The sequence below is a fragment of the Bufo bufo genome, chromosome 6 (genome assembly GCF_905171765.1).
Source record: "Bufo bufo chromosome 6, aBufBuf1.1, whole genome shotgun sequence".
Lineage (NCBI taxonomy): Eukaryota > Metazoa > Chordata > Amphibia > Anura > Bufonidae > Bufo > Bufo bufo.
The window spans coordinates 56,125,937-56,198,025 of record NC_053394.1 but is presented as its reverse complement, the minus strand read 5'-3'; the positions used below and the strand labels follow the sequence as shown (position 1 = coordinate 56,198,025).

The 72,089-nt window shown below is 44.7% G+C and overlaps 1 protein-coding gene across 1 annotated transcript; it reads left to right on the top strand.

Annotated features, from left to right (window-relative positions):
• Positions 1-42,412: 42,412 nt before the first annotated feature.
• Positions 42,413-46,565, top strand: LOC121005497. The gene is made up of 3 exons (XM_040438265.1): positions 42,413-42,632; positions 43,563-45,889; positions 46,509-46,565. Exons 1-3 carry the CDS (start codon positions 42,413-42,415, stop codon positions 46,563-46,565), a joined length of 2,604 nt encoding a protein of 867 aa, XP_040294199.1.
• The last annotated feature ends 25,524 nt before the right edge of the window (positions 46,566-72,089 follow it).

Below are 72,089 nucleotides of genomic sequence, written 5' to 3'. Positions count from 1 at the left end.
GCCCAAAAAACGCATCAGCGCCTTCTGATTCTCAGGAAGCTCCCACTCAAGCACAGCGCGAACCTTCTCGGGGTCCATGCGAAAACCAGAAGCGGAGACAAGAAACCCCAAAAATTGGATCTCTGGAACCGCAAACACACATTTTTCCAGTTTTGCGTATAATTTATTCTCCCGCAGGATGAGTAAGACCTGACATAAGTGTTCCTTATGAGTCTTGAAATCAGGAGAAAAAATCAAAATGTCATCCAAATACACTAATACAAATTTTCCCATTAAATGATAAAAAATGCTGTTGACGAAATGCTGAAAAACGGCTGGGGCATTCATCAAACCAAAAGGCATAACTAAATTCTCAAAATGGCCCTCAGGGGTATTGAAAGCCGTCTTCCATTCGTCTCCTTCTCTGACCCTAACCAGGTTGTATGCCCCTCTTAGGTCTAATTTGGAAAAGACTTTCGCCCCAACAACCTGGTTAAACAAGTCCGGGATCAGAGGAAGCGGATAAGGATCACGAATAGTGATACTGTTCAGCTCCCTGAAATCCAGACAAGGTCTTAAAGAACCATCTTTTTTCTTAACAAAGAAAAAACCAGCGGCAACAGGTGACTTCGAGGGTCGTATGTGTCCTTTTCTCAGACTCTCAGAGATATAAGCACGCATAGCGACCCTCTCAGGTTGGGAAAGATTGTATAAACGAGATTTAGGCAGCTTGGCGCCTGGGATGAGATCAATAGGGCAATCATACTCCCTGTGCGGAGGTAAACCCTGAACTCCACTCTCAGAGAAGACATCCAAAAATTCAGAGAGGAAAGGTGGTACAGTTTTAGTAGAAACCTCAGAAATAGATGTTATGAGGCAATTCTCTCTGCAAAAGTTACTCCAACCATTTATTTGCCTCGCTTGCCAATCAATGGTGGGGTTATGTTTAGTGAGCCAGGGTAGCCCCAACACTAGAGGAGTAGGCAAACCGCTAAGGACGAAACATGACACATCCTCAACATGAGCATCATTCACAATTAAACGGATATTGTGAACTATGCCCTTTAATGATTTCTGAGAAAGTGGAGCTGAATCAATAGCAAAAACTGGAATATCTCTTCCCAAAGTGCATACCTGGAAACCATGAGTTATTGCAAATTGATTATCAATGAGGTTGACAGCTGCTCCACTATCCACAAAAATCTCACAAAAAATGCTCTTGCTCTCTAGCGCCACCCTAGCAGGCAGGACAAAACGGGAACTACAAGCAAAAGGAAAACCTTTAATTTCCGCCTCAACCCTGCCAATAGTAACCGACGGAACATTCTTAAAAGATTTCTTCCTTTTTGTCTCTTTATTACTCCCAGAAAACTGCCTGAATCTCCTAGAGGGACAAACATTTGCCAGATGATTTATACCTCCACAACAAAAGCAAACCCTCCCCTGCGGGCTGAATCTTCTATTGTCCGAGGCAATCAACCCCAGCTGCATGGGCTCCTGCTCAGAAGGGGCTGACAACGACTGAGACCCCTGTGCACAGAATGAGACCGCTGCACTGTCCCGGGACTGAGTATGACAGGAAGGAGAGATCTCTCCTCTCTCTCTAAGACACCTGTCAATACGAACAGCCTGAGACATAGCAGAATTCAAGGAGGTAGGTCTTTCATGAAAGGCAAATGCATCTCTCAATCCCTCTGAAAGACCATAGCAAAATTGACTTCGGAGTGCAGCATCATTCCAACCCGTATCTGCTGCCCATCTCCGAAATTCTGAGCAGTAAATCTCTGCGGATTGTTTACCCTGGCATAACAGACGAAGTTTAGACTCAGCCAGAGCAATACGATCCGGATCATCATATATCTGACCCAGGGCTAAAAAGAATTCATCCACTGAACGGAGGGGCCGTGCCCCCTCCGGCAGCGAAAAGGCCCAGGACTGAGCGTTACCCCTGAGCAGCGATATAATGATACCCACTCTTCGTTCTTCATCACCAGAAGAATGGGGAAGAAGGCGAAAATGGAGTTTGCAAGCCTCTCTAAAACGTACAAAATTCTCACTACCCCCGGAAAACGTATCCGGGAGCGAAATCTTAGGCTCATCACAAACTCCATGAACGCAAGCTGAACCGGTCACTTGAAACTGAGAAAAAGTCTTACGGAGATCAGCTACCTCCAAAGCAAGACCCTGAAAGTGTTCAGCCAAAAGTGTAACCGGATCCATGCTTGAGACGGTTTTGGCGGCTGATAATGTCACGGGTGGTGTACAGGAAACAAGATAAAACAATACAAACAATGACTCACTAGACCCACAACTAAGGAACAAAAGGGAGACCCCTGCAATCGACCTGCCGCTCTCCCTTGTTGCTCAGCCTATGCGACCACCCCAAAGGTGGATGGGCGCATATCCACGTACCTCGGCTATCTTAGACCTGAAGGCCCTACATAGTGAGGGGACACGACCACCGGCTCCCTACACAGACACGGAGGGAGTCAGGGTCACCTGGATCCAGAAAACATAAAATCATAAATGCATAAACAGAACTTATCTTGCAGACGACTGTGGACAGGGAACTGGAAACTGGGAGCTGGGAGCTGGGAGCTGGGAAACGGGACAGCATGCACACACACTCCAGGAAGAAGTATCAGCCGCACACTACTGCCTTATGGGGAGGAATTTAAAGGGAAGTAATCAGTCTGACTGCATGACAGCTGAGAGAGACTAACGAGGTGAGAAACAGAAACCAAAACAAAGAAACTCAAGGAGGAGGATCTGGACGGCTCCTGTCAGAGCTTCTCAGCTGTCTGGTTGTGACAAGAAGATTAAGCAAGCAGGGATTGGAGGGATCAGGAGCTTCTGACTGGGCTGCCTGCACCTCTGCCTCCAATTCAGGAAAAAGAGCAGAGACCACCACACCTTCAGCCAAAATGGGACCCGAGTCTTCAAAATTCCCACCTCCCGGGAAACAACGTGATAGGGCATCTGCCTTCACATTCTTAACCCCAGGGCGGAACGTAACAACAAAATTAAACCTTGAAAAGAACAAAGACCATTTGGCCTGTCTCGGGTTCAGACGCTTGGCTGACTCCAAGTAGGCCAGATTTTTATGGTCAGTAAACACGGTAATAGGGTGTCTGGCTCCCTCTAGCCAATGGCGCTATTCCTCAAAAGCCAACTTGATGGCCAACAATTCCCTATCTCCCACATCATAATTTCTCTCTGCGGAGGAGAGCTTCTTTGAGAAAAAGGCACACGGTTGCCATTTGGCAGGAGAGGAACCCTGAGACAAGACCGCACCCACCCCTACCTCAGAAGCATCAACCTCAACTATGAAGGGTAACGAAACATCAGGTTGTACTAGGATGGGAGCGGAAGCAAAACTCTCCTTGATATTAGAAAAGGCCTTACGCGCCTCTACCGACCAGGAAGAAAAATCTACCCCCTTTCTGGTCATATCAGTGAGTGGTTTAACAACAGAGGAATAATTCAAAATAAATTTCCTGTAATAATTAGCAAAGCCCAAAAAACGCATCAGCGCCTTCTGATTCTCAGGAAGCTCCCACTCAAGCACAGCGCGAACCTTCTCGGGGTCCATGCGAAAACCAGAAGCGGAGACAAGAAACCCCAAAAATTGGATCTCTGGAACCGCAAACACACATTTTTCCAGTTTTGCGTATAATTTATTCTCCCGCAGGATGAGTAAGACCTGACATAAGTGTTCCTTATGAGTCTTGAAATCAGGAGAAAAAATCAAAATGTCATCCAAATACACTAATACAAATTTTCCCATTAAATGATAAAAAATGCTGTTGACGAAATGCTGAAAAACGGCTGGGGCATTCATCAAACCAAAAGGCATAACTAAATTCTCAAAATGGCCCTCAGGGGTATTGAAAGCCGTCTTCCATTCGTCTCCTTCTCTGACCCTAACCAGGTTGTATGCCCCTCTTAGGTCTAATTTGGAAAAGACTTTCGCCCCAACAACCTGGTTAAACAAGTCCGGGATCAGAGGAAGCGGATAAGGATCACGAATAGTGATACTGTTCAGCTCCCTGAAATCCAGACAAGGTCTTAAAGAACCATCTTTTTTCTTAACAAAGAAAAAACCAGCGGCAACAGGTGACTTCGAGGGTCGTATGTGTCCTTTTCTCAGACTCTCAGAGATATAAGCACGCATAGCGACCCTCTCAGGTTGGGAAAGATTGTATAAACGAGATTTAGGCAGCTTGGCGCCTGGGATGAGATCAATAGGGCAATCATACTCCCTGTGCGGAGGTAAACCCTGAACTCCACTCTTAGAGAAGACATCCAAAAATTCAGAGAGGAAAGGTGGTACAGTTTTAGTAGAAACCTCAGAAATAGATGTTATGAGGCAATTCTCTCTGCAAAAGTTACTCCAACCATTTATTTGCCTCGCTTGCCAATCAATGGTGGGGTTATGTTTAGTGAGCCAGGGTAGCCCCAACACTAGAGGAGTAGGCAAACCGCTAAGGACGAAACATGACACATCCTCAACATGAGCATCATTCACAATTAAACGGATATTGTGAACTATGCCCTTTAATGATTTCTGAGAAAGTGGAGCTGAATCAATAGCAAAAACTGGAATATCTCTTCCCAAAGTGCATACCTGGAAACCATGAGTTATTGCAAATTGATTATCAATGAGGTTGACAGCTGCTCCCCTATCCACAAAAATCTCACAAAAAATGCTCTTGCTCTCTAGCGCCACCCTAGCAGGCAGGACAAAACGGGAACTACAAGCAAAAGGAAAACCTTTAATTTCCGCCTCAACCCTGCCAATAGTAACCGACGGAACATTCTTAAAAGATTTCTTCCTTTTTGTCTCTTTATTACTCCCAGAAAACTGCCTGAATCTCCTAGAGGGACAAACATTTGCCAGATGATTTATACCTCCACAACAAAAGCAAACCCTCCCCTGCGGGCTGAATCTTCTATTGTCCGAGGCAATCAACCCCAGCTGCATGGGCTCCTGCTCAGAAGGGGCTGACAACGACTGAGACCCCTGTGCACAGAATGAGACCGCTGCACTGTCCCGGGACTGAGTATGACAGGAAGGAGAGATCTCTCCTCTCTCTCTAAGACACCTGTCAATACGAACAGCCTGAGACATAGCAGAATTCAAGGAGGTAGGTCTTTCATGAAAGGCAAATGCATCTCTCAATCCCTCTGAAAGACCATAGCAAAATTGACTTCGGAGTGCAGCATCATTCCAACCCGTATCTGCTGCCCATCTCCGAAATTCTGAGCAGTAAATCTCTGCGGATTGTTTACCCTGGCATAACAGACGAAGTTTAGACTCAGCCAGAGCAATACGATCCGGATCATCATATATCTGACCCAGGGCTAAAAAGAATTCATCCACTGAACGGAGGGGCCGTGCCCCCTCCGGCAGCGAAAAGGCCCAGGACTGAGCGTTACCCCTGAGCAGCGATATAATGATACCCACTCTTCGTTCTTCATCACCAGAAGAATGGGGAAGAAGGCGAAAATGGAGTTTGCAAGCCTCTCTAAAACGTACAAAATTCTCACTACCCCCGGAAAACGTATCCGGGAGCGAAATCTTAGGCTCATCACAAACTCCATGAACGCAAGCTGAACCGGTCACTTGAAACTGAGAAAAAGTCTTACGGAGATCAGCTACCTCCAAAGCAAGACCCTGAAAGTGTTCAGCCAAAAGTGTAACCGGATCCATGCTTGAGACGGTTTTGGCGGCTGATAATGTCACGGGTGGTGTACAGGAAACAAGATAAAACAATACAAACAATGACTCACTAGACCCACAACTAAGGAACAAAAGGGAGACCCCTGCAATCGACCTGCCGCTCTCCCTTGTTGCTCAGCCTATGCGACCACCCCAAAGGTGGATGGGCGCATATCCACGTACCTCGGCTATCTTAGACCTGAAGGCCCTACAATAGTGAGGGGACACGACCACCGGCTCCCTACACAGACACGGAGGGAGTCAGGGTCACCTGGATCCAGAAAACATAAAATCATAAATGCATAAACAGAACTTATCTTGCAGACGACTGTGGACAGGGAACTGGAAACTGGGAGCTGGGAGCTGGGAGCTGGGAAACGGGACAGCATGCACACACACTCCAGGAAGAAGTATCAGCCGCACACTACTGCCTTATGGGGAGGAATTTAAAGGGAAGTAATCAGTCTGACTGCATGACAGCTGAGAGAGACTAACGAGGTGAGAAACAGAAACCAAAACAAAGAAACTCAAGGAGGAGGATCTGGACGGCTCCTGTCAGAGCTTCTCAGCTGTCTGGTTGTGACAAGAAGATTAAGCAAGCAGGGATTGGAGGGATCAGGAGCTTCTGACTGGGCTGCCTGCACCTCTGCCTCCAATTCAGGAAAAAGAGCAGAGACCACCACACCTTCAGCCAAAATGGGACCCGAGTCTTCAAAATTCCCACCTCCCGGGAAACAACGTGATAGGGCATCTGCCTTCACATTCTTAACCCCAGGGCGGAACGTAACAACAAAATTAAACCTTGAAAAGAACAAAGACCATTTGGCCTGTCTCGGGTTCAGACGCTTGGCTGACTCCAAGTAGGCCAGATTTTTATGGTCAGTAAACACGGTAATAGGGTGTCTGGCTCCCTCTAGCCAATGGCGCTATTCCTCAAAAGCCAACTTGATGGCCAACAATTCCCTATCTCCCACATCATAATTTCTATCTGCGGAGGAGAGCTTCTTTGAGAAAAAGGCACACGGTTGCCATTTGGCAGGAGAGGAACCCTGAGACAAGACCGCACCCACCCCTACCTCAGAAGCATCAACCTCAACTATGAAGGGTAACGAAACATCAGGTTGTACTAGGATGGGAGCGGAAGCAAAACTCTCCTTGATATTAGAAAAGGCCTTACGCGCCTCTACCGACCAGGAAGAAAAATCTACCCCCTTTCTGGTCATATCAGTGAGTGGTTTAACAACAGAGGAATAATTCAAAATAAATTTCCTGTAATAATTAGCAAAGCCCAAAAAACGCATCAGCGCCTTCTGATTCTCAGGAAGCTCCCACTCAAGCACAGCGCGAACCTTCTCGGGGTCCATGCGAAAACCAGAAGCGGAGACAAGAAACCCCAAAAATTGGATCTCTGGAACCGCAAACACACATTTTTCCAGTTTTGCGTATAATTTATTCTCCCGCAGGATGAGTAAGACCTGACATAAGTGTTCCTTATGAGTCTTGAAATCAGGAGAAAAAATCAAAATGTCATCCAAATACACTAATACAAATTTTCCCATTAAATGATAAAAAATGCTGTTGACGAAATGCTGAAAAACGGCTGGGGCATTCATCAAACCAAAAGGCATAACTAAATTCTCAAAATGGCCCTCAGGGGTATTGAAAGCCGTCTTCCATTCGTCTCCTTCTCTGACCCTAACCAGGTTGTATGCCCCTCTTAGGTCTAATTTGGAAAAGACTTTCGCCCCAACAACCTGGTTAAACAAGTCCGGGATCAGAGGAAGCGGATAAGGATCACGAATAGTGATACTGTTCAGCTCCCTGAAATCCAGACAAGGTCTTAAAGAACCATCTTTTTTCTTAACAAAGAAAAAACCAGCGGCAACAGGTGACTTCGAGGGTCGTATGTGTCCTTTTCTCAGACTCTCAGAGATATAAGCACGCATAGCGACCCTCTCAGGTTGGGAAAGATTGTATAAACGAGATTTAGGCAGCTTGGCGCCTGGGATGAGATCAATAGGGCAATCATACTCCCTGTGCGGAGGTAAACCCTGAACTCCACTCTCAGAGAAGACATCCAAAAATTCAGAGAGGAAAGGTGGTACAGTTTTAGTAGAAACCTCAGAAATAGATGTTATGAGGCAATTCTCTCTGCAAAAGTTACTCCAACCATTTATTTGCCTCGCTTGCCAATCAATGGTGGGGTTATGTTTAGTGAGCCAGGGTAGCCCCAACACTAGAGGAGTAGGCAAACCGCTAAGGACGAAACATGACACATCCTCAACATGAGCATCATTCACAATTAAACGGATATTGTGAACTATGCCCTTTAATGATTTCTGAGAAAGTGGAGCTGAATCAATAGCAAAAACTGGAATATCTCTTCCCAAAGTGCATACCTGGAAACCATGAGTTATTGCAAATTGATTATCAATGAGGTTGACAGCTGCTCCACTATCCACAAAAATCTCACAAAAAATGCTCTTGCTCTCTAGCGCCACCCTAGCAGGCAGGACAAAACGGGAACTACAAGCAAAAGGAAAACCTTTAATTTCCGCCTCAACCCTGCCAATAGTAACCGACGGAACATTCTTAAAAGATTTCTTCCTTTTTGTCTCTTTATTACTCCCAGAAAACTGCCTGAATCTCCTAGAGGGACAAACATTTGCCAGATGATTTATACCTCCACAACAAAAGCAAACCCTCCCCTGCGGGCTGAATCTTCTATTGTCCGAGGCAATCAACCCCAGCTGCATGGGCTCCTGCTCAGAAGGGGCTGACAACGACTGAGACCCCTGTGCACAGAATGAGACCGCTGCACTGTCCCGGGACTGAGTATGACAGGAAGGAGAGATCTCTCCTCTCTCTCTAAGACACCTGTCAATACGAACAGCCTGAGACATAGCAGAATTCAAGGAGGTAGGTCTTTCATGAAAGGCAAATGCATCTCTCAATCCCTCTGAAAGACCATAGCAAAATTGACTTCGGAGTGCAGCATCATTCCAACCCGTATCTGCTGCCCATCTCCGAAATTCTGAGCAGTAAATCTCTGCGGATTGTTTACCCTGGCATAACAGACGAAGTTTAGACTCAGCCAGAGCAATACGATCCGGATCATCATATATCTGACCCAGGGCTAAAAAGAATTCATCCACTGAACGGAGGGGCCGTGCCCCCTCCGGCAGCGAAAAGGCCCAGGACTGAGCGTTACCGCTGAGCAGCGATATAATGATACCCACTCTTCGCTCTTCATCACCAGAAGAATGGGGAAGAAGGCGAAAATGGAGTTTGCAAGCCTCTCTAAAACGTACAAAATTCTCACTACCCCCGGAAAACGTATCCGGGAGCGAAATCTTAGGCTCATCACAAACTCCATGAACGCAAGCTGAACCGGTCACTTGAAACTGAGAAAAAGTCTTACGGAGATCAGCTACCTCCAAAGCAAGACCCTGAAAGTGTTCAGCCAAAAGTGTAACCGGATCCATGCTTGAGACGGTTTTGGCGGCTGATAATGTCACGGGTGGTGTACAGGAAACAAGATAAAACAATACAAACAATGACTCACTAGACCCACAACTAAGGAACAAAAGGGAGACCCCTGCAATCGACCTGCCGCTCTCCCTTGTTGCTCAGCCTATGCGACCACCCCAAAGGTGGATGGGCGCATATCCACGTACCTCGGCTATCTTAGACCTGAAGGCCCTACAATAGTGAGGGGACACGACCACCGGCTCCCTACACAGACACGGAGGGAGTCAGGGTCACCTGGATCCAGAAAACATAAAATCATAAATGCATAAACAGAACTTATCTTGCAGACGACTGTGGACAGGGAACTGGAAACTGGGAGCTGGGAGCTGGGAGCTGGGAAACGGGACAGCATGCACACACACTCCAGGAAGAAGTATCAGCCGCACACTACTGCCTTATGGGGAGGAATTTAAAGGGAAGTAATCAGTCTGACTGCATGACAGCTGAGAGAGACTAACGAGGTGAGAAACAGAAACCAAAACAAAGAAACTCAAGGAGGAGGATCTGGACGGCTCCTGTCAGAGCTTCTCAGCTGTCTGGTTGTGACAAGAAGATTAAGCAAGCAGGGATTGGAGATATTTTGGTCTCTGATCACGCCCCGGTCAAGCTAGAAATTCAACTGAAGGGTATCCCTCCTAGGGAATGGTCCTGGAGACTTAATGAAACTTTATTGGAAAACGAACAAGATAGGCTTAAGCTAGAAAGTAAACTGAAAACCTTTTTTGATATTAATGTTTCTCCTGATGTTAATGAGGCTATCGTATGGGAATCTCATAAGGCCTATATTAGAGGGGAACTTATAGCTCTAGGTGCCTGGGTACGCAAGCAGAGAACTGCTAAAATTAACTCTATAATAGCCCAAATCTCAGCTATTGAAAACATTAACAAACTTGCTCCTACGGATTCCAACTATGTAGACATTACCAAACTTAGAAGCCAGTTGAGAGACCTACTAAACATTAAATCTGCCAAAGCCTTTAGAGTAGCCAAATTTAAACATTACATACATGGTAATAGAGGTTCGAAACTCCTCACACAAATGATAAAAGGACAGAGAGAGAAAGCTTTCATACCTAATATAAAAAATGATAAAGGACTTAACACATCTAATACCCCATCCATAGCTAAAGAATTTGCCAATTTCTACTCAAAATTATACAATTTAGAACAGATTGATCCATCCCGGATGACCGAAAAAATAGAACTATTTCTTAAATCGGTTCATGTCCCAAAACTAACCGAAATTGATAAAAATACCCTACTCTCTCCGGTTACAGTAAATGAAGTAACAGAAGTACTTGCGAGTGTTTCCCTCTGCGGTGATAGTTGAAAGAGCGCATAGAGCCCTGAGGCCAAAGCCCCAGCCAGAAAACCCACCGCGGGACATTATTTGCGGCCTACTTAGCTACATAGATACCGCCGCTATATTGAATGCCGCCAGAGAAAAGAGTGAAATACTCCTGAATAATGTCAAGATACAAATTTTCCAAGACCTGGCTGCTAGCACTCTAGCCAAACGCAGGGCACTGAAACCGCTGACAGACCTGCTGAGAGCTAAAAAGCACCCGTTGAGATGGCTCTTTCCATTTGGCCTATATACATCCATTAATGGCAAGCAAGTTATTATCCGCCATCCTACTGACCTCACTAAGGTGTGGAATATCCTGAAAGTTGAACCTCTGGACATTCCTTCCTGGCTGCCACTTGCAGGTGGGACGAAGATTCCTCCTTTGCCATCTGGAGAGGACTGGCATGTGATTAGAAAATTTAAATCGCCTACGGCCAAGAAACGCCAGTCCGAATTAAAGGACACCTGAAAATGGAGTCCAACTCTGAAGATTCGTCAACCTGTACTCCCTAAATAGACGGGAGCTCGGTAAAACCTGTAGTTGAAATTTATCATATAAACCAGCTTTTGGGATACAATATGATTGTCACTTGTAGTGTTTCAGGCTTGAACCGTATATTTTGCTGATCACTTTCTTTGCTTTCTTTTACTTGGAGCCCTTCTGTTATTTTATTCGGATCAGTTAGTTAATTGGGAAGCTGTAAAGGTTATATTTCTGTAACGGCTATAATGTTTGATTTTGACATCACACTACTGAAATGTGCTTCTATGTTAATACTGCTATCACACTTTAATGCACTGATTCAAATGAACTTAGCTTTTAGCTATATGTGTGCCTTATGATTTCTCAGGTGGCTCCTGTAGAAATGTTTACCAACTTGTATGAGGTGATATTGGAGCTAGATGGGAAAAGTGGATGTTAGACAAGATATGATCCCACACATACAGTTTTTTGGGTTCCATACTCCCTATATTCTTATTATTTTCCTGCCTGAAATATTCACTCTCTTTGCATTTTTCCCACTGGATATTGATATTGTTTTTTATCCTGATAATTCCCCTACTAGGCGAGATAATTCGCAATCCCTGGTTGCGCAAAATGGGAATGTTTGAAGATGTGATGGTTGGGGGGGACGATTTGTCTAAGATAAAGATAAATCTAGGATAAAGTGAGAGTTCTCCCCCTCAATTAGCTCATCTGTAATATGACTGCGCTGTGTGAAAGCACACAGGCTTTGTGCAATACACAGTCTCTCCCCCTCCTCCTCTCCTCTCTTTTTCTTCCTATCTAATTGTATTCCTAGTCTTCTAGTGTAATTGTATACCCTATCTCTTAGTGTCTACCTCCCCCCCTCTTTCCCCCCCCCCTTCCATTCTTTACCTTACTTGGTCCAATTCCTGGACTTAGTGGTGGTTAAAGTGCTTCTCCGATAGTGAAGTTCTTCTGCTATACAGCAATGTTGGTCTTTTGGACCGCTAGTTTCATTTTTTGGTTAGTTGTTTTTTGTTTTTTGTATTTTGTTGTTTTTTATTTGGGTCAGATCTATCCATCTACTCGACGAGAGAGGTAGCTATCAATTTCCATCTACTACAAATGTGACATTATGGGTTCGATAAAAATTGTCTCATTTAACGTAAAGGGGCTTAATATACCTCAGAAAAGAAGTCAGATTTTTCATGTACTAAAGAAAGAAAAAGCAGATTTATTATTTCTACAAGAGACACATTTTAAACACAACCATATTCCTGTTCTGTTTACTAGACATTACAAAAAATGGTACCATAGCACACATTCTTCAGCCTCTAGAGGAGTTTCAATAGGAATTGGAACCAATGTCCCTTTCAAAGAACATGCCCATTATATTGACCCAGATGGACGGTATATATTCCTGAAGGGAACATTACATGGAAGTAAGGTCACCTTAGTCAATATTTACACCCCCAACACTAAACAAGTTCCCTGGCTCACCAAGCTCCTACAATCCTTACACGATTTTAGGGAAGGACTATTAATACTGGGTGGTGACTTAAATTTGGCTCTGGACCATTCCTTAGACTCTACTTCAGCAAACCCCAACCTTACGGCCAAACAAGTTGGGATACTTAAAAGAGCGTTGGCTTCCCATCAAATCTCTGATACTTGGAGAATAGTTCACCCCAGTCTAAAAGATTTTACCTTTCACTCGGCAGTACATAGGACTTACCAACGCCTAGACTATTTATTTGTCTCTAACCATATTATTGAGAAGATTAAGCAAGCAGAGATTGGAGATATTTTGGTCTCTGATCACGCCCCGGTCACGCTAGAAATTCAACTGAAGGGTATCCCTCCTAGGGAATGGTCCTGGAGACTTAATGAAACTTTATTGGAAAACGAACAAGATAGGCTTAAGCTAGAAAGTAAACTGAAAACCTTTTTTGATATTAATGTTTCTCCTGATGTTAATGAGGCTATCGTATGGGAATCTCATAAGGCCTATATTAGAGGGGAACTTATAGCTCTAGGTGCCTGGGTACGCAAGCAGAGAACTGCTAAAATTAACTCTATAATAGCCCAAATCTCAGCTATTGAAAACATTAACAAACTTGCTCCTACGGATTCCAACTATGTAGACATTACCAAACTTAGAAGCCAGTTGAGAGACCTACTAAACATTAAATCTGCCAAAGCCTTTAGAGTAGCCAAATTTAAACATTACATACATGGTAATAGAGGTTCGAAACTCCTCACACAAATGATAAAAGGACAGAGAGAGAAAGCTTTCATACCTAATATAAAAAATGATAAAGGACTTAACACATCTAATACCCCATCCATAGCTAAAGAATTTGCCAATTTCTACTCAAAATTATACAATTTAGAACAGATTGATCCATCCCGGATGACCGAAAAAATAGAACTATTTCTTAAATCGGTTCATGTCCCAAAACTAACCGAAATTGATAAAAATACCCTACTCTCTCCGGTTACAGTAAATGAAGTAACAGAAGTACTTGCGAGTGTTTCCCCTGGGAAATGCCCAGGCCCAGATGGGCTACCTATTATATATTATAGGAAATTCCAAGAATCCCTTATTCCACAATTCACAAATATGTGTAACTTCTTACTAAAGGGAGGTTCACTTCCCCCACAATCACTTATAGCACACATTTCAATTATCCCAAAAGAAGGGAAAGACCCCACCAAGTGTAGTAGTTATAGGCCAATCTCTCTACTTAAGGTAGATGTTAAGCTGTGGGCCAAGCTGTTAAGCCATCGTGTCGCGGGGCTACTCCCTAAATTAATAAATGAGGAGCAGGTTGGCTTTGTCAAAGGCAGGGAGGGGAAACATAACGTAAGCAGAGCCCTACATGCCATTTATTACGCTAAAAAGCATAACGTCCCCCTGACTCTCATGGGAACAGACGCAGAAAAAGCCTTTGACAGAGTCAACTGGACCTTCATGGAGGGTGCTTTGCGACACTTTGGCTTCCCACCAATGCTTATAACTGCGATTTTCTCACTGTACCGTAATCCATCAGCTAGAGTTTTAGTTAATGGCACACTATCCCCACCGTTTAATATTCTGAATGGGACGAGACAAGGGTGTCCTCTATCCCCGACCTTATTCATCATAACCCTTGAATTGCTTCTAAGCAAAATTAGATCCTCTGAGGTGATTAGAGGTTTACAAGTCAAGGGGAGGACTCATTCTCTAGCAGCTTTTGCTGATGATTTATTATTCTTTATAACTAACCCCAAAGAAGCCATACCGGAAATCCTGAAAATTTTGTCAGAATATGGAGATATCTCAAACTTCAAAATTAATTATGACAAATCAGAGATTCTAAATGTCTCAGCCAATGTACGAAACTTAGAGGAGATAAAGTCCTACACCTCATTCCAATGGCCAACAGAAGCTATTAAACATTTAGGCGTTATGTTACCAGCAAACCCAAAAAACCTTTTCAGGCTTAACTATGTACCGCTATTCTCTAAAGTAAAATCCTTCTTGAGTTCAATTAAATTGCCCTACCTCTCTTGGATTGGCAGAAAAAATCTGCTCACCACATACGTATTACCTCAAATACTGTACACACTGAGATGTCTCCCTATCCCACTCTCCAATAAATACCTATCTGACTTCCGTTCACTCTTCACCACTTATCTCTGGCAAAACAAAAGGTCACGTTTAGCATACTCTCTTATTATAAGGAAAAACACAAAAGGAGGCCTCTCATTACCAGACATCAAAACTTATCTACATGCCATTCAACTAGAAAGGTGGATAGACCTTACTAGATCTAACAATAGTTCTTTATATGCTGACTTGGAGAAGGCCTTATTGGGAGGGGAGGGAATGCACCTTTTATGGGTTAAAGCTCCTTCACTGAGTAGAAAAAACCCGATCAGTGACATCACTCGCTGCATGTTACAATACTGTGGGAGTACTAGGGACTTGAATGTCTCAACCAACTTACTTTCCCCAATAGCTCCCTTGTCAGTACTACCATTTTTTCTCAACCCAAAAAATAGAGGTTATCATGAATCTTGGTCTCATCTCTCTAATATTAGAATCTTAGAATTAGGGAAAGCTTCAGACATGTCTGAATTCCTCCAGAATATTTTAGTACATGTCCCTAAACATATAAGGTCAGACCTCGTCGATTTAGATATTAGTATCACTTGTAGAAAATTCAAGAAACTTTCTACTAAACTACCAGACCCAACATGGGTAGAAAATTGTACCTTAATGCCCTCTTCCCATTCCAAGATGTTGTCTCATCTATACTCCCAATTAATTTTAGGCCTCTCCACTACTAGACCATATTTTCTTCGGATATGGGAAAAGGAACTTAAAATATCCCTGTCAGAGGAGGATACCAATTTTTTTACTTAGACATTCACATGGGTTTTCTAAATGTGTTCGCATACAAGAAAACTTGTACAAGATTCTTTCTCGATGGTACAGGACTCCGAGCTTTCTTCATAGCATTAAACTAGCCCCTACGGATGAGTGTTGGAGGTGTATGAGTGAATCAGGAACTGTGTCTCACATTTGGTGGATGTGTAATAAAATCAAGGTGTTCTGGAAGAGTGTTGAAGACACTATTAAGAAAATTTGTAAGAAAAACATAACCCTCACACCGGAACTTGTTCTGCTGTGGAAACCACAAAAAGACTTCAAACCTTAAAGCTAACTGCCTAATTACACACCTAATTGCAGCCGCTAAATATATTGTACCCACCAGATGGTGAGATTCAGAACCTCCTACTTTGGGTGAGTGGATAGACAAAGTTCACCAAATTTGCCTTATGGAGGAATTGGTGGGATGGGATAGAGGATGCAGAGGAGCTTTTTTGGCAACGTGGCAACCTTGGTTAGACTTCTATAAAATAGAAACACAAACATAAGGTGGTAATCAAGAAACTATGTTGATTTCTGATTTAATAAATTACTCTCTTACATCTATGTGTCACCACTTCCATTGATATACATATGTAGACACCAGGAATATAATAATCTCTGTATTTGAAGCTCACTTTATGATCACCCATTTTGCACAAACTTGTTAATAATGACAGCCCGTAACATCTTGAAATATATGTCTCCCTAGCTACCAACAAGATAGACCCTGACAATATATGATGACCCTGTTCTTGTTTGTTCTGTTTTTATTTGTTACTTATATATATTTTATATTTTACTACTTTTCTTTCTACCTACTACTATGCACTACTCTCATGAGGTCAGGATACAAACAACCCATCATAAAAGAAGAATTCCTTCTTTAGATGCTCATTTATCTTTTACATCTAATTATCAAAGAACATGGCGTATAGTTACATACACAAAGTTCACTGACTATTCCTTAAATAAACAATTATTATGTATCTTAAAATGCTTGGAAAAAAGTGTAATTTTGTTCAAATACCTTGGAAATGTAATATGTACCATATTTGTTACTCCTCATGCATCATTTTGTACCAACTCTGTATCTAATTGAAAGTACATGTATCAATGTTTTCTTTGATTATATAAAATTCTCTCAAAATAAAGAATTTACAAAAAAAAAAAAGCTTGACCCTGATGTAGGATATAGCAAAAAATAACCACACTATTGATGGTTAAATGCACTTGGGTGACACAAGCTCAGCTTGCCCCTGATGTAGTATATGGCCAAAAAATAACCACACTATTGATGGTTAAATGCACTTGATGAAAGCTTGACCCTGATGTAGGATATAGCAAAAAATAACCACACTATTGATGGTTAAATGCACTTGGGTGACACAAGCTCAGCTTGCCCCTGATGTAGTATATGGCCAAAAAATAACCACACTATTGATGGTTAAATGCACTTGATGAAAGCTTGACCCTGATGTAGGATATAGCAAAAAATAACCACACTATTGATGGTTAAATGCACTTGGGTGACACAAGCTCAGCTTGCCCCTGATGTAGTATATGGCCAAAAAATAACCACACTATTGATGGTTAAATGCACTTGATGAAAGCTTGAGCCTGATGTAGGATATAGCAAAAAATAACCACACTATTGATGGTTAAATGTACTTGGTGGTAGCTTGTGCTGGCGCACCACAAGCCACAAAATGGCCGGCAATCACTACAGAAAAAAGTGATATAAAAACGCTCTGGGCAGCCTAAAAAAAGTGAGCAATTGAATATCAGCACTTCAATGATCCACAGCTGTAGATCGATCACTGAATGAAGTTTTTTGGAGGAGTTAATCTGCCTAATCTCGCCCTAACGTCGCAGCTGCAACCTCTCCCTACGCTTGTATCAGCAGAGTGACGTGCAGCGCTACGTGACCCAAGCTTATATAGAGGCTGGGTCACATGCTGCACTGGCCAATCACAGCCATGCCAATAGTAGGCAAGGCTGTGATGGCCTCTTGGGGCAAGTAGTATAATGCTTATTGATTGGCTGCTTTGCAGCCTTTCAAAAAGCGCCAAGAAAGCACCGAACACCGAACCCGAACCCAGACTTTTACGAAAATGTTCGGATCCATGTCACGGACACCCCAAAATTCGGTACGAACCCGAACTATACAGTTCGGGTTCGCTCATCCCTATTCAGGGCCCCTTCACAGCAGCAGCGGCTGACCAGGCCACCTTGCTAATGTGATCTAATCTTACTGTCTCCTAAAGTCTCCTGATGTGTCTGGGATTCGAACCCACAACCTCCAATGTATCAGTGGCAAAGCATTTACCCTCACAGCCATAAAGGCTGCATTGAAACTGATTGAAAAAATATGAGACTTCTACTTTTATAGATGGCTAAGTGTACATCTATACACATGACAGCTGCCTCAACACACCCAGCACTGCTATATCTCTATATGACAGCTGTCCCAGCACACTCAGCTCTGCTATATCTCTATATATGAGCAGCTGTCATGTGTATACATATACACTTAGCCAGCTATAACAGTAGAAGTCTGATACAGAAGGTCGTGGGTTCGAATCCCAGCAGAAACTTTTCTGAAATACAAGCACTGACTCCATATATGGACATACAGGGCGGGACACAGGAAGAGGCTGCATCGCATCGCTGACATGGAGGTAAGTAGAAGTGTTTATTTATTTTTTTTAATACCCGACTGTTACTGCCATGGGGGGAGCGGGAGGCACTTGATACTGGCACATGGGGGGGGCAGGGGGGGTTGGCACCTGATACTGGCACATGGGGGGGGGGAGAGGCACCTGATACTGGCACTTTTTTTTGTGGGGGGGTGAGATGGCACTATGATACTGGGACATGGGGGGAGGAGAGAGGCATTTGATACTGACACCTGGGGGGGGGGGTTGGCACCTGATACTGGCACATGGGGGGGAGAGAGGCACCTGATACTGGCACCTGGAGGGGAGGGGGGTTGGCACCTGATACTGGCACATGGGGGGAAGAGAGGCACTTGATACTGACACCTGGGGGGAGGGGGGGTTGGCACCTGATACTGGCACATGGGGGGGAGAGGCACCTGATACTGGCACCTGGGGGGGGTTGGCACTTGATACTGGCACATGGGGGGGAGATGGCACTATGATACTGGAACATGGGGGGGAGGAGAGAGGCACTTGATACTGGCATGTGGGGGGGTTTGGCACTTGATACTGGCACATGAGTGGGTTTGGCACTATGATACTGGCACATGGGGGGAGAGGCACTTGGTACTGCCACTTTTTTGGGGGGGAGATGGCACTATGATACTGGGACATGGGGGGGAAGAGAGAGGCACTTGATACTGGCACATGGGGGGGTTTGGCACTATGATACTGGCACATGGGGGGTGGGAAGGAGAGAGGCACTTGATACTGGCACATTGGGGGGGGAGATGGCACTATGATACTGGGACATGTGGGGGGGAGGAGAGAGGCACTTGATACTGGCACATGATGGGGGGCATCTATGGGGACACTTACTGGCACATTATTGGGGGGCATTATGGGGGACACTAGGCCGGCAGCCTATCAGAGGCCGGACACTGAGGGGCATCTACTGGGGCACTATATATGGGGCATTTTATACTGGTACATTATGGGGGGCACTAGCAGGAAGGGGGAGAGGAGCACTATGGGGGAATTTACTGGGGGCACTATATAGGGGTATTTTATACTGGGACATTATGGGGGCACTATGGGGACATTAGCTCAACTGGGGCATTACAAGGGGGTATTTTTGCACTGTCACATTATAAGGAGAATTATTACTACTGGGGGGGCATTATGGTGGGCTTTATTACTCCCCCATGGTATGACCCCCTAGTAGCAGCACCAGCCTCTCCCTGCTCTGCTATCCGCCTGCCCCTTCTCCAAATCCTTATTATGAAATCTTTCTCATTAGGATAAAGCACAACATCAGCTCCGCCGAGCCCCCGGCCAAGTGTTGAAGTGGTGTCCGAGATCCCCAAGGGTCAAGTAACTGTAAGTTTTCATATGAAATATGTTTATGTTATACACATATAGCATCCACTGTGCCACACAATATACAGTATACCTCTACACTGTGCCACACAATATACAGTATACCTCTACACTGTGCCACACAATATACAGTATACCTCTACACTGTGCCACACAATATACAGTATACCTCTACACTGTGCCCCACAATATACAGTATACCTCTACACTGTGCCACACAATATACAGTATACCGCTACACTGTGCCAAAGGAGTGGGGTTTACACAGGAGGAGGGAGGTGCGAAGAGCGCTGGAGGGGCCCTTAAAAATATTTGTCACTTCTAGTTATGCCCCTGTTGGTTACCTCTGATGCTAGCACAGTAAATCTCTCTTTTCTCATTAGCAAATTTTCTGTTGTGCACCTAATACACGGATGGTCTGTTGTATCACCTTTTTGGAGGCAGATGAAGCGGTAGGCATAGACTTGTGCAAAGCCTCAAGCATTTCAGTATAACAGTTCCTAAGGACATTCATTCCTAGGACTACTGGAGGGTTGTTATCTTCCCTAACTTGCACAACAATGATACCTCGTTGGGGTAGTGTGGTTCCTCCCACTTGAAGAGTTGGCTCCCAGTACCCATGCACTGGCACGGGTTTGCCGTTGCTGGCTATAATGTTCAGCCAAGATTCTGGTGGCTGTGTCAGCTGGTTGTGGTCCCAGTATTCCTCAAATGCAGTCTGTTGGATCGTTGTGCCTTGAGACCCGGTATCCAATAAGGCAACAAAGGGAACTCCATTGATTCGGAGAACCACTCCTGGATGGGATCCTACATATCTGGGCTTACAGCTGGGATAGAAACATAGAAACATAGAATGTGTCGGCAGATAAGAACCATTTGGCCCATCTAGTCTGCCCAATATACTGAATACTATGAATAGCCCTTGGCTCTATCTTATATGAAGGATGGCCTTATGCCTATCCCATGCATGCTTAAACTCCCTCACTGTATTTTCAGCTACCACTTCTGCAGGAAAACTATTCCATGCATCCACTACTCTCTCAGTAAAGTAATACTTACTGATAATACTTTTAAACCTTTGCCCCTCTAATTTATGATTAATCGTTTTTATTGATTTTGCATAGCATATGTATACAGACAGTGTCCATTATGCAAAAGATTATTTATATAAAGAACAATTGGTATTATACCAGTAACATTATAGTACAATACAGTTGAGGGAGAGGCACAAACCCTCTATTTGCCTCATAATAATAACAGAAAATCAGGAAACAAAACAGGTATTCAATTGTCATTGAGCTTAAGATCATTTGACAGAAAAACTGAATTCTGAGTTCTTCACTTTAACAGGAAAATAAAAATAAAATAAAATTGAGACTGTAACATTTAAGGTCTATTGAGCAGTGCGACGGCCATTCTAGAAGATAATATGTGATTCAAGGTGCGTAGTAGGGACTCAACATCCAGGGGGACCAGGTCTTTTTCTTTAAAGTCTGGCTTAACAATAAGTCTTGGAGAAGACTCTCAAGTCTACACATGGTATTTTTAGTTTGGACTACTTCAGAGATTGCTGCGGAGTTACTGCTTTCCAATGTCTAGTGATAACCAATTTAGCACTGAGCAGGATATGTCCTATAACACGTCTGTCATCAAACGGTAGGTCCTCTATGTTGAGAAATAGAAGAGCTAACGTCGGGGAAGGAGACAACCGTATATCCGTGGTTTGAGCTATCAGATCAAATATCGAGCCCCAAAAGGGAGTGAGTTTAGGACACACCTAAAGTATGTGAAGGAGAGAACCGGTATTACCACATTCACGCCAGCAACAAGCCGAAGCACCTGGATAAATGATGTTTAGGCGATGAGGCATATAATACCACCTTAGGAGGGTTTTAATCCCGGCCTCATAATGTGTAACACATTTAAATGTAGTCCCAATAAAACGAACTGCCGCAGCCCATTTCTCCTCTGAAAAAGACAATTTTAGTTCTCTTTCCCACTTCAGTAAGGGAGGAGATTTGCTAAAATTAGCTTTATCATTTAGTATATTGTATAAATGATGAGTGGTATGATGCCTGAATAGAGAAGGTGACCTGAAAATCCTCATCACCTCTGTATGAGATCTAGGAGGGGAGAGAAGGAAATTGCTGAGGCAGTGGTCTATTCTCATATAAGAGAGAAATTGGGAGGAAGGTAAGCAGTATAATTGGCGTAATTTGTCAAAGGAGATCATGGCTGAATTCTCCACCAATTGAGCAGCAGATAAGATGCCAGCTGTGGTCCAGGTTGAGAGATCAATATTATTTACACATAAACTTAGGGTGTTCATCGATACATGTGGTAAAATGTTGAGATTAGATGAGCCTTGCGATAAGTGGAACTTGGACCATACTATAATAGCTTGTTTCACCATAATCAGGGGATAATCTATTCTCTTAGGTTTTAATAGAGATAGATAGAGTAAATCCCTCAACGATCCATTAGGGGTAAGTATGGATTCCATCTCAACCCACGGTTTTGTTGAAAGAGGATTCCACCACTCTCTAGTAAAAGAAAGATTAATAGATAGAAAGTAATCCTTAATAGAGGGAAGGCCCAGTCCACCCACTTGTCTCCTTCTAAACATAATAGATTGGGCCACTCTAGGGCGGCTAGATTTCCATATATAACTGTTGATAATCTTTTGAGAGTCTCTGAAGAAGGAATCGGGAACTGGAACAGGTAGCCCCCGGAAAATATAGATGAGTTTGGGTAAAGTCATCATTTGGAAAGATCAAATATCGAGCCCCAAAAGGGAGTGAGTTTAGGACACACCCAAAGTATGTGAAAGAGAGAACCGGTATTACCACATTCACGCCAGCAACAAGCCGAAGCACCTGGATAAATGATGTTTAGGCGATGAGGCGTATAATACCACCTTAGGAGGGTTTTAATCCCGGCCTCATAATGTGTAACACATTTAAATGTAGTCCCAATCAGCACATGGTGGTGGGCGTGATGACGTGAGCATGTCACGTTTCGCTCTCCCCGCTGACCGCCTCCCTCCATGCTCCCGGCTCCATCTGATCCTCAGCGCTGACCGCTCCAGCGTGTTGTAACGCTGCTATGCTGTGACCACCCCTTTCAGCTGCCCTGGAGTGTCGGGATTCCTGCGATCTACTTACCGGCCTGGCTGCTGGTTGTTGGTTGCTGGCTGCCTTCGCTTTCTCTCGGCTCTTGGTCCCTGCCGCTGGCGTGTTCCTCTCTGCTCCTGGGTCTTGACTCGCCTGGACTCTCTGTCTCCCTCCTCGGTTGGTTCCTCCCCTCTGTGGTGCGTGGCGTGTGCCTGGACTCGGACGTTCTGCTCAGCTGTTCACTGGCCTGCTGTTTGGCCTGCCGCTTGCTGCTTGCTCCCTCTGCTGGTGATCGGTGGGATTCTCTGTCTGCAGTTTTTTCTATTCCATGAGCCGACTACCTGGACCATCTGCCTATTTGATATCCGGACCTTCGCCACTCTGAAGATCAGGGAGGACCCCCCCCCCCCCCCCCCCCCTCTCTGGGCCATGTGAGAAAAATAACTAACTGTGACTTTATTGGTTTTTTTTGGGCTAAGCTTTCCGGCTGTACAGAGGCGAAATTTGTTTGTCTCCTTTTCTTTTGTCTTCTTTCCCTTTGTGGTGCTGGAGAGGGAGGGATAGAGGGGTGAATAGAGGGGGAAGAGAGGAAAGGAAAGGAAAGGAAGGGGCTAAAAAGAGAAATATAAAGGGAGGAATAGGAGAAGGGGGGAAAGAAGCAAAGGGGATAAAAAGAAGAGTATAAATTAAAATAAAAGTAGTTAAGGAGGAGGCGGAAAGGAGAGACGAAAAAAAAGGAAAAAAGAATGGCCCCAAAACGACGGTCGATTGACTCCTCTGTAACAAAGTTGGGGTCCAAGACCCCAGAGAATAAAATTGATAAGTTTTTGAAGTCGCCCTTTCTAAACGAAAAGAACTTAGCTAAAACAAAACTCTCTGCTAACCTGAAGAAATCTGTTAAAACTCGCCAAACTGATGAACTCTCCGAGGACGGTTCAGCGGAGGTAGATCAGGAAGTAGGGGGGGGGAGGTCTCTCTGCACAGATGCGAGCTGAATACGACCCTTCCGTTTTGAACAAAATCCTCTGTGCCGTGGAGAATAACGGCACTTTAGTGCAAGAGATGTCCACCCAATTAGGGTCTGTGCAGAGCGACATTTCTCTAATAAGAGAGAACCTGGTAAAGATCCGCGATCGAGTCCTTAATGTGGAAAAGACAGTGGACTCTCTGCAAACCGATATTGATATGTTAAAATCTAAATCTTCGCTTTTTGCTTTAGAAAATCAAGCACTCCAAAATAAGCTAGAGGACTTTGAAAATAGGTCAAGGCGTAACAATGTCCGCATAATTGGCTTCCCAGAGGGAGCGGAGGGCCGACATCTAGAGGAACAGCTTAAAGAGGTGGTCCTGCATAACCTTGGTAGTGACTATTTTTCCTCTATGTTTCAAATAGAAAGAGCACATCGAATCCCAGGAGGGAAACCTACTCCAGGGAGGCCGCCGCGTGCAATTTTAATGAAATTATTATCATCCGTCGATAGAGATATAATACGGAAAAGAGCAAGAGAATGTACTCCCATTGAATATCAGGGTACTAGGTTGCTCTTTTTTCCTGACTTCGCTCGGCAGACTCAGGAAAAAAGAAGAAATTTTATAGAGATAAAGAAACGCCTGGCGTCCAAGGAGATTAAATATTCCCTTCAGTATCCAGCGAAACTAAGAGTGATCCATAACGGGACTTCTCTTTTTTTTGAAACACTACAGCAAGTGTTAGATTGGATGGAGCAAAGGGGTATCTGAAATTGTGCACTATTATGATTGAAGCGTTGGAGGGGAGATGGGGTGGGGGAGGGGGAAAATGGCCTGAGGTTAGAGGTTCGCTGACTGGGCGGATCAACGGAGAGGGGGGTGGGAGGGAAGGGGGAGAGGGGGGGTGGGAGGGAACCCACCTTGCAGGAATGGGGTTTGTTTTTGTTTTTGTTCTTTTGTTTTTTTCTTTTCTCTTTTGTTGTGATTGATGTCCACTAGAATTGTATCTTGGAACGTCAGAGGGCTTGGGGAAAGGGTTAAAAGGCAAGCGATTATGGATGCTTTAAAAAGATATCTTTCAGCAATTATTTGTATAGTAGAAACTCATCTAACTAAAGAAACCTTGTCCCGTCTGACAACGGGATGGCAGTCTCAATCGTATCATTCTACCTTTAGCGGCTCCTCTAGGGGTGTCTCCGTTCTTATTCATAACTCCATAGATTTCACCCTCATAAAATCCCATATAGATGATCAGGGTAGATTCATCTTCTTGCATGGTAAGCTGCATGGCTACAGTTATATCCTTGCTTTTTTTTACATTCCTCCGCCATTCTCAATGTATCCACTGCTTCAGTTAATGCTTTTTTTCGAAAAGAGACCAGAATGTCGCTTAATCTTGATGGGGGATTTTAACGCGGTTATGGACCCCAACAAAGATAGATTTACATTAGACGCAGAAAGAGGGAGGAATTTTTGCAATTCCTCGTTACCTCAGTTCTGTTCAGAGGTGGGAGTGGTGGATATATGGGAACATCTTGGCGGAGGAAAGAGAGTATACTCCTGCGTTAGCAGGGGCGGCAGAGCAATGTCTAGGATCGATCTAGCATTCACCAATGAGAGCAACTTGAGTAATATCCGGAAGATGCGTTACGGAGTAAGAACAGTCTCGGACCACTCACCCGTACAAGTTGAGGTTCGCACTGGGGAGAACAAGGACTCTAGGGGGCTAGGATTTAAGTTGAATCCATACTGGCTCACTATTATGGATAACCTTCAATCTATTAAATCACTAATATCCTCCTTCTGGGAGGTGAATCTTCCCTCTGCTAACATCAATATAGTATAGGATGCTCTGAAAGCATATCTGAGGGGGGTTTTCATAAGTGAGATTGCTGCAGCAAAGAGAACATTTAAGAAGAAAGAGGAGGAATTGGCTAAGATTGCTGCATCTACAACTGAGCGATACACTAGTCACCCCTCTGAGTACAACAGGGAAGAGATGCAGAAGGCTAGCTGCTCTCTGGAGAAATATGTAACAGAGAAAGCAAACCACAGGGTATTCTTAAAGGTGCTCAATTATTTTTTAGAGTCTGGACGTCCGGGCAAGCTTCTAGCCAGAATAATTACACAACAAGACAAGAAAAAGCAATCTATCATTTCGATCCATAATGCAGAGGGGGAAACTATAACAGATTTAGAGGGAATTGGGAACACCTTTTTACAATACTTTGCTCAGATATATAGATCCTCTCCTGGTTTGTCATCTGAACTGGCGATGCGGTTCCTGGAGAAAATTCCACTTTCTACTTTAAATGAAGCTCAAATAGAATATCTGGAAGAGGAGTTGTCCCTTACGGAGCTGCAGGAGGCCCTTGGGTCCATCTCGGGGAACTCGTCGCCAGGGCTGGATGGCCTTCCATACGAGGTCTATCGTAAGTATAGCGATGTGATTCTCCCTCAGATGTTAGAGGTTTTCTCCCAAGCAATACAGGGAGGGGGACTGCCACACTCTATGATGGAGGCTCTCATCGTTTTAATTTTAAAAAAGGATAAAGACCCGGCAGAACTGAGCTCCTACAGACCAATTTCCTTATTAAATACTGATGCTAAGTTACTATCAAAAGCTCTGGCTAGGAGGCTCTCTCGGGTTATACCCACCATTATCCACCCAGACCAAAATGGCTTCATGCCAAAAAGGGGTACCCACCACAATTTGCATAGGCTATTTATGAATATTCAGTCCCTGGGGTGTGGCGCTCGCTCCATCCTGTCGTTGGATGCTACTAAAGCCTTCGACAGGGTGGAGTGGATTTTTCTCTGGGAGGTAATGAAAAAAATGGGCTTTGGCCCAAGATTTATGACGATGGTCCAGTTACTTTACAATTCTCCAGCTGCCAGGATTAGGATCAATGATTCGACGACAGAGAGTTTCATTCTAGGAAGAGGCACCCGTCAAGGCTGTCCCCTCTCCCCCCTTCTATTTAATATTTATATCGAACCTCTAGCGGCTATAATAAGACAGGACCCAAGGGTGGTCGGTTTTGGCACAATGGGGAAGCATGACCGTGTATCCCTCTATGCAGATGATATACTGGTTTTCATCCATCAAACAGACACCACTCTCCCTCGTATAATGGACCTGGTTGGTCTCTTTTCCGATCCGTCTGGATTGGAAATTAACTGAGATAAGACCGTTCTCCTCCCTATAGATGAGTTGCGAGGTGAATGGGAAAATCAGTTAACGATCTCTGACTCTATAAAGTACCTGGGGATAACAGTTTCTGCCAAACTTCAGGAATATTTACAACTCAACCTGATTCCCTTGCTGATGAAGTTGAGAGCTAAAATTAGAGTATATCAAAAAATTCTGCCAGCTAGAGCGGACAGAATCTCATTAATAAAAATGGTAGTGCTGCCCCAGGTTCTTTATGTCCTGCGCAACTCGCCTGTATGGATCGCAGATAAGTATTTCAGATTGATAGAGCGGATGCTTAATGATTTACTATGGGGGAGGAAACGCGTGAGCTGAAGCTACTTTACTTTTCCATGCCCTACAATCGGGGAGGTCTCAACCTCCCCTACTTCAGGGGCTATTTTGTGGCCTCCCAACTCTGCCTTTTTAACGACTGGGAAAATAGCCCTCTCTGCAGCAAAGTGGTGAAAGATTCTGTCTTTTCTGATTTTTTTACAGTACTGGAATCTGACTATTTATCAAATACATTAAGTGGGTACAAACTTTTTTGCAGAATGGCTATAAAGACTTGGCTGGCCATAAGGAGTTGGTGCGGAGTTAAGGCATCACTTATCTGCACCCCATTATGGCATAACCCAAAACTTTTTAACTTAAATGACCTAAGCTCCTGCCAGTATTGGAGGACCAAAAATGTTCAGTACTTACATCAAGTAGTCAGTGGTGGACAAATTTTGCCCCTCACGGAATTAAGGGCAAATTTAGGGGAGGTGGCTTGGTACGCATATTTTCAATTGAGGTCAGCACTTTCTAGAACATAGGGGAAAACGTAAAGTTGGTTTCACATAATTTTAACCACACTGTTGTACAATTTAATATTTTGCACAAAATTTATGTGACACCCATATGGTTATATAGAAGAGGACTCAGGGCCTCCTCTGACTGCCCACGGTGTGGTGATTCCGAGGCAGATCACTTACATCTGTTCTGGGATTGCCCAATGGTGAGTAGGTATTGGAGCTTGGTCCAAAAGAACCTGGCGCGTAAACTTAAAATTGCTGTCCCTTTGTCCCCCAGGATATGGGTCCTGGGAGATTTATCTGAGGTTAATTATCAGCCTATAAAATGCCATCTGTTGATTAAGGTGATGTTCTTAGCTAGGCTCCTTATTTCTAGATCTTGGTTTTGCTCTTCCGCCCCAGATTGCAATAACTGGCTGGGCTTGGTTGAGAAAGTGAAAAGTTATGAGAAGATCCTGTATAAACAAAGAGGATTCTACTTAAAGTGGAATAATTTATGGAAAGATTGGGATACGGTTAATTAATTAGGACCCTTCCTTCCTTTGTTATTTTTTTTCTTTCCCTTTTCCTGCAAGGTGGGGGGGTGGGTGGGTGGGGTGAGCTGGGGAAAATCCTATTTGTCCGGTCTCTTCTATATGTATTGTAACGGTGAAGAATGTGAAGGCATACTCGAGCACAGGAGAATCTCTAGGACTGTTGGAGGATGGGGGGACCTTCCGGCATTAAATAAAGGTCGGAATTCTTATTTATTCATAACATCGAGCGGTATATGGGCGGGGGATTGGGGCTCGGGACCTGGGGGCGTCCGGGTATCGGGCGCGACTCGGGGTACGGCTCTTTCCGTCAGACACGAGGTTCGACTGCGGGCAGTGATATGACACACGTGGTGGGCGCGCTACTACGTGCTCTTTTAATGGGTCAAGCGGGTCTCTGGCTCTGCTTCTTGTCTATATCCTTTTCAACTACCGGTGACTGCCGAGTGATACTCGATTCGAGTTTCTGCCACATGAGATATTAATGTGAATATATGCGAGGTACGGCGAGCCACGGCACTGATATTTAACTCAACCACATGGGGATGAGGCAGTAAAATAAGTGGGTGGGTTTTCTACCACTGTGATAAAAGACTGCTGGACCCCCCCTTCCGTTTTCTGTTTTATCAAATGCTTGCGATTAAAGATCGCTGTAAGCTCGCCTCTCTCACAGCATGTGAGTATCAAGCGATCGGCCACATGAGTGTCAACCCTGCTGATCGTGCTTGCCCGTGTCTGGGGGGGGGGCATGCACGAGGCGCGCTCGCTGCTTGGCGGCTGTCTGGATTTCAGGCCTCTTATCCCTGCCGCTTATAGAGAATTTGGGCTAAATTAGATGCTTTATCCATCTGTTTTACTAAGTTTTGGATGTCGGGTGAACCCTGCCATCCTCCTCAGTAGGAGACCTCCACTTGATTTTTAAATGTTCCCACAATTACGGATACTTCTATGCAATTATTGTTAATTATGCCTATAGATTAGAATTGACGAACTTATGGACTTTATATGTAATATGGATATAATTTTTGTATTATAATAATAAAAAAAAAATTTTAATATAAAAAAAAAAATGTAGTCCCAATAAAACGAACTGCCGCAGCCCATTTCTCCTCTGAAAAAGACAATTTTAGTTCTCTTTCCCACTTCAGTAAGGGAGGAGATTTTCTAAAATTAATTTTATCATTTAGTATATTGTATAAATGATGAGTGGTATGGTGCCTGAATAGAGAAGGTGACCTGAAAATCCTCATCACCTCTGTATGAGATCTAGGAGGGGAGAGAAGGAAATTGCTGAGGCAGTGGTCTATTCTCATATAAGAGAGAAATTGGGAGGAAGGTAAGCAGTATAATTGGCGTAATTTGTCAAAGGAGATCATGGCTGAATTCTCCACCAATTGAGCAGCGGATAAGATGCCAGCTGTGGTCCAGGTTGAGAGATCAATATTATTTACACATAAACTTAGGGTGTTCATCGATACATGTGGTAAAATGTTGAGATTAGATGAGCCTTGCGATAAGTGGAACTTGGACCATACTATAATAGCTTGTTTCACCATAATCAGGGGATGATCTATTCTCTTAGGTTTTAATAGAGATAGATAGAGTAAATCCCTCAACGATCCATTAGGGGTAAGTATGGATTCCATCTCAACCCACGGTTTTGTTGAAAGAGGATTCCACCACTCTCTAGTAAAAGAAAGATTAATAGATAGAAAGTAATCCTTAATAGAGGGAAGGCCCAGTCCACCCACTTGTCTCCTTCTAAACATAATAGATTGGGCCACTCTAGGGTGGCTAGATTTCCATACGTAACTGTTGATAATCTTTTGAGCATCTCTGAAGAAGGAATCAGGAACTGGATCAGGTAGCGCCCGGAAAATATAGATGAGTTTGGGTAAAGTCATCATGTGGAAAGACGCTATCCTGCCAACCCAGGAAATCTCCTGCATGCTAAAGGAAGCGAAATCCTTAGTCATAGTGGTGAGTAATGGAGCGTAGTTGTGTTGGTATGCGAGTGAACAAGGGTATGACAATTTGATTCCCAAGTATGGGAGATGTGATGTTTGCCAGTCCAGCGGAAACATATTTTTTATTATTCTCAGTTCTGGTAGTGGAATGTTAATAGGGAGTACCTGAGATTTAGAGTTATTAATTTTGTAATATGAAAGACCTCCATAATGAGAAATAATGGAAAACGCGTGAGTTAATGATTGTGTGGGATTTGTCATTGTCAGGATAATATCATCAGCATATAATGATATTACATGGGACTTTGAACCTATTCTTAATACGTGTATATCGGGCGAGAGACGAATGTGTTGAGCAAGGGGTTCTAAGGCTAGGATAAATAAAAGGGGGGAAAGAGGACATCCCTGCCGGGAACCGTTAGTGATATGAAAACTTTGTGAAAGAACTCCATTGACAAAAATCTTCGCTATAGGGTCTGAATATAAACCACGGATTGCATGAATAATAGGGCCAGTAAAACCCATGGAATCAAGAACAGAAAAAACATAATGCCAGTGGAGGCGGTCAAACGCCTTTTCTGCGTCCAGGGTGACCGCAACCATAGGAGTGTTGCGTGATTCCGCAACATTAATAATGTTGAATAAGCGTCTAGTGTTATCAGATGCCTGTCTGCCTTTCACAAAGCCTGATTGGTCATCACCTATTAATTTGGGAAGGATTATGCCAAGCCTGGAAGCAATCAGTCTAGTGAAGATTTTTATATCAGAGTTTAGAAGGGATATTGGCCTAAAATTTTGAGGTGAGTCTGGGGTTTTACCAGGTTTGGGTAAAGTGACAATTAGTGCCATCAGCATGTCTGAGGGGAAGGAAGAGCCAGACATAGTTTTTTGAAACAGTGGGAGAAGGAAAGGGGCTAGAGTAGGGTAAAAATGTTTATAATATTCATTTGATAGCCCGTCTGAGCCTGGAGATTTTCCCAGAGGGAGGGAGGAAACTAACTTATTTAATTCAAAATCTGTAATTGGGGTGTTTAGTTGTGATAGGTGAGACTGGGATAATTTGGGCAATTTAGCCTTATCTATAAAGTCCTGTACAAGTGATTCATAATCAGTTGGGAGGGACAAGCTATCCTTAAGATTATATAAGTCTTTGTAGTAAAGGCGGAACTGCTCTGCTATATCTCTTGGGTCAATAACTTTCGATTTAGTTGTGGGATGTAAGAGGAAGGGGATTCTAGATTTTGCTTGCTGATGTTTAAGTTTTGAGGCTAGAAGTTTTCCTGCTTTGTTTCCCTGGGCTTAATATCTGGCCTTAGTGCGCATGAGGGATTTAGTAAAGTCATTGTTAAGAAGACACATTAATCTATCCCTTTCACCACACAGGTCAGCGGTTATCTCAACAGTTGGAAGTCGCTTATTCCTAGATTCTAGAATCGAGATCCTTGCTAGAGTATCTATTAGTTCTTTTTCCCTTTTTTTCCTTTCAATGTGGTTTATTTGTATCAAGATGCCTCTTATAAATGCCTTGTGCGCCTGCCAAACTACGTATGGGTCAGGAACTGAGTTCGCATTCCATTGGAAGTATTCCTGTAGGGCTTTTATAATTTCAAGTTTGTGTTTGGGGTGGGAAAGGATAAATGAATTATTCCTCCACACTGGAGGGGGAGAAGATTGGAATTGTTCCGCCAGTTGGAGTAAAATAGGGGCGTGGTCAGACCATTTAATAATACCAATGGATGAGTTTAAAGTGTGGAAGAGGGTCGTTTGGTCTACTAGAAACATGTCTATTCTAGAGTAAGAGAGGTGCGAGGAGGATAAAAAGGTGTAGTCCCTTTCCTGGCCGTGCTGAGCCCTCCAGACGTCTATAAGGCCTTCGGAGTGAAGAAAAGCTGCTAAGCCTATAGGAGAGCGTCTGGAGGGATTAGTTGAGTCAAGAGAGGGATCCACTATTGAGTTGAAATCACCACAGATGATTAGTTTACCTTGTTTAATTTTGTGGACTTTCTTCATAACTCTATGTAGGAAAGAAATCTGGTGTTCGTTTGGTGCGTAAATATTCACCAATGTATATTTGATATTGTTCACCACACATACCAAGACAACGTATCTGCCCCAGGGATCTATCACCTGTGAGAGTAGAGAAAAGGACACTGAGTTTTTAACAGCGATAAATACTCCTCTGTTTTTCTGTGTGTTATGAGAGTGAATTATAATTGGAAACAAGCGGTGTCTAATCCTGTATGCATCCTTCTGTAACAGGTGAGATTCCTGAATACACAGTACATCAGCTTTGCCAGACATTGCCTCTTTCCAAAGATAAGCTCTTTTCTGTGGACAATTTAGTCCCCTGGAGTTGAGAGAAAGAATTGTCAGTCCCATGGTTTTGATCCATGGTGCTGAAGATGACCACCACACTGCTCAAAAAGACCTGAGGGAGATATAAGCAAAATTAAATACAGCGCAAAGTGAAGCATTAATGCAAAAAATCTGAGGAAATTAAAAGAGAAAAACAGAAAAAAAGGAATCGGACCAGGTGAGAGCGTCCATCTTTAGAAATAAGCAACTTCAAAGGGTATTCCCATTTGTAAACAATTTCATGTTTGCGCAGGGAAAGTGTGATAGGTAGAAGCTCACGGCGTTGTTTCAAGGTGGCTGCCGAAAGATCTGTGTATAATCTAACAGATTGGAAAGGAGCCGGGAGAGTGCCTATTTTTCTGGCTGCATACATAGCTTCTTTTGTTGAGAAAAAATGGATGCGTGCTAGAGCGTCTCTAGGTATATCTGGACCCAGGTGTTTCAGTTTTGGGACCCTATGGGCTCGATCCACAATTAAATCTTGAGAGGAAAGCTTAGGGATAAGGGAAACAAAAAGCTTTTGGATATAGGAAGGCAGCTCTGTGTTAGATATATCTTCTGGGATGCCGCAAAATTTAATGTTGTTCCGTCGCGAATAGCGATGAGCGAACCCGAACTGTATAGTGTGTTCGTACCGAATTTTGGGGTGTCCGTAACACGGACCCGAACATTTTCGTAAAAGTCCGGGTTCAGGTTCGGTGTTCGGCGCTTTCTTGGCGCTTTTTAAAAGGCTGCAAGGCAGCCAATCAACAAGCGTCATACTACTTGCCCCAAGAGGCCATCACAGCCATGACTACTATTGGCATGGCTGTGATTGGCCAGTACAGCATGTGACCCAGCCTCCATTTAAGCTGGAGTCACGTAGCGCCGCACGTCACTCTGCTCTGATCAGTGTAGGGATAGGATGCAGCTGTTGCTGTTAGGGCCAGATTAGGCAGTGATTTACTCTTCAAAAACACTTAATGAAGTTATCGATCTACAACTGTAAATCATTCAACCTCTGCTATTCAATTGCTCACTGTTTTTAGGCTGCCCAGAGCGTTTTTCTGTCACTTTTTTCTGGGGTGATCTGCGGCCATTTTGTGGTGCGCCAGCACAAGCTGCCACCAAATACATTTAACCATCAATAGTGTGTTGTTTTTTTTTGCTATATCCTACATCAGGTGCTTGGCTGTGCTTGCTATTTTATTGAGGGGTGAAATACAATTGCCAAAATAGCAATACCCTAAATCTGGTGTTTCAGCTGTGGCTAGCCAATTGTAATACTGTCTGCTGTCTGGCAAAGGATATATTTTTGTTCTGGGTTGAAATACAATTCCCAACTTAGCAATTCCCTAAATCAGTGGTTTCTGCTGTATCAGGCCAAGTTTAAATCTATCCATAAAAGGGTATATTAGATTGAAGGTGCGGATAGGGTCATCCTCAATAACTTCACACGCTACCGTGCATTTCCAAGTCTAATTCTGTCCGTAAACGTATACCTGTCATCCAGGGCCTAAATACTAGGCCTACAATTTATATTCAGCTAAATCTGTCGTTACTGCTGTGCCTGTATTAGTGTAATACGGTACCTAAATAGATAGCCAGATAGTGTTAGGTGTCTGTAAAAAAAAGGCCTGAATTTGAATTCAATACATTGGGCCAAAATTTTTTTTTCTTATTGTGGTGAACGGTAACAATGAGGAAAACATCTAGTAAGGGACGCGGACGCGGACATGGTCGTGGTGGTGTTAGTGGACCCTCTGGTGCTGGGAGAGGACGTGGCCGTTCTGCCACAGCCACACTTCCTAGTGAACCAACTACCTCAGGTCCCAGTAGCCGCCAGAATTTACAGCGATATTTGCTGGGGCCCAATGCCGTTCTAAGGATGGTAAGGCCTGAGCAGGTACAGGCATTAGTCAATTGGGTGGCCGACAGTGGATCCAGCACGTTCACATTATCTCCCACCCAGTCTTCTGCAGAAAGCGCACAGATGGCGCCTGAAAACCAAGCCCATCAGTCTGTCACATCACCCCCATGCATATCAGGGAAACTGTCTGAGCCTCAAGTTATGCAGCAGTCTCTTATGCTGTTTGAAGACTCTGCTGGCAGGGTTTCCCAAGGGCATCCACCTAGCCCTTCCCCAGCGGTGGAAGACATAAAATGCACTGACGCACAACCACTTATGTTTCCTGATGATGAGGACATGGGAATACCACCTCAGCACGTCTCTGATGATGACGAAACACAGGTGCCAACTGCTGCGTCTTTCTGCAGTGTGCAGACTGAACAGGAGGTCAGGGAGGAAGACTGGGTGGAAGACGATGCAGAGGACGATGAGGTCCTAGACCCCACATGGAATGAAGGTAGTGCCACTGACTTTCAGAGTTCGGAGGAAGAAGCAGTGGTGAGACCGAGCCAACAGCGTAGCAAAAGAGGGAGCAGTGGGAAAAAGCAGAACACCCGCCGCCAAGAGAGTCCGTCTGCTACTGGCCACCGCCATCTGGGACCGAGCACCCCAAAGGCAGCTTCAAGGAGTTCCCTGGCGTGACAGTTCTTCAAACAATGTGCTGACGACAAGACCCGAGTGGTTTGCACGCTGTGCCATCAGAGCCTGAAGCGAGGCATTAACGTTCTGAACCTTAGCACAACCTGCATGACCAGGCACCTGCATGCAAAGCATGAACTGCAGTGGAGTAAACACCTTAAAAACAAGAAACTCACTCAGGCTCCCCCTGCTACCTCTTCTGCTGCTGCCGCCTCGGCCTCTTCCTCCGCCTCTGGAGGAACGTTGGCACCTGCCGCCCAGCAAACAGAGGATGTACCACCAACACCACCACCTTTGTCACCAAGCATCTCAACCATGTCACACGGCAGCGTTCAGCTCTCCATCTCACAAACATTTGAGAGAAAGCGTAAATTCCCACCTAGCCACCCTCGATCCCTGGCCCTGATGCCAGCATTTCTAAACTACTGGCCGATGAAATGCTGACATTCAGGCTGGTGGACACAGACAGCTTCAAACAGCTCATGTCGCTTGCTGTCCCACAGTATGTTGTTCCCAGCCGCCACTACTTCTCCAAGAGAGCCGTGCCTTCCCTGCACAACCAAGTATCCGATAAAATCAAGTGTGCACTGCGCAACGCCATCTGTGGCAAGGTCCACCTAACCACAGATACGTGGACCAGTAAGCACGTCCTTCTGCCGCCAAGGATCGCAGGGCAACATTCTTTGCCTCCTGTTGCCTCCTCCTCCTACTCGGCTTCCTCCTCCTCTTCTTCCACCTGCTCATCCAGTCAGCCACACACCTTCACCACCAACTTCAGCACAGCCCGGGGTAAACGTCAGCAGGCCATTCTGAAACTCATATGTTTGGGGGACAGGCCCCACACCGCACAGGAGTTGTGGCGGGGTATAGAACAACAGACCGACGAGTGGTTGCTGCCGGTGAGCCTCAAGCCCGGGCTGGTGGTGTGCGGTAATGGGCGAAATCTCGTTGCAGCTCTGGGACTAGCCGGTTTGACGCACATCCCTTGCCTGGCGCATGTGCTGAATTTGGTGGTGCAGAAGTTCATTCACAACTACCCAGACATGTCAGAGCTGCTGCATAAAGTGCGAGCCGTCTGTGCGCGCTTCCGGCGTTCACATCCTGCCGCTGCTTGCCTGCCTGCGCTACAGCGTAACTTCGGCCTTTCCGCTCACCGCCTCATATGCGACGTGCCCACCAGGTGGAACTCCACCTTGCACATGCTGGACAGACTGTGCGAGCAGCAGCAGGCCATAGTGGAGTTTCAGCTGCAGCACGCACGGGTCAGTCGCACTGCGGAACAGCCCCACTTCACCACCAATGACTGGGCCTCCATGCGAGACCTGTGTGCCCTGTTGGGCTGTTTCGAGTACTCCACCAACATGGCTAGTGGCGATGACGCCGTTATCAGCGTTACAATACCACTTCTATGTCTCCTTGAGAAAACACTTAGGGCGATGATGGAAGAGGAGGTGGCCCAGGAGGAGGAGGAGGAAGAGGGGTAATTTTTAGCACTTTTAGGCCAGTCTTTTCAAAGTGACTCAGAGGGAGGTTTTTTGCAACAGCAGAGGCCAGGTACAAATGTGGCCAGCCAGGGCCCACTACTGGAGGACGAGGAGGACGAGGATGAGGAGGAGGTGGAGGAGGATGAGGATGAAGCATGTTCACAGCGGGGTGGCACCCAACGCAGCTCGGGCCCATCACTGGTGCGTGGCTGGGGGGAAACGCAGGACGATGACGATACGCCTCCCACAAAGGACAGCTTGTCCTTACCTCTGGGCAGCCTGGCACACATCAGCGACTACATGCTGCAGTGCCGGCGCAACGACAGCAGAGTTGCCCACATTTTAACGTGTGCGGACTACTGGGTTGCCACCCTGCTGGATCCCCGGTACAAAGACAATGTACCCACCTTACTTCCTGCACTGGAGCGTGATAGGAAGATGCGCGAGTACAAGCGCACATTGGTAGACGCGCTACTGAGAGCATTCCCAAATGTCACAGGGGAACAAGTGGAAGCCCAAGGCGAAGGCAGAGGAGGAGCAAGAGGTCGCCAACGCAGCTGTGTCACGGCCAGCTCCTCTGAGGGCAGGGTTAGCATGGCAGAGATGTGGAAAAGTTTTGTCACCACGCCACAGCTAACTGCACCACCACCTGATACGGAACGTGTTAGCAGGAGGCAACATTTCACTAACATGGTGGAACAGTACGTGTGCACACCCCTCCACGTACTGACTGATGGTTCGGCCCCATTCAACTTCTGGGTCTCCAAATTGTCCACGTGGCCAGAGCTAGCCTTTTATGCCTTGGAGGTGCTGGCCTGCCCGGCGGCCAGCGTTTTGTCTGAACGTGTATTCAGCACGGCAGGGGGCGTCATTACAGAGAAACGCAGCCGCCTGTCTACAGCCAATGTGGACAAGCTGACGTTCATAAAAATGAACCAAGCATGGATCCCACAGGACCTGTCCATCCCTTGTGCAGATTAGACATTTATAACTACCTCCCCTTAACCATATATTATTGTATTCCAGGGCACTTCCTCATTCAATCCTTTTTTTATTTTCATTTTACCATTATATTGCGGGGCAACCCAAAGTTGAATGAACCTCTCCTATGTCTGGGTGCCGGGGCCTAAAAAAAACTGACAGTGGCCTGTTCCAGTGTTGGGTGACATGAAGCCTGATTCTCTGTTATGACATGAAGACTGATTCTCTGCTGAGTCGCTGACATGAAGCCTGAATCTCTGTTATGGGACCTCTCTCCTCTGTCTGGGTGCCGGGGCCTAAAAATATCTGACAGTGGCATGTTCCAGTGTTGGGTGACATGAAGCATGATTCTCTGCTATGACATGAAGCCTGATTCTCTGCTATGGGACCTCTCTCCTCTGTCTGGGTGCCGGGGCCTAAAAATATCTGACAATGGCCTGTTCCAGTGTTGGGTGACATGAAGCCTGATTCTCTGCTATGACTTGAAGCCTGATTCTCTGCTATGACATGAAGCCTGATTCTCTGCTATGGGACCTCTCTCCTCTGTCTGGGTGCCGGGGCCTAAATATCTGACAATGGCCTGTTCCAGTGGTGGGTGACGTGAAGCCTGATTCTCTGCTATGACATGAAGCCTGATTCTCTGCTATGACATGAAGCCTGATTCTCTGCTATGGGACCTCTCTCCTCTGTCTGGGTGCCGGGGCCTAAATATCTGACAATGGCCTGTTCCAGTGGTGGGTGACGTGAAGCCTGATTCTCTGCTATGACATGAAGCCTGATTCTCTGCTATGACATGAAGCCTGATTCTCTGCTATGACTTGAAGCCTGATTCTCTGCTATGCCATGAAGCCTGATTCTCTGCTATGGGACCTCTCTCCTCTGTCTGGGTGCCGGGGCCTAAATATCTGACAATGGCCTGTTCCAGTGGTGGGTGACGTGAAGCCTGATTCTCTGCTATGACATGAAGCCTGATTCTCTGCTATGACTTGAAGCCTGATTCTCTGCTATGGGACCTCTCTCCTCTGTCTGGGTGCCGGGGCCTAAATATCTGACAATGGCCTGTTCCAGTGGTGGGTGACGTGAAGCCTGATTCTCTGCTATGACATGAAGCCTGATTCTCTGCTATGACATGAAGCCTGATTCTCTGCTATGACATGAAGCCTGATTCTCTGCCATGAGACCTCTCTCCAATTGATATTGGTTAATTTTAATTTATTTTATTTTTATTTTAATTCATTTCCGTATCCACATTTGTTTGCAGGGGATTTACCTACATTTTGCTGCCTTTTGCAGCCCTCTAGCCCTTTCCTGGGCTATTTTACAGCCTTTTTAGTGCCGAAAAGTTCGGGTCACCATTGACTTCAATGGGGTTCGGGGCGAAGTTCGGGGTGAAGTTCGGATCCCGAACCAGAACATTTCCGGGAAGTTCGGCCGAACTTCTCGAACCCGAACATCCAGGTGTTCGCTCAACTCTAGTTGCGAACGATCCTCTAAGTCTGCCATTTTCAATTTTATGCTTTCCATTTCCTCCGCCATTTCATTATGCACGTCGATTACTTCATTTTGGGATGTCAAAAAAATATAACCTGTCCTATTATTTTCGCAGAAAATGGTTCGCGGACCCATTCAAGTAAATGGGACCGCTAAAAAACGCGGAAGCACACAAGATTGTCATCCGCATCCGTTTTTTTCCTATCATTTGCATGGCAAACCTGTCTTAGACTTTTTTTTACATTCCTTTATGTCTGGTGGTCCTCCAAAAATAAAGGAAGACACACGGAAACAAAAACGTAAACGGATCACGGAACAACGGAACAACAGACCGATAAAAACAACTGTCGTGTGCATAAGGCCTTAAGGTCCTTTAATCTTTCCTGGTAAGTTTTATCCTGCAATCCATGTACTAGTTTAGTAGCTCTTCTCTGAACTCTCTCCAAAGTATCAATATCCTTCTGGAGATATGGTCTCCAGTACTGCGCACAATACTCCAAATGAGGTCTCACTAGTGCTCTGTAGAGCGGCATGAGCACCTCCCTCTTTCTACTGGTAATGCCTCTCTTTATACACCCAAGCATTCTGCTAGCATTTCCTGCTGCTCTATGACATTGTCTGCCTACCTTTAAGTCTTCTGAAATAATGACCCCTAAATCCCTTTCCTCAGATACTGAGGTTAGGACTGTATCACTGATTTTATATTCTGCTCTTGGGTTTTTACGCCCCAGGTGCATTATCTTGCACTTATCTTCTGGACCTACTGCTCTACCTCCTGAGGGGCGGTCCTTGGCCTCGGTGGTCGACCTTTTAACTGCCATCACATCATTTCTATATGAGATGGCTTGTGACAGTATGTACAAATGGGTCGCTTTTGTTCGTTAAAGCGGTCAGTGGGGCATCTACCAGAGTTTCTGAGATGTCTCTTTATAATCAGGAGGGAAATGCTACCTTGGTAATGGTGTCTCATCTTCCAGCAATAAGGGTTTCTCCCAGTGTTTTAGTTTTTGTATACTTTCTCCAGACTTTTGGTTAGGAAACTTAACTTGCTCTGTCGAGGCAGCAACTGCATCAGGAACCGGAGCTTGGGCTTCCTGACCAACTATAGGGTGATATTTTGGAGATATAGCTGGCTTATTCACAGACATTTCAACAGGCCTAGCAGGCTCTGGTTGTGGGTCTTTCTCCAGAATACTGATAGCTAGCTTTTTGAAGTCTAGGAAGGTAGAACTTGGGTGCTGTGCAGCTAACATTTTTAACTATCATTTTAAGGTTTCTGTCCTAACATCTTCAATGAATTGTTGCCTCAGTGTTTTATCTTGATCCTCTCCCTCATGGGGATCTATCTGTATAACAGCTCCCAGGGTTTCCTGCAAGGATAATGCAAAGTCTCGAAGTGACTCACCAGGCTGCTGTCTCTTGCTGAAGAATCTCATCTTGACCTCGGACACAGTCCTGGGTTCAAAAGTGGTGTAGAGACATTCAAATATCTGCTCCAGTGTTTTTCTCTCTGAGCTTGGCTAGGATTTCACTTCTCTAAGGGCAGCTCCTTCCCATTGTGCAATGAGGATTTCCATTTTCTGTTCCGCTGACACAGGGTACAATCTGAATATAGCCAACATTTTTTCTTTAAATTCCCTTAAAGTATGAGCTTCCCCTGCGTATTGTGGGAACCAGGGAGCTCCTAGATAATAAGGCATTGTTAAGGGTGTTAAAGATGTGTGAATTTTATTCTATATTTTTTGTATATCTAGGACTGTAATGAGTTAAACTTTTTCTTCTCCAAGTGCCTCTCCCCCCCCATCCCTCTCTTTGTTTCAAGGCTAGAGAGGAGAGAGAGGGGGGCAAAGTGCTGGGCTGTAAGAAGTGTCTGATTTCTCATCTTCTTGCAGGTGTCCCATAGAGTGTGGTAGAGATGCGTAAGCCAATCATATGGCTTGATGATATATATTATTCACTGCCTATAGAGAAGCACCTCTTTGAAGTGTCACATATGACGTATGCAGTATTATTGTTAGATTGTCCGCCATTACAAAATGGCGGACACCTAGATGTTTACATTAGTTCACATTCCAAAAAAGGTACTCACTGCACAGATGTTGACTGCAGCCTCAAAGAAAGGTGAGAAAACTTTTATCTCATCTGCCTTTCTGCTATTTACTTCGTCATGCTCAGATAGCTCAGTCTACTGTGAGGTGGTACTGATGTAAGTATAGTAGTCGGCTGTAATGCTGAAGCTTGGAGTCTATAGAACCAATAGTCTGAATTTATAGATCACTCTGGTGTGTATATGTTTCGTGTGTGTTTGTATATGTGAGGAGTGAGTTGAGCACAGACGGTAAAACCACAGACAAAGGGAGGAGACCGTAACCTCCTGGTTTGGAAGGGGGCGCTGTAGCGCTGAGGTGTGGGACAAAGGAACTCCGGCTGACCTGACCAGGGAGACTGTAGTTCCACATGACCGTTTTGATCTAAATGGAAGACTGCGGAGACTACCTGACCTGACCCTAGGAAGATGGTAGAACCTCTCATGACCTTTTTGATCTAATGGAAGACTGTGGAGACTACCTGACCTGACCCCCAGGAAGATGCGACGGAGCCCGGCCTGACCCCTGGTTTTGGGGAAGACGTTCGGGGAGTCCCGGCTGACTAGTCAGACGTGATAGTCAGATTTGAGCAAACCAGTGGGGAGGGTGAATCCTTTGTCTGCGGAGGAAAGGGTTAAAGGTGCCGATCACTCCTCTGTTTTGTGTGTGTGTCAGTCTGAAATACTGTTGTTAAGATGGGCCACTCCCACTCACATGGAGATGGAGAAGGAGAATATACAGAATATACTGCTCCTCAGATTGTAGCGAGAGAAGAAGGAAGTCAACATGTGAAAAGTTATAAGAAGTTAATGAAGATTGCAGGATGTGATATAAATGGAGAATTGAATGTTGAAATATTGAAACGGCTGATACAGCGATGTCGGGGAAAGTTGAATGATGAAGGATTATTAGGTGCTGCACAGGCATGGCACCGAGCAGCAAGTCGATTTATGGCAACTGGAGGGACAGAAAGATGGGATGAAAAAACAAAGATGTATATGTATACTGTGGGACCAGATGAGCCACCACCCTATCATGGTGCTCACAAACAAAAGAGCTGGCAGCCACTGTTGAAAAGTGCCCCCCCCCCCCAACAGAGACCAGAGGGGTGGGTTTGTAATGTATGCAGGCAGAAAAATCCAGATGCACATAACACTTGCCTGGCATGTGGAGCCCCCATGCTTTGTAACGCCTCTTCTCTGATAGCAGTGGCTGCAAACCCCTCAGCCCCCCCCCTTGTGGCTGCAGATAATGTACCGCCTCTCATCTCCCTTGGGGAAACAAAGGAGCCAACTCAGCCCATGCCCCCCCTGCCAGCGCCCATATGTCCAGTCATAAATACTGACGGCACCTACTACGTACCAGAAAAGGGAGTGTCACAAAGAGTGAAACCAGTGGTGCCAATCATGATGGGGGCAGGAGGAGTGAGGAAGACAGAAGCTGCAAAATCTAATGAGAGAACAAACGATGAGGACAGAGAGAGTACAGGTGCAGCAGATGAGGAACCACCTGAGTTGGATGATATGTCCAGAGTAGAGAAAGAGAAGGAACTGGATCTGATGGTAGCCAAACTGTCTGGACAAATAGACATCCTAACACGACAAGCCCAGACCTTAACAGCCAGGTCCAGTGAGGAGTATAGAACAGGAGGAAAATATGTTACGTTTAGCAGTGCCTTCGTGGATGGGCTAAAAATACCTATCCAAAAAGCCTTAAAAATTGCCCGCCCTGAGTATCGGACGGTTGACCTGGAAACACTTGTAGTAATAGCAAAAAGCATTGAGGCAGCCCCTCGAACTCATCCTGTCATGGTTAGCAGGGAAGGACCCAGGGGAGCAGAAGACAGATTTCAGGATCCAGCCTGGAGAGCCCGTATCACCTGCTATGGATGTGGACAACAGGGACATTTCAAACGGGAATGCCCACATCGGCCAAGGGGGGGGCAGAGGAGACCTTCCCAATTTCCTTGGGCACCGGCCCAAACTGCCCAGGCAGTTCAACAAATGGGGGCAGCCCCAAATCAACCATAGGACGGGGGCAAGCCAGATCCACAAGTCGGAGAGGCCATTAATACTATGGCTTTGTGTCCTCCCCAGTGTGGCCCTACACCAACTGTGCAGCTGCAGGTGGGGGGAACCCACACACCTTTCTTGTGGATACTGGTGCAGCCAGAAGTGTGCTCCGACTTGAAGAGATTTATGACCCGTCCTTTCTGGACAATATTACTGTACAATGTATTGGCATTGATGGAGAGGCAAGAACATCTGTGCTGACTAAACCATTGCCTGTGTCCTCAGGTTTAGTCCTTTCTCCCACGGTCCTGTCACAATTTGTAGTGTCTACTACCTACCCCCTCAACCTCTTGGGGGCAGACCTACTCCAAAAAAATGCAAGCAAACATCCAGTTCCAGGAAGACGGAACAATTACACTTTCTTCCCTCCTACAACCAGAAGAGACAGTTATGCTTGCTGCCCTACAAATAATACAGGATGAGATATCTGGAACAGCGATCCCATCAGATGTAATGAAGCTGATACCTCCCCATTTATGGTCCTCAGGGCCACAAGATATTGGAAGACTAAAGGTCCAGCAGGTAGTAGTCACGCTCAAGTCAGGTGCCATCCTACCACGCAAACCCCAATATCCATTGTCAGTGGCACAAATAGATGCGGTGACTAAGCAAATCTTGGCATTCCAGGAAAAAGGAGCAATAATTAAAACAACCTCTCCGTGTAACACGCCCCTTTTCCCAGTTAAAAAGAAGGGGAAAAAAGGACAGCCAGACACTTATCGTATGGTACAAGATCTACGGGCTGTCAATGAAGTTATAGTCCTGGAAACACCAGTGGTATCAAACCCATATACCCTTTTGTCATGTGTGCCTCCAGAAGCCACCCGTTTCACTGTAATTGATTTGGCAAATCTCTTCTTCTCAGTGCCACTTCATCCAGACAGTCAATATCTGTTTGCTTTCACACATGCTGGATGCCAATATACCTGGACGGTCATGCCCCAAGGAGCACAGAACAGTCCTTCTCAGTTCAGTAAAGCCATGTCTTCCATACTGGATGAATGGAGAATGGAGCATGATACAGTGACACTCCTGCAATATGTGGATGATTTGCTCTTGTGTGCTGACACTGCACAAACATGCAGAGAAGCTTCTGTTGCACTACTACTCTTCTTGGCTCAACAAGGATGCAAGGTCAGTCTTGCGAAAATTCAGTGGTGTCAGGACAAGGTGGTCTTCCTGGGCCATTGTCTCAGCCCTGGGGCTAAACACCTGACTGAAGATAGGAAGACAGCGGTTATGAAGATGACTGAGCCTACAACACCAAAACAACTTCAAGCCTTTCTAGGACTCATCTCATACTGTCGACCATGGATTCTGGATGCTTCAATCCTCATGCAGCCCTTGTATGATTGTGTTCCTACTCAGCCTTTCTACCTCACCTCTGAGGCCAAACAATGCTTTGAACTATTAAAACAAGCAGTCATATCCTCTCCAGCCTTGGGCCTCCCGAACTACAACTTACCATTCAGACTCTACGTCATGGAACGTCGAGGATATGCCACAGGTGTGCTAACTCAACTACATGGAGGCCGCAGTCGCCCTCTGGGCTACTACTCGGCCAGGCTTGACCCAGTGGCCAGAGGAAGTCCATCATGTATCCGAGCCATTCATGCATGTCACTTGCTATTGGACAAAACAGCTGATGTTGTCCTGGGTCATTCACTTCAAATCCTGGCCCCTCATGACATATCAGCCATCCTTCAGCAAACTCAGCCAAAACACTTGTCTGCAGCTAGACATCTCAGAATGCAGTGTTCTCTCTTACTTCCGGATACGGTCACTATCAGCAGATGCCATGTCCTCAATCCAGCTTCACTCCTTCCTTTCCCTCAAGGGGGGTCTCAAGAAGGGAAGGACGACAACATCGATGCCACATACTCAGATGATGAGTTTTATAACGGGGAAGCCCATGACTGCCTACAATTAATTGAACAAGAAACTGAGCCCCTATGGAACATCAAAGAAACTCCTATTCTGGACCCGGACTTGACACTGTTTGTGGATGGATCTAGATACGCAGATGAAACAGGAAAATTCCACACAGGATATGCAGTTACCTCAATGGAAACAGTATTACAGCAACAACCCCTTCCACCGGATAAATCAGCACAGGAGGCTGAATTAATAGCTCTGACTGAGGCTTGCAAGATGGCAGAAGGGAAAACTGCAAACATCTATACTGATTCACGTTATGCCTTTGGAGTAGCCCATGACTTTGGACCAATATGGAGAAGCAGGAAGTTTCTGACAGCAGGAGGCATACCTGTGAAGAATGCGGAAGCTGTGCAGGCCCTGATGGAAGCCCTGAGCCTCCCCATACAAGCTGCAATTTTGAAGATCAAAGCTCATTCAAAAGCGGAAACTCCAGAGGCCCAGGGGAATGCTCTAGCAGACAAGGCAGCTAAAGAAGCGGCAGTGAGGGAAATGAAGGATCTCAGCACCATAATGGCTTTCGCTCCGGGTAAAGTGGCCAGGGGAGAAGGTGGAATTCCAAAGGGATTATTCCTCACTAAGGATATCTTGGAAGAGAGACAATGTGAGGCTACAGATGATGAGCATGAGGTGTGGGCTCGGAAAAATGCTAGCCCAGATGAAGATCGAATATGGAGATTGGGCCACCTCCTGTGCCTACCGAGAAGTTTATATCCAAATGTAGTCTGTTGGGCCCATGGACCCACACATCTAGGGAAGACAGCCATGAACAATCTCATATCCTCCATATGGTTTGCACCCGCCATCTCCACCTACACCTCTCGATATGTGAACAGCTGCATGGTCTGTGCCAAGTGCAATCCAGGGAAGCTGGAGAAGGTTCCCACAAAGTGCCTAGCAAAACCCTTGTACCCTTTCCAAAGGATCCAAATCGACCACATCCAAATGCCCCCCTGCACAGGGGTTCCATTATGCTTTGGTGGTTGTAGACATGTTCTCTGGATGGCCAGAAGCCTACCCCGTGAAGAACCAGACAGCGAAAACTACTGTGAAGAAGTTGTTGAACGAAGTGGTTTGCCGGTTCGGGGTACCTGAAGTGATCGAGAGTGATCAAGGGACTGCTTTCACTGCGGACATTGCAGAAGAAATATGGACAGCTCTGGGAACGCACTTGGCCTTTCATACACCATACCGACCACAAAGCAGCGGAAAAGTAGAGAGAATGAACGGCACTCTGAAACTAAAGATGCTAAAGATGGCCCAAGAGACTGGCAGACCATGGCCAGAAACCCTTCCAATTGCCCTGGCCAGTGTTCGCCATACTCCCAGGGGAAAAGAGAAACTATCCCCCTTTGAGATCCTATTTGGTAGTGCCCCTAAGCTAGGACAGTATTTTCCAGAACAGTTTGCATTACAGTATGACTGTCTAGCTGATTATGTGATTGCTCTATGTAAACATTTGACTGATCTACATTTTTGAGTTTTTCTTCAATTCCAGATCCTGAGCAGATTCCTGGAAGTCACAAGTTGCAGCCCGGAGACTGGGTCCTGGTAAAGAAACACGTCAGAAAGACACTGGAACCCAGATTTGAGGGGCCTTACCAAGTACTGCTCACCACAGCTACCTCAGTGAAACTTGAGGGGAAAAAAAAGACTTGGATACACGCATCCCACTGTAAAAGAATCGCGAATCCTGACCCACCTCCTGAACAATGATGATATCCTTTTTCATTCTATTCATCACATGGGGGGGTTATGTAAGCTCAGACAAATGTTTCTACAAAGATGTGTGCCCAAAACCTCCGCTGAAATGTCATTATTGGGAACCACATTCAGACAGAAGTCCTTTGGTCTTCTGGGTCAACTTAACCAAAGAGCTTCAAGTATATGACTTTGATTACTGTAATGTTGCTGATTGCAGATGTTATGATTTGATGACAATACAGGAGTATAAACTGTTCCAATACTATATCTGTGCTACTGAAGCAGGTAACTCTTACTGTTCCTCCTGGTCTAATGTCATCACTAACACAGGGGAAGATTGGGGATATAGGCCCCAAAAGGCTTTAAAAAGTAAGGATAAACAGGGAAAGAACCTGATACATAGAATGCGTTTATTTGACAGAAATGTGGGGAAAACTCGGCCCAGTGGTTGTCAGCTATATCCAAATACTATAACTTGCAAGGGTCCCCAAAAATGTTACCCCCTGACCCTAACATTGCAGAACCCACAAAGGACAGATCTGGGCATGTACGTACTCAGAAGATACCCGTCAAATTATAGAAACTATGCACCTTGGGGGCAGTTGTACCTAAAGGATTTGGCAAGTTGGTTCATTGGCCCCACTCCAACCCCTGGAAACCCCTTACTGCCCCTTGCTCGCAGTCAGGAGGGAAGGAAACCCTACACAGTGAAAGAAACCTTAGTCACAGAAACTGGCTTTGCAGATCGTAATGTGTGGCTTGATTGGGTGAGATATACTACAGCCCAGGCCAATAGGAGTGCGTGTATAACTTGTGCTGCAGCCCGGCCCCACCTAGGTACTGTTCCTCTGCATCTCCCTCGAGATCATTTCACCTGTTTCCTTGGCCTATACACCAACTCCACATCTAAAGAGATAGCCTGTGAACGATGGAAAAACCAGTACCCTCTTCTTAATGAAGGCCCCAAGATAGTTGGTATTACTATATACAAGGGCAACTACACTTGCTTTGAGATAGAGGGCAAGGAAGGAAAGGAGATGGGAAAATTCCCAGAAGGATATTGTGGTGAGATAGTAAATACCACTGGACAGGAGTATAAAATCCACTTGGTGAATCAAACCCAGGCTCTAGGAGATATAGTATGGATATGTGCAGACATGAAATTGAGAACAAAAATCAAAGTACAATGGCATGGTCAGTGTGCATTAGCCATGGTATTGATGCCCTTCCATATTTTCGATATCCCTGATTGGAGGAAGGTTGTAAGTCAGATACAGCAGTCTCCAAGATCCCAGGGGCACATAGGGACAAGGGAAAAACGGGAGACTATTCCAGGTGGTAGTTTGGATGCCCATGTATATATAGATGCTATTGGAGTCCCAAAGGGGGTCCCTGATGAATTTAAGGCACAGAATCAAGTTGCAGCAGGATTTGAATCTATATTCCCAATAATTGTGGTAAACAAAAATGTGGATTGGATAAATTATATCTACTATAACCAGCAACGCTTTGTGAATTATACTCTGGATGCCCTAAAAGGTATAATAGAACAATTGGGTCCCACCAGTACTATGGCATTCCAGAACAGAATGGCTTTGGACATGTTTCTGGCAGAGAAAGGAGGAGTTTGCAAAATGATAGGAGAAACCTGCTGTACTGTCATACCCGATAATCTAGGGCCCAATGGACAGGTCATGAGTGCTTTAAAGGGATTGACCTCACTATCAGAAGAATTAAAAAGGAATTCAGGAATAGACAATTCATGGGCAGAAGGCCTAGAGAATTGGTTCAAAAATTGGAAGCAGATGTTGTTGCAAATTGGTATCATCATCATCGTTGTTTTGATTTTGCTTGTTCTAATTATCTGCTGTATTATTCCCTGTGTAAAGAAATTGCTCAACAAGGCAGTTGATGAGGCCGCACCAGAGATGATAATGAGAGAATTGTATGAAGACTTTGATCCAGAAAATCAAGAGCACTGATGACCTCCAGTCCCCCCATATAATGTCAACGCCGGTTAGGGAAAGATCATCTGACTTCCCCGTGCTCAAATCCAGTGTCACGGGAGGTTGTTCGCTAGGAATGACTTGTCGTGGAAGCTGGCGAAGAGGAGGCGGAGCATTGGGACAGATGGTTAGGTTTAGGGAGAGAATGAAATTCAAGGGGGGACTGTTAAAGATGTGTGAATTTTATTCTATATTTTTTGTATATCTAGGACTGTAATGAGTTAAACTTTTTCTTCTCCAAGTGCCTCCCCCCCCCCCCATCCCTCTCTTTGTTTCAAGGCTAGAGAGGAGAGAGAGGGGGGGGGGGCAAAGTGCTGGGCTGTAAGAAGTGTCTGATTTCTCATCTTCTTGCAGGTGTCCCATAGAGTGTGGTAGAGATGCGTAAGCCAATCATATGGCTTGATGATATATATTATTCACTGCCTATAGAGAAGCACCTCTTTGAAGTGTCACATATGACGTATGCAGTATTATTGTTAGATTGTCCGCCATTACAAAATGGCGGCCACCTAGATGTTTACATTAGTTCACATTCCAAAAAAGGTACTCACTGCGCAGATGTTGAGTGTTATCTATGTTTCTCTTATCACTTTTTCTTTTTGACCAATGAAACAATGTTTAAGCCTCAGAGAGGACTGCCCTCTTCTGAAGATGTATAATACGGCTTACCTGATTTAAATAACGTTAGAGATTGCTTTGACCAACTTCTGTGTCAGTGTCCAGTCTCTCAACCACGCGTGGATATTAACCCCCTGAGGGTATATTGATTAGGAACACCAGAGTGTATCTTAAATGCCCTAATTTAGGGCGTCTTTATCAAGGGCATGATGCAGCGGCTGGTGATGCACTAGGACCAGCTGCGGCTGCTGCAGGGGACCTGCTAAGGTCAGGCTGCTCACTATCTCCTTGTTCAGACATGGCAGTGACAGGCTTTCAATAAAATGCAGGTTAAGTACAGTCTTACACACTTTTTGCATTGCTATGGGCAACCGCTACCTTTTAGGTGTCTGGCCCTTTAACAATCGTTGTGACAACTTAAAGGGGTTCTGCACTTTGTTTAAACTGATGATCTATCCTCTGGATAGATCATCAGCATCTGATTGGCCTCTGGATAGACAGCGCAGCAGGTAAGTATAATGCTTCTAATATAGTAATATTGCTAAGTAACCATGGCAACCAGGCCTGCAGTAGCGTCCTGGTTGCCATGGTTACCGATCGGAGCCCCAGAGCTGTTAAACTGGGACTCCAATCGGAACTCTCCGCTGCCACCAATGATCGAGGGGGGGGGGGGAGAGGGGAGGCCGCACATTGGCCACCAATGATATTAATACAATAGAGGGGGGGCAGGAGGGGGCCGCACACTGGCTACCAATAATAATACAATAGAGGGAGGGAGGGGGGGGCCGGGGGAGGCCGCACACTGGCCACCAATAATAATACAATAGAGGGAGGGGGGCCGAGGGGGCCGCACACTGGCCACCAATGATAATACAATAAAGGGAGGGAGGGGGGCCGAGGGGGGCCGCACTGGCCACCAATGAAATTAAAACTGGGGAGGGAGGGCGGTCTGGCCCCTGCTGCCTGGCAGCCCCTGATCTCTTATAGGGGGCTATGATATGCACAATTAACCCCTCAGGTGCAGCACCTGAGGGGTTAATTGTGCGGATCACAGCCCCCTGTAAGAGATCGGGTGCTGCCAGGCAGCAGGGGGCAGTCATGTACACAGTTCGTAGAATATTCTAACTAGAAGCGTCCCCATCACTATGGGAACGCCTCTGTGTTAGAATATACTGTCGGATATGAGTTTTCACAAAGTGAAAACTCATCTCTGAAAAAGCTTTTATGCAGACGGATCTTCGGATCCGTCTGTATGAAAGTAACCTACGGCCGCGGATGCCAATCTTGTGTGCATCCGTGTTCTTTCACGGACCCATTGACTTGAATGGGTTCGTGAACCGTTGTCCGTCAAAAAAATAGGACAGGTCATATTTTTTGGACGGACAGGAAACACGGATCACGGATGCAGCTGCAAAACGGTGCATTTTCCGATTTTTCCACGGACCCATTGAAAGTCAATGGGTCCTCGAAAAAAAACAGAAAACGGCACAACGGCCGCATGCTGCGGTTTTATCTTTTGCCTGATCAGTCAAAATTACTGAACTGAAGACATCCTGAACGGATTACTCTCCATTCAGAATGCATGGGGATATACCTGATCAGTTATTTTCCGGCATTGAGCCCTTTTGATGGAACTCCGTGCCGGGGAAAAAAAACGCTAGTGTGAAAGTACCCTAAGCAGTGTGTTTCAGGACACTGCATCAGGTAGGCCTATGCTTAGTAATTTCTCTCCTTTTATGATCCACTCCTGGATTTGGCTTCAAAAATTGCATTACAAAAAGTGTGACACCACCCTAAAGGTGCTGATATAATTGCCACTGTGCTTGACGGTAGCTAAAGTGTCTTGTGCTGTGGGTTTTAAATCATTACTGCAGGTTCTCCTTTTGTTGGGCAAAATTGAAAAAGACAATGGGGGCATTTATGAAGCCTTGTCCACCATAATTCTGGCGGGCAAGGCCACAAAAAAAAAAAAAAAAAATTGCAAAATAGGCGCACACACAGGTGCTCTCACACCAAATTGTCAGCTCCCCCCGATCCTGCAGGGGGAGGAAGGGGTGATCAGGGGCCACAAAGATGGCGGAGACCCTTCAGATACTGTGGTCCGTATTGACCACAGAATCTGAAGGGTTAAATGTCCACAATCAGTCAATAGACTGATTGTAGACATTACAGTTGGCACTTGGCTGACATTTGCCGACATTTGCTGTTAGCAACTTTATTCCATACCTCCCAACTTTGTAACCGAAGAAAGAGGGACACATTTTGCGGCACGCAAAGATTGGCGCGGCAAATTTTTTTACACACCAAGCCACACCTCTAAGGCTCCATTCACACGTCCGTATTTTTCCTTACGGTCCGTTTTTTTGCGGATCCATGTTTCCGCAAAAACCTTCCTTTTTTTTGCAAAAGTGGATCCACATCGTTCCGTGTTTCGGTAAAAATAAAAGGAAGGAGGAATGGATGTTGCTAGGGTAACACCAAAAACAAAGATGTTAAAAGCCTCTTGCACGTGGTCCACAATGCATGGGCACCGACCGTGGGACAGCCGCATGCGGATTGCGAAACCATTCACTTGAATGGGATCCACGATCTGCACCCAATGGTCCATTCCGCCAAAAAATTGTTAGTTTAGATTAGGGACTCGCAAGAGAATGATGACCCTTGACGTGGGCTTGCGGGCTGAGGTATTTTGTAAAATCCAATTTTTTTTTATAAATTTGGTGTAAATAACCTCTAATACCTCATTTCTAATTACGTCAATTCATTTTTTTTTTTTATTTTAAAATTTGTGTATGCCCTCACAGCTAAACACAAACGTCCAATTTTTATTAATAAAAATGGTATATGTCTGCGTTCAGCTTTGACCAAGGACTACACCAAACGTAATGAGACCCGCAATCCACAAATAAAATACTTCTATGCTGAACTGGCAAGTATATAACATCATATTTTAATCCAGGCAGACCCTGCAATATGAGCATCAGAGCATTTTATGTTCTGTTTTAGTGTTGATCACAAATTTTTATCACGAATATAGGTACTTTGAAAATTTGCGAATATTTAGAATATAGTGATATATATTTGTAATTTCGAATATTCGAGATTTTTTTATTGCGAATTTTCGTAATGCGATTTTTCAATTGCAGAGTAAAAACATGATTCCTCCCTGCTTCTTGCATGTGGGCCAATGACTCATTGGCCCACAAGCAAGAAGCAGGGAGGAATCATGACTTTAAATGGGATAAATGATGAATATTCTAAAAAACTAATATATAGCACTATATCGAATATATTAGTTTTTTTGAATATTCGTAATATTCTAAAACAATATATAACAATATATAGCGAATATTCGAAAAAAACGAATTTAGAGCAAAATAGCTAATATAGTGCTATAATCTTGTTTGTCTAATAGTTGTAATTTTTTTCTCATCTGAAGCCCAGATTGGAAAAAAATTTCAACTATTGAAAAAAAAAAAAAAGATTATAGCACTATATTAGCTAAATTGCTCTATATTAGGTTTTTTTTCAATATTCGCTATATTACTATATATTCTTGCTTTTGAATATTACGAATATTCGAAAAAACGAATATTAGTTTTTTCGAATATTCGTAATATTCTAAAACAGGAATATATAGCAATACAGCGAATATTCGAAAAAAAAACGAATGTAGAGCAATTTAGCTGATATAGTGCTATAATCTTTTTTTTCAATCTGTACTTCAGATAAGAAAAAAAATTACAACTATTGAAACAAACAAGATTATAGCACTATTTATTAGCTAAATTGCTCTACATTAGTTTTTCTCGAATATTCGCTGTATTGTTATATATTCTTGTTTTAGAATATTACGAATATTTGAAAAAACTAATATATTCGATATAGTGCTATGACTCATTGGCCCACAAGCAAGAAGCAGGGAGGAATCATGTTTTTGCTCGGAAATTGAAAAATTTGCGATAAAAATTAGCATTACGAAAATTCGCATATTACGGGATTACCTTGTCGATTTTTTGAGTAAAAAAATTCGTAGAATATAACGAATATTCAAATTCGCGAATATTATACTAAATATTCATGAAATATCGCGAATTCGAATATGACCCCTGCCGCTCATCGCTATTCTATTTCTCTATCTTTCCCTGTGTCTGATCGTGCATTGAAAGTGTTCTCTTTATTTAAAAAAATAGCCACTGCCGGGCAGATGATTCTGGCAAACAGTGTGTTTGGTGATGTCATCAGCACTATTGTGGGGGCTTCTGTGTGGACCTGGCCTGTACAAAGGCTAGGGCAGTGCTAAAGCTGGCCCATCATAGCTGGTGAAATCATCAAAACACTGCTTGCCTGAAGTATCTGCCCAGCAGTGTGTTGTTGAAAGAGCCCTTTCCATGCACTATCAAGCTCAGGGCAAGGTAGAGATTCAGAACATAAAATGCTCTGATGGTTATGTCCGGGTTCATCTCTGAACCCGGGAAACCCCTAGTGGAACATGATAACTTCTACTGTTTACCGTTTTTGTAGTAAAAAGGTCACAGAGACGAACAGAGCATTATCAGTCATGTTAACACTCCGTGCTTCTGCTGTGGGTCTTGGCTATCATTCACGGAGCGGGTGTCACGCATGGCATCCGCTCGTGTGAAAAAAAGCCTTACTGAACTTCCATGCAGCTCAAGCATTGGTGTGATAAAAAATAATAGAAGTAATTATGTACCATATCATAAATTTATTTAATTTATTGTGCGGCCGTTCCGTGTATTGAGGACCGCAAATTGTGGTCCCCAATGCGTGGAACAGATTCACAACTTTCTTGTGCATGAGGCCTTATTTAATAATAATGACCTAAATAGATAATATGTAATCAATATTAAAAACTAAAATTAGAATTTTTAAAATTAGAACCTTTTTTATTAATAATTTCTAACAAAAGATTAAAAGTATAAAACTTTATTAACAAAAAATTTTTTTTTTTGCACGATTGGGGGATCAGGGCGATGACGGGAAGGAAGATTCAACTGTTCTCTTCTAGATTGATCGAGATAGTCTTCCAGGTGATGTGGCTCCTGGGGGGCAGCGAACCGATCAAGAACTTGAACCGTAGCAGAAATGCACCGTGCAAGTCGTTCTTCTGGCACACGGCGCAAAAGGTAACCTAGGCCTTTTAACAAAATTCCTCCTTGGCTTCAGAGCAATTCCAGGTTAAATATTCCATGACCATTGTATCCACCTGGGTTCGAAGATCTACACCAGAATCATTCTGTTGCTGTCGTCTGCCAGAAGAACGACACACCGGAGCATTAGCTGCTTCAGGGGTTACTGGCTCTGGACGAGGAATTTCTTCTGGCCTTTCCTCGATTACTACATAAGGCTGCAGTGATGGATCTGGATCCGGGAGCTTCTGACAGAGCATGAGATTCTTAAAGAGCTTGAGATCCATGAGCTTCTGACACTGCTTGATGAGATCTCAGAGCTTCGGAAAGATTGTCCACGGTTCTGTTTAGAAAATATTATAATTAATACATTTTATATTACAATTTTTAGGGCTCATTCACACAACCGTTGGTGTCCCGTTTCCGTATTGCGGACTGCATTTGCGGATCCGCAATTCACAGAAACCGTTACGTTGTCATTCCGCATCATGGATGTGGACCCATTCATTTCAATGGGTCTGCAAATCCAGAGATGCGGAACAGAAGCACGGATAGGAACACTACGGAAGCAGTACGGAGTGCTTCCTGGGGTTCCGTTCTGTGCCTCCGCACCGCAAAAAGATAGAACTTGCTCTATCTTTTTGCGGAACGGGGGGATCGCCATCCCCATGCGGCTGGGCCACGGAAGGTACCCGTGCATTGCGGACCACAGCAGGGGCTTCACACGGTCGTAATGTAATGTTTAAAATTATTAAATAAAATTTACTTACGCTCTCATTTCCATTATCGGCTTTAAAAATCCAAGAAGTCAGGTATACATGTATGGTTTCTCGTTTTTTAAACCTTCTACACTCTTGTTTAGCATTTATTTCTCGCCAGTATTGGTCCCGGCTGGTGTTCCACCGCTTTTTTAGTTGCTGTACTAAAATTTATATATATATATATATATATATATATATATATATATATATATATATATATATATATATATATATATATAAAAAAGGAAGAGTAATGGGGGCACTGGAAACAAGCAGTATGGGTGCTATGTCCAGGGATATTGCTGCTTACCCCAGATGAACAAAAACGAAGAAAGGACAGCACTCCAAGTAAAAAAGTAGTGGTCTTTAATCACCCATGCAGATGGCAACGTTTCAGCTCAAACAAGAGCCTTTTTCAAGCAATGAACACAGTGTATGCTGGGGTATATATAGTCCAACCCCCATTACATCATAATACAATCAATCAACAATAAAGTTAAAAAATTAAAGTGCAAAAGTGCATGTACAATATCCAAATACAGATATACATGTGTAATACCCATAGGCAAAAAATCGCTATAGTGATAAATCAAAAATATAATACATAGTGTACATATTATAACCTACAGAGAGGTAATTAGTGATTAGGGACAGGTGTACACAAAAGTGGGAGGAACAAGAATAATGATGCTGCAAAGGAAGAGAGAAAGTGTTGACATACCCAGCGCCGTTCATCGTATCAAACATGTCGCATGCCGCTAGATCCGGCGTTCGGAAACAGGCAATGCGCAGACGCCAGAAGCGTCCGGTCACGGCATGACGTCACCACCAATAGTTGCGGAGACACGCGCACGGACATGCGCACTACTGCCAGGAGTTTCGGTCGGCCATATTACAAAGGGTCATCGTGTCCCAACACTGTGTATGTGCATGTCCATGCAAACATAGACAGGACAGCGTAACACGGAAATGCAAGCCGTGCTATACAACATGTGTTTAACGGGGCAAGGTGGGACACTGTAGCTCAAAGTGGACACAGAACCCACCATCCATGGGTGAACAGTGGAGACCGCACCAGAAAATGTCGCGATCCTCACACATATCACCCATAGATCCCCCATAGATCAATCATGAATCAATATGCCGCAGTGTGGACGGACACAAAGTATTAAGTAAATGCGATGAAAAGCTAGCCGAACCAAAAATACAAGTCAAAATAAGAGCACTCATGTAGACAAGTAGAGACATGTAGATACAATGTATATGCACCGGGTACGTCACACCTCTTGATTCAGCAGCATCATTCTTGTCTGTGAATAAAAAACGCCGTGTTGGCGGGTACTATTGATGAGGACCTGTGCACTTTTCTCACTGTAGATCATCCGGCTCGGACTCCATCTTTAGTTGTATTGCTATTTTCCTGGATAAGGTTCTGCATGAATTTGCAATAGGGGCTGAGTCGTATGTACAAGATACGACTGACTTCCTATGCAAGTTGAATGAGATTGATTTTACCGGTGTCCATGAGGTCCATCTGGCGTCTTTTGACGTCACTTCACACCTCTATCAACCATGATTTAGGTATTGACGCCATTTCCCGTATGCTTGACTCTTCACCCTATACATTGGCCGCCAGGCTGCTTATCATTGATTTATTGCAGATTGTCTTGAGACATAATTATTTCCTGTTCCAGGACATTTTTTACCAACAAAAAAGAGGCGTGGCGATGGGGTCTAACGTGGCACCTACCTACGCCAATATCTTCATGAGGTGTTTTGAGGAAGATGTCGTCCATGTGTCACACTACCGCAGCCATTTGCTGCGGTGGTGGAGATACATCGACGACATCTTCCTCATATGGACTGGTAGTGTTGCTCAGTTGCTTGAGTTCCATCACTTTTTAAACAGTATTAACAAGGATCTACAATTCACCTTGGTCCATTCGGAAACCGAATTACAGTTTCTTGACACCACTGTTACATTCAATGAGGGCGTGATACATACTCAGCTCTATACTAAGCCAACCGACAGAAATACCCTCCTCTGCTACAATAGTGGCCATCCACGCAATACACTCAAGTACTTACCCTTTTCACAATTCCTCAGGGTCAAACGTATTGTTTCTGAGCCCAATAAGCTAGATTCTTCCTTAAACAATATGGCCAGTAAATTTCAAAAAAGGGGGTACCCTACCCAATTATTGGATTCCCATATCAACAAGGTCCGTGATTTGGATAGAATCAGTCTTCTCAAAAGGAAGTCATCTGAAGGGTCCTTGACCCGGATTCCTTTTATTTCCAAATTCACGGAACAGAGTGAAGAGATCAATCGTATCATTAAGCGGCATTGGGGTATTTTGGGAGGTTGCCACAGTGAGATCTAGGAATTTAGATCTCCCCCCCCTATTTTCATATTGTAGGTCTAGAAACCTACGGGATCAACTTGTCAGAGCAGACATTGGCCCTAGATCTAGGTCAATACAAACCGCTCTAACCTCACTTGGCAAGGGTAGTATTCCCTGCCTATGCTGCACTGACTGCAAATACATGGGTAAAGGCAGTGCTTTTATTCACCCTACCACTGGAGTTTCACACCCTATTCGTTTTCACCTTACATGTAATTCCTGTTACGTGATTTATGTTTTGATCTGTCCATGTAAGTTATTATATGTGGGTGAAACGTCAACCGATCTTAAGACGCGGCTCAACAATCACCGTTTATCCATTATCCATACGCAAAAAGAGAAAGGACCTCCCTGTTGCCAAACATTTCACAGAATTTAAACATTCTGAAAAAGATCTCAAATGTTGGGCTATTGATCATGTACTCATGCCTAGACGTGGGGGGAACAGGGTACGGATCCTTAAAAAGAGAGAGCTTCTTTGGATTTACACTCTCAATAGTTTGAGACCCAATGGGCTTAATGTGGATTACAATCCGGGGATTTATGTTTAGATGAGTAGCTTGCCCTCTTTGGTTCTATATGTGATATGCGCCTCTTTTCTTGTGTTGCATAGTGTATTTTGAACACTATTAAGCCATTTTTTCTGATTTTTCTCTTCTTTTATTCACAGACAAGAATGATGCTGCTGAATCAAGAGGTGTGACGTACCCGGTGCATATACATTGTATCTACATGTCTCTACTTGTCTACATGAGTGCTCTTATTTTGACTTGTATTTTTGGTTCGGCTAGCTTTTCATCGCATTTACTTAATACTAGGGTTGTCCCGATACCGATACTAGTATCGGTATCGGGACCGATTCCGAGTTTTCTCGGCGGTACTCAGCCGCCGATACCCCGCCCCGATACATAAATAGAATACTTTTTTTTTTTCCCGCAATGAATATTTTTGCGGCCCGGCAAAGATGCAGCATCGGGAGAGAGGAGGGGCTGGAGTCCGTAACTATGGGCGGGGCCCGGTGCAGTCACTGTACTCTTACACCGGGCCCCGCCGCTCACCAAAGTATTTATAAACGTGAATCCTTATCCTGTTATTAAGTTGAACTAACGCTGCCCTCTCCCATGTTCCCATGTTCCCCTGTATCCCCCTGTAAGCTTCAATAGCAGGCAGAGCAGACGGCAGCAGTAACGTCACTCACTGACGTAGAGCGCCTGCTCCGCCCACTTTATGAATGAAGCAGGCGGAGCAGACGCGCGACGTCAGTGAGTGACGTTACTGGTGCCGTCCGCTCTGCCTGCTATGGAAGCTTAAGTAAGTGCTGTGGGGATACAGGGGGATACAGGGGAACATGGGAGAGGGCAGCGTTAGTTCAACTTAATAACAGGATAAGGATTCACGTTTATAAATACTTCGGTGAGCGGCGGGGCCCGGTGTATTGGGGGACACTGTTATGAGGGGGATCTGTGGATGACATATAGCAGTGTCATCCACAGATCCTCCCCATAACAGTTCCATCCACAGATCCCCTATAACAGCACCATCCACAGATCCCCCACCAAATAACAATGCCATCCTCAGATCCCCCCACCCCATAACAATGCCATCCACAGATATCCCACCCCATAGCAGTACCATCCACAGATCCCCATAACAGTGCCATCCACAGATCCCCCATAACAGCACCATCCACAGATCCCCATAACAGTGCCATCCACAGATCCCCCATAACAGTGCCATCCACAGATCCCCCATAACAGTGCCATCCACAGATCCCCCATAACAGTGCCATCCACAGATCCCCCATAACAGTGCCATCCACAGATCCCCCATAACAGTGCCATCCACAGATCCCCATAACAGTGCCATCCACAGATCCCCCATAACAGTGCCATCCACAGATCCCCCATAACAGCGCCATCCACAGATCCCCCATAACAGCGCCATCCACAGATCCCCCATAACAGTGCCATCCACAGATCCCCCATAACAGTGCCATCCACAGGTCCCCCATAACAGTGCCATCCACAGATCCCCCACATGACAGTGCGTCATCCACAGATCCACAGATCCCCCAAAACGGTCACATGACATTTAAAAAAAGTATCGGTATTCGGTATCGGTGACTACTTGAAAAAAAGTATCGGTACTTGTACTCGGTCCTAAAAAAGTGGTATCGGGACAACCCTACTTAATACTTTGTGTCAGTCCACACTGCGGCATATTGATTCATGATTGATCTATGGGGGATCTATGGGTGATATGTGTGAGGATCGCGACATTTTCTGGTGCGGTCTCCACTGTTCACCCATGGATGGTGGGTTCTGTGTCCACTTTGAGCTAGTGTCCCACCTTGCCCCCTTAAACACATGTTGTATAGCACGGCTTGTATTTCCGTGTTGCGCTGTCCTGTCTATGTTTGCATGGACATGCGCATACACAGTGTTGGGACACGATGACCCTTTGTAATATGGCCGACCGAAACTCCTGGCAGTAGTGCGCATGTCCGTGCGCGTGTCTCCGCAACTATTGGTGGTGACGTCATGCCGTGACCGGACGCTTCTGGCGTCTGCGCATTGCCTGTTTCCGAACGCCGGATCTAGCGGCATGCGACATGTTTGATACGATGAACGGCGCTGGGTATGTCAACACTTTCTCTCTTCCTTTGCAGCATCATTATTCTTGTTCCTCCCACTTTTGTATACACCTGTCCCTAATCACTAATTACCTCTCTGTAGGTTATAATATGTACACTATGTATTATATTTTTGATTTATCACTATAGCGATTTTTTGCCTATGGGTATTACACATGTATATCTGTATTTGGATATTGTACATGCACTTTTGCACTTTAATTTTTTAACTTTATTGTTGATTGATTGTATTATGATGTAATGGGGGTTGGACTATATATACCCCAGCATACACTGTGTTCATTGCTTGAAAAAGGCTCTTGTTTGAGCTGAAACGTTGCCATCTGCATGGGTGATTAAAGACCACTACTTTTTTACTTGGAGTGCTGTCCTTTCTTCGTTTTTTTTTTTTTTATATATATATATATATATATATATATATATAGAAGAGAAAAGTCCAGTGGGAGCACCAACCGGAATGCGGGTGCACGGTCCAATACAGGGCAGCGGCAAACCCCAAAAGTATAAAGACAAAAAAGTAGGACTGCACTCCAAATATGTGATAAAAACAGCAGTGATTTATTCACCCATGATATGGCAAGTCTTGCGACGTTTCGGCTCACAAGAGCCTTCCTCAAGCATAGTAACAGTGAAAGTGAGACAATATAAAGGCATATTACAAAGTGTCCAACCCATAAGGGTGTGGTTACAATCAATTGCAATTACATACATCTGATACATATCAATAAAGTGCATGTGCATAAAGTGACAAGTGCTACACAATGTATAATTTAAGAGATGCCTTCCCTTCAGTGAGAAATAAAGTGTGTACAGTACTTTGAATAAGTTAAATTCACAATTATATAAGTGACATACTGAATGTGGATCACAGAAATACGACCCTCGGTGGCGATGGGGCCCACATATACCATCGTGTTCATTGCGCGTCTCCAACTCTTCATTGCGCATGTTCACACTGACCTCATCATGTGAGTCATAGTGCAAAGATCACGCGCATGCGTTCTATGCGATGGACGTAAAAAGCACCATTTTACTTAAGGGAAACCAACCCTATAATCCCATTCATGTAATATATATGACTGTTGTAAGAATAACATGATTTTATATAAACGCGACCGCTGTAGGGATCTCCTACATACACCAGCATCTGGACCGGGATCCCAACCTTACGGGCAAGATACCAGACCAGAAAGCCATGAGTGTCATAGGGGAACATTTCCATGATCTCCGCCGACAGTCAAAGCCCAAGTGCTGGTGATTTTAGCAGTCATTACGGGATAATCACTCTATCATATCAACAGTCATATCATGTAGATATAAAAGTGCAAACGTCTATATAGAGTAACGCATAGGCATGAAGACGCTGATATCCGCATTGGGCCGCATTGTCCCCAGAAGGTCAAGATTCAGGGATCCACATCCACTATGGTGAAAACATATAAAACCTGAAGGCAAAAAGAAAAAAAATTTTAGTTTCCGAATGAATTGTTACAATTGTATAATGGTCTTTCACAGTTATCTTGCACCAATATACTGACATGAAAAGGACACGAACGCATATATGCAACTGGACTAAAAATGACCCGCAAATCCACAAAACTCTCACCTGAACTCTATGTTAAGACCCTTAGGGTGCAAGCTGTCCAGATCATAAATCCAGCGTAACTCTCTCTTTTTCAAGAGAGTTAAGCGGTCACCGCCTCTTCTGGGGAGCCTGACCTGATCTACGATCCAGCATCTTAAATCCCGCTCGGAATGTCCTAGGGATCCAAAATGTCTGGATACTGGTAGATCAGTACGTTTCTTCCTTATTGAATTCCTGTGGTTATTCAACCTAACTTTTAGTTCTGTGGAAGTTTCCCCAACATATAATAGATTACAGGGGCAGGCCAAAACCTAAATCACATATGACGAGGAACAGTTCAGATGGAATTTTATGAGATATTCTTTATTAGTCAACGGATGTACAAAAAATCTGGCTTTGCAGATATGACGACAATTAACGCAGCCGAGACACGGGTAACACCCGAGGCCCGGCTGCGTCAATGTCCGCTGCACACTGATTTTTTTCGGACCTGTATCTGACCTGACCAAGTGATCTTTGAGATTTTTGTTTTTACGGTACGATAGAAGGGGAGGGAATTTAAATTCAGGTACATCTACAATAGACCTGCTTAAGATACTCCAATTATCCCTGAGGATACGACCTATCTTAAGCAGGTCTATTGTAGATGTACCTGAATTTAAATTCCCTCCCCTTCTATCGTACCGTAAAAACAAAAATCTCAAAGATCACTTGGTCAGGGCAGATACAGGTCCGAAAAAAATCAGTGTGCAGCGGACATTGACGCAGCCGGGCCTCGGGTGTTACCCGTGTCTCGGCTGCGTTAATTGTCGTCATATCTGCAAAGCCAGATTTTTTGTACATCCGTTGACTAATAAAGAATATCTCATAAAATTCCATCTGAACTGTTCCTCGTCATATGTGATTTAGGTTTTGGCCTGCCCCTGTAATCTATTATATGTTGGGGAAACTTCCACAGAACTAAAAGTTAGGTTGAATAACCACAGGAATTCAATAAGGAAGAAACGTACTGATCTACCAGTATCCAGACATTTTGGATCCCTAGGACATTCCGAGCGGGATTTAAGATGCTGGATCGTAGATCAGGTCAGGCTCCCCAGAAGAGGCGGTGACCGCCTAACTCTCTTGAAAAAAAGAGAGTTACGCTGGATTTATGATCTGGACAGCTTGCACCCTAAGGGTCTTAACATAGAGTTCAGGTGAGAGTTTTGTGGATTTGCGGGTCATTTTTAGTCCAGTTGCATATATGCGTTCGTGTCCTTTTCATGTCAGTATATTGGTGCAAGATAACTGTGAAAGACCATTATACAATTGTAACAATTCATTCGGAAACTAAAATTTTTTTTCTTTTTGCCTTCAGGTTTTATATGTTTTCACCATAGTGGATGTGGATCCCTGAATCTTGACCTTCTGGGGACAATGCGGCCCAATGCGGATATCAGCGTCTTCATGCCTATGCGTTACTCTATATAGACGTTTGCACTTTTATATCTACATGATATGACTGTTGATATGATAGAGTGATTATCCCGTAATGACTGCTAAAATCACCAGCACTTGGGCTTTGACTGTCGGCGGAGATCATGGAAATGTTCCCCTATGACACTCATGGCTTTCTGGTCTGGTATCTTGCCCGTAAGGTTGGGATCCCGGTCCAGATGCTGGTGTATGTAGGAGATCCCTACAGCGGTCGCGTTTATATAAAATCATGTTATTCTTACAACAGTCATATATATTACATGAATGGGATTATAGGGTTGGTTTCCCTTAAGTAAAATGGTGCTTTTTACGTCCATCGCATAGAACGCATGCGCGTGATCTTTGCACTATGACTCACATGATGAGGTCAGTGTGAACATGCGCAATGAAGAGTTGGAGACGCGCAATGAACACGATGGTATATGTGGGCCCCATCGCCACCGAGGGTCGTATTTCTGTGATCCACATTCAGTATGTCACTTATATAATTGTGAATTTAACTTATTCAAAGTACTGTACACACTTTATTTCTCACTGAAGGGAAGGCATCTCTTAAATTATACATTGTGTAGCACTTGTCACTTTATGCACATGCACTTTATTGATATGTATCAAATGTATGTAATTGCAATTGATTGTAACCACACCCTTATGGGTTGGACACTTTGTAATATGCCTTTATATTGTCTCACTTTCACTGTTACTATGCTTGAGGAAGGCTCTTGTGAGCCGAAACGTCGCAAGACTTGCCATATCATGGGTGAATAAATCACTGCTGTTTTTATCACATATTTGGAGTGCAGTCCTACTTTTTTGTTATATATATATATATATATATATTTTTTTTTTTTTTCCAGAAAATGGATGGCACTCCAATTAGATGAAAAAAATTATTCCTTTATTCAACCATCCGGTGCAACATTTCGGCTCTAAATGAGCCTTTTTCAAGGCTTGAAAAAGGTTCATTTAGAGCCGAAACGTTGCACCGGATGGTTGAATAAGGCTACTTTCACACTAGCGTTCAGAGCGGGTCCGTCTGATGAAACATATAATGCAGACGTTTGCCTCCGTTCAGAACGGATCCGTCTGCATTATAACTTAGAAATTTTTCTAAGTGTGAAAGTAGCCTGAGCGGATCCGTCCCGACTTTACATTGAAAGTCAATGGGTGACGGATCCGCTTGAAGATTGAGCCATATAGTGTCATCTTCAAGCGGATCCGTCCCCATTGACTTCCATTATAAGTCTGGACGGATCGCTCGCCTCCGCACGGCCAGGCGGACACCCGAACGCTGCAAGCAGCGTTCAGGTGTCCGCTCGCGGAGCGGAGGCTGAGCGCTGGCAGGCGGATGCATTCTCAGTGGATCCGCCTCCACTGAGAATGCATTGGGGCCAGACGGCTGCATTCAGGGCCGCTCGTGAGCCCCTTCAAACAGAGCGCACGAGCGGACACCCGAACGCAGGTGTGAAAGTAGCCTAAAGGAATCACTTTTCTCATCTAATTGGAGTGCAGTCCATTTTCTGGATTTTATTGCGGGGTAAGAAGTCTATTCCATAGGAACGTGCACCCCATTTTTCTTAATAGCCAGTGCCGCCATTTTTCATAATATATATATATAATTATTTTTTTTTTTAAATAAAACAAATTTAGGGTGGGTTCACACTAGAGTTAGGGATTCCGTTATGGCTTTCAGTTATAACATGGTTAGAACGGAAAATAACGGAATCCATAAAACGGAAGGACTGTTCCGTTTTTCTGCCCGTAGACTTGTATTATGATGGATTGCAAAACGGAAGCTTTTAAAAAGGCATTCTGTTTGTTTTCCGTCTTGCATAACAGGACCCAGATGGATCTGTTAGGTTTTCCCATAGACTTCTATTAGGACGGAAAGCCTTTTAAAGGCTTCCGTTTTGCATTCTGTGTTGGAATTCCGTTATAACCATGTTATAACGGAAAGCCATAACAGAATCCCTAATGCTAGTGTGAACCCACCCTTACAAGACAACATTTGTATTAAAAGTCAAAAGGCAATGATATTTATAAAAAATATTTTTTTTTACCTTGCCTCAAATAAAGTCTAATATAGAGCAACCAAAAATAGTACCTACAAAATTGCAACCTCATCCCGTAAATTCCAAAATGGAGTAACTTTTCTGTCGTTTTTACTGTAGGGGTGCATCAAGAGGGCTTAAAATGTGACATAAAACCAGTACAGCAAAATCTGACTTGCAAAAACAATATGGCATTTATTTAGTTCAGTGCCCTGCTGTTTAGCCACACAGAAGTTTACCACAACATATGGGGTCTTTCTGTAAACTACAGAATCAGGACAATTTACTAAGTTTTATTTGGCTGTTAACCCTTGCTTTGTTACAGTATAAAATTAAAAAGTAAAAATTGCCCAAAATTAGCTGTTTTCCTACCCTGACAGTGACATGGTGCAGCAGGTGCCAAGGTGACATTACACTACATGGGCCCCATGCAGTGTAATGTCACCTTGGCACTGTCACAGTGTAGGAAATAAAAAATTACTCTTACCGGTAATTGGTTTTTCCAATAGCCCCCACAACGGCACTTATTGGAGGAGTGTCCCCGCCTCGGACAGGAAACAACGACGTAGAAGCAGAAGATTTAAGAACCTCCTCCCCCTATACCTAGTCAGTCAATAAGAGAGGACACGGAAGTGATGCCAAAATAAATCATGTATTAATAACCAAGGACAATTACATCATTTAAAGAAACAATAAGTTTTTTCAAAACTTAGACCCAAATAATAATATATCAGGGAGGGAATCCCAGTGCCGTTGTGGAGGCTATTGGAAAAACCAATTACCGGTAAGAGTAATTTTTTATTTTCCCTAACGCCTCCACAACGGCACTTATTGGAGGATTAACAGAGTAATAGGATTTAGGGAGGGACAGCAGCAGAAAGTACCCTGCGCCCAAAGGATAAGTCCTGGTTCTTAAGGATATCTAACCTATAGTGATTGAAAAAAGTCATAGGATTGGCCCAGGTTGCGGCTCTACATATCTGTTCTAATGATACTGATGCTGCCTCCGCCCATGAGGATGATACTGCTCTGGTGGAGTGAGCCCTTATTCCAACCGGGGGTTAGAGATCTTTCTGCAGGTAAGCTAACTGGATCATATTTTTTATCCATCTGGATATCGTAGGTTTGCTTGCCCCGTGACCTTTGTTGGGCCCTTGGTACTGTAAGAACAGTTGGTCTGAGTGCCTGAAAGATGAAGTTCTGTTGAGGTAGCAGATTACCACCCTTCTTACATTCAAGTTGTGGTAACTCTTCTCCTTTTCCGAGGTTGGTGAAGGACAGAACGAGGGCAGCGATATTTCTTGTTCGCAGTGAAATCTTGACACTACCTTAGGTAGGAAGGCTGGGCTATGTTTCAGAATTATGCGATCATCGAAGATTGTTAGATAAGGAGGTTTATATGAAAAAGCTTGTATCTCCCCGACTCTTCTAGCCGTTGTAATGGCCGTAAGGAATACTGTCTTCAACGTTAGAAGTCTCAGGGATATATCTTCTATAGGTTCAAACACAGGAGACATAAGTACAGACAGCACTAAGTTGAGGTCCCAGGGAGCAATGGTCGGACGGGCTACAGGAGACTTTCTCGTTGCGCCCTTGAGAAAACGCTTTATTAAAGAGGATTCTGACAACTTGACGTCCAAAAACACACTTAGGGCTGATACCTGCACTCTAAGGGTTGCTGGCCTGAGGCCTTTGTCAAGTCCGGCTTGAAGGAACTGCAGAATTTGAGGAATGTTGGGCAAACCCGCGTCACCCGCGAATTTCTGAAAGGCTTTCCAGGTCCGCAAATAAATTCTGGATGTTATGGGTTTTCGGCTGAGCATGAGAGTAGAGATAACTGAATCCGAGAGTCCCTTCTTTCTTAACGTGTTGCGTTCAGTCTCCAGGCTCTCAGATTCAAGTTTTTGACGCTTGGGTGATCTACTGGGCCTTGCTGAAGGAGATCCGGAATGGATGGGAGGACCCAGGATTCCCCTGCTGAAAGGTGAAGTAATAAGGGGAACCAGGATCTTCTAGGCCAGTGAGGGGCTATAAAGATTACCTTGGCCTTCTCTTCCTGTACCTTTATCAGAGTCTTCGATATTAGGCTGAAGGGAGGAAAGGCATAGAGAAGGCAGTTTGGCCATGGTCGGGATAGGGCATCTATCCATAGTGGCTGGTCCCTTTGGGAGAGGGAACAGAACTGTTTGGTCTGTTTGTTGGACCTCGTCGCAAACAGGTCTATTTCTGGAGTCCCCCACTTGAGACACAATTGGTGAAATATTTGTGGATTTAGGGACCACTCTCCTTCTCTCAGAGTCTGACGGCTGAGGAAGTCGGCCAAAGTATTTTCTTCTCCTCTGACATGTAAGGCTGTAAGGGAAATTAGGTTGCTCTCTGCCCAGGAGAAGATTTTTTTGCTTACGGCTGCTAGGGAGCGACTCCTGGTTCCTCCCTGTTTGTTTAAATAGACGACCGTAGTAGTATTGTCTGAGAAGACTTTTATACTTTTTGGTGATGCGGGCGTAAAGAGAGCGACCATGACCTTGTATACCGCAGAGAGTTCTTTTAAGTTGGAGGAGGCTTGTAGTAGATCCGCTCCCCAAGTGCCTTGGACCACTCTCCCGCCTGAGTGACCTCCCCAGCCGATGCTGCTGGCGTCTGTGGTTATGATCATTTGATCTCCTTGTCTCCAGGAAACACCCGTCTGAAGGTGTTTTCTGATTCTCCACCACAGAAGAGATGTTTACAGATTTTGGAATCAACACTCGCTTTTCTAGGGCCGAGGAGGTGCCGTCCCAGGAAGATAGGAGGAACGCCTGAAGTGGTCTTGTGTGGTGTTGGGCCCACCTTACTGACTGGATCAAGGACGTAAGGATACCTAGAATGGTCATGAGGTTCCTTATCGTTGTGGATCTTTGACTGCAGAATAGCGAGACTTTTTCCTGGAGCTCGATCTGTTTGTTCTGTGGAAGAAAAGACATTAATCGATGGGAATCTAATGTTACCCCTAAAAAGGTTTTCCTTTGTGCTGGATTCAGGTCTGACTTTTTGAAATTTATTATCCACCCTAGGGTGGTAAAAAATTTCTGAACGTCTGCTAGGTGGGACAGAAGGGTCTCTGCATAGGGAGCAACTACCAGGAAGTCGTCCAGGTAAGGTACAATTTGGATGCCCCTTAGGTGGAGGGCCTTGACGACATCAGACATAACTTTTGAAAACACCCTTGGGGCTGAGGAGAGCCCAAAGGGAAGGGCCATGAACTGAAAGTGACAGAGCCGGTTATTTATATAGATAGCAATTCTCAAATACTTTTGATGGGCCAAAACAATCGGGACGTGGTAATAGGCGTCCTGAAGGTCCATGGTAGCCATGAAGCAGTCTTGGGGAAGGACATTTATGGTGAATCTCACTGACTCCATCTTGAAACATTTGTAAACGATAAACTTGTTTAAGCCTTTTAAGTTAATAATCAGTCGATAGGTTTTGTTGGGTTTTTGGATTAAGAAGACAGGGGAGTAAAACCCTTTACCCTGTTCTTCCGCAGGAACCTGACAAATTACTCCTTTCTGAATGAGTGACGTAATTTCTGACTCTAGGCAAGATTGTTTTTCTCGATGAGGCAGGATTCTATTGATCATGAAATGATCTGTGGGTACTGACAGAAATTCTAACTTTAGGCCATGACTTAGGGTGTCCACCACCCAGGGAGATGCTCCTATATTTTCCCAGACGGCAGCGAAGTGGATTAGTCTGCCCCCCACTTGATGTTTAGCTTCATTGTTTTGAGGATGAAGCATTCTCGGGGTTAAAGAGAAACCCTCTACCCCTACCTCTGGAGGGCTGCCACCTCTTTGAACCCTCTTTTTTCTTAGGATCTCCTTTGGGCTTTCTTTCATTCCGAAAGGAACGCCTCTGATGGAAATAGCGGTTCTCTATAGGGAAGCCCTTCCTGTCCGCCGCCTGATCCAGAATATCATCCAAGGTGGACCCAAATAGTCTATCGCCTTCACACGGGATGGAGCATAGGCGATTCTTTGAGCTCGCGTCCCCTGACCAGGTGCGGAGCCAGACAGCTCTTCTTGTGGCATTCGATAAGGCTGCTGACCGGGCAGGAAATTTTACTAAGTCTGCAGATGCATCGGCAAGGAAATTAGACGCCTTCTTTAGGGCTGGTAGGGAAGCTAGGATCTCTTCTCGCGGGGTACCCGCCGCCAGATGATCCTCTAGCTGGTTCAGCCATACTGAGAGTGTTCTTGCAGTACAGGTGGAAGCTATACTTGGTCGCAGCATAGCTGTGTTAGTCTCCCATGATTTCTTTAGGAGGCTCTCACTTTTTGTCCATGGGGTCTCTGAGGAGGCCAGTATCCTCAAAGGGTAGCGAGGTTCTTTTAGAGATCCGGGCGACTGGTGCATCTACCTTTGGGGTTTTTTCCCACAGGTTAGAATCAGCATCAAAGGGGTATTTGCGTTTAAAGGCACCCGATATAGCCACCCTTTTTTCTGGATTTTTCCATTCCCTAGCAATGAGGGACTTGACGTTATTGTGAATGGGGAAGGTTCTTTTCTTCCTTTCCCCTAACCCCTGGTACATCCGGTCTTGTACAGAGTGAGCCTCCTTCACCTCCTCGATGTTCATAGTTGCTCGGATGATTTTTAAGAATCCATCTGTCTCTTCCGGCAGAAAGAGGGGTTTACCTGAGTCGCCTTCAGAGGAGGAGACTACCTCAGAAAAGATTTCCCCTTCATCCCATTCAAACCCGGCGTCAGAGGCTAGGGATCTTTGAGAGGTGGATGGTCTTGGGGATGACGGCATTCTTAGGTCTACTGCCGCATTCACTTCTTCCTTAATTATTGACCTCATGGACTCGAGCAGGGAAAGGGATTCCTCTGATACAATTTTTTCTGTGCATCTGGGGCACAGAGGTTTTTTTGATTTGGAGGAGAGTGCTTTGCGACAAATGCCACATTTTTTCCGTGCCAAATCTCCACCAGGCGGTTTCAGGGTCGGGGTCTCTCTGGCCTAAGATCAATTATACAAAAGAATGGGGCATATTTAGAGACCAGTGGCTTAGAAATTGTTTAAGAGGCCAGACCCTTCACCGGTGGTGGAAAGCAGCAAGCACCAAGTGTGTACATACTTTAGGCAAGAACAGAAACACACTATTAAGCATATCTCTCCTCTGGGAGGAGGCTTACCGGGCTGAGGGCAGAGGCTGAGGGATCCACGGGTTTTCTAGCGGTGTCCATATCTCCAGGGCTTTGCATCGTCCTCGTAGCACGAGGACGCTGTGTCTGAGGAACTCTTTTTAAAATCCGCTCCGCCTTCTCGCGAGATTCTCCTGCCCAAGGAGAATCTCACCCGCTGACGTCACACGCCGGATCCCGCGATAGTTCCTGGCAACTACCGCGCATGCGCCCGGGGACGCCTGCAACCAGGACTTACTCCAAGGAACAGGAAGGGAGGCCATGCGTCCCCGCGGCCCCGTTCCCTGCTCCAGCCCTCCCACATGAAGTGGGGAGAACCCCAGGATCGAGGTGAGGCTGGGCGGAAGAAAAGTTACTCCTGCAACAGGAGCGGCTTCCACGTCTTCCGTCGGACAGGAAACAACGACTGGCTAGGTAAAGGGGGAGGAGGTTCTTAAATCTTCTGCTTCTACGTCGTTGTTTCCTGTCCGAGGCGGGGACACTCCTCCAATAAGTGCCGTTGTGGAGGTGTTAGGGAAAAACCCAGCCTGCCATGCTGCTGAGTGCAGGAGTGCACAGCGTCATAGCAACCAATGATACAGTGTGCTCCTGCTGGCCCATGCAGTGTAATGTCACCTTGGCACCATGTCACTGTGTAGGAAAACCCGGCCTGCCATGCTGCTGAGTGCAGTAGTGCACGGCGTCATAGCAACCAATGACACCGTGTGCTCCTGCACTCTCCACCACTGTAGGCCGGGTTTTCACAGACAATTTAAAATACAGATACTAACAATTTTTTATACTCACCGATTTTATCCTTTTTCACTGTCGATGCAGCGGACCATGCTGTTGGTAGCAATTATTTTGCCATTTCCTCCCAAGAGCGGTCTTTTACTAGACGCCCTGCACGTGTATCCCATAGTGCAGGGCGCTCTTGAATCATAACAATGAGCTTTTCTACATTGATTGCCGACAGACATTCTCCTATTCTGCCACACAACTTTCCCTGGCTCAGAAAGTCACAACAGGGGGATGTGCTAATTTTTTTCAACTTCCTGCAGATCCGCAATGTGGAAGACATTTGGTGTCTCTCCACATGTCATCCGCATTTTTGCGGACCCATTGAGTACAATGGGGCCGCGGACCGCAATTTGCGGCCAAAAGTAGGACATGCTCCATTTTGTTTGCAGATCCGCATCACGGAAGTGCAGATGCGGACAGCATACTGAATGCTGTCCGCATCTTTTACTGCCCCATTGAAATAAATGGGTCTGCACCAATATTGCGTAACGTATGCAGATTGAAAATTGTGGACGTGAAAATAGGGCCTAACTTCGCCCAAAACCTATACACCTAATCCCACCCGGTCCCCTTAATGCTCCCACATAGTAATTATTCATGCCATTGCATGGTATTTATGCCCACATTGTGCCCCCAGTAATATGCCCACATTGTGCCCCTCACAGAATGTAAAAAAATAAAACCACCACATACTTTTTTT

Excerpts from the sequence above, each read along its gene's own strand:
- LOC121005497 (XM_040438265.1), top strand. The coding sequence starts at position 42,413 with ATGGGGGCAGGAGGAGTGAGGAAGACAGAAGCTGCAAAATCTAATGAG. Across the intron at positions 42,633-43,562 it reads GACCTTAACAGCCAGGTCCA|GGCCACAAGATATTGGAAGA; the intron begins GTGAGGAGTATA and ends TATGGTCCTCAG. Across the intron at positions 45,890-46,508 it reads ATCCAGGGAAGCTGGAGAAG|ATCCTGAGCAGATTCCTGGA; the intron begins GTTCCCACAAAG and ends CTTCAATTCCAG.